Below are 66753 nucleotides of genomic sequence, written 5' to 3'. Positions count from 1 at the left end.
GGGGGGGTTTCTTATTTCATTTGCCACATGTTATTTGCCAATTGCCACATGTTTTGGGGGAATCCTTGCTTGTAATTAAACACGATGCTCATGGGGAAAATGTGGTTAGGAAAACAACATTGTCACTATAGGATATAGAGTGGTCACTATTTAACTATTTTAGACTAATTTTTACATCTACTTTTTATATTTGGTTATTATGTTAGACTTAATTAAGTAAATTAAATACAAGAGTTTTTTTTAATATAAATAACAATATATAACTAACTTTAATTATTATAAACATGTTTTTTCTGATCATATAGAAACCACTTTTGTTATTGATTCTTATTTGTTACCTTTAATAATAAGACGGGATAAACATTGGTGGATTCAATAATGTTTTTGATGTTTTGATATTAAATTTTGTATGTATGTGAAAAATAAGTAAAAATAAAAGTATATATACATTTCAAAATTTACATATAATATTTATTTGAGATCCTATTTACACTTTGGATCCACCAATGCTAAATATGGTCTTGATTTTCGCAAGAAATTAAAAAGAAGGGAGAGAGAGAATCTTAAGGGTTTGATTGGTAAAAATTGGGTGGTAATGGGATGATGGACTCTAGTTAATTTGTGAAAAAAGCAAAATAAATAAATAAATTGCATTTTTACTACTTTAATAAGTGGCTATAAGCATGTAACGACATGTCTGTTTGAGTTGTGTGCTTGCAATCAAGAGTGATTTGCTCAAAGCGTGTGGGGCCACTTCTATTAGAAGCAGGCATGAGGCAACTGTTCGTCAACATGTATGTTTCTAGTCGAGGGTATTTATGAAAGTTTTAGTACCTTCTTTGTTTCAATTTATTTGTCTTACTTTCTTTTTTAATCTGTTATATATTTGAAAATTATGTTAAAATTTGTATAAATTATACCCTCACTAGTCCATATTAAGTGAATTGTTGAGGTTTGACACACCCCTTAAGAAAAATATTTAAGGACATAAATAAAAAACTACTCACTAATACTTTTTTTATTATTTCAAAACTATTCTCCTAGCAAATGTAAAGTAGCTAAAAACTTCATTTAAATAAAGGGTAAACATGGAGAAAAGTTTCATCAATTTTTTCAAACGTTGAGCAGTTCACTTATTTTAGACTATAAAAAGAATTTCAACAATTCACTTAACATGGACTAAAGAAAATAATAATTAACAACTTAAAATATTCGATTATTTATTCAAAAAATTAAAGAAGTAAAAAATATTATAAATTACAATAATTAAAATATTTAAAAATCATATAAAAAAATTGAATGACTCTCTAAATTCCATATATACCAATATTAATTTGAAATAATTAGTATTTATCCACCGTTTGATTGTTAATATGAGCTAATACTAATTATTTATTATAAAATATGTATATCGACAATCTTCTCTTCTATAAAAGTAAAATGATATTTCATGATTATAATCTTACAAAAATAATTTTATTTTGAACCAAATGCCCCCTTAGTACTTGATTAAGGCACGAAACTTCTAAAGAGATGTTTGGGATATTTGGGTGGGGGTTGTACAATGTCATGAGCCATGATATTTTTTGATGAGTGGTTACTAAGTCATGTTAGTTTATTTTTAGAATTAAAGAAAGAAGAATTGTATGGCCAAGAATTAAAGTCATTAACAATGGAACCCCACCTTCGGATTAGTTCATAAAATCCTCAATTCGGAGGCGTATTTTCAGAATTTTTAATGTTCGACAAACAATAAATTTTATTAAGAAATTCAAAATCTAAAAAGTAGACACGAAAAAATGGTATATAAAATTAACATTCACTATAATTTTTAATGAATAAACAACACTTTTTTTTGTCCCAATTTATGTGATATTTTTCGAATTTCGAGATTCAAATAAGTCTATCTTTGACCGTAAATTTTTCATATATATTTTAATTATTTTGAATTGTCAATTTTTGTGACTTATAACACTTTTTATATAGTTTACAAATATATAAATTTAAACTTGAAGATTCCACGCGCAAATTTCCCGTCAAACTTCAACTGTTTGACTCTTGAAAAATGAAAAGTCACATAAGTTAAGACAGATGAACTATAATTTTTTATTGAAAAAGTTCAGATGAACCTCTTAATCCTATTTGGCTTCGTACGTGCCACCTCTACCCTTACATCCACACAATGTGACAATCTTTTATTTTTCTTTTTGTTAGGTTATAAAGAATTGATTAGACACCTTTTTATTCTGAATTCTGATTCTTTTTTTTAATCCATAAACGTGCATGGATGAGCTGTGTGTCTGAAACTACAAGAAAGAAAAAAAAAGCTTTGGCTTGTGAAACAAGTATCTTATTCTGTGGTTGAGACTTGGAATGGGCTCAAATTAGTACATCTGGAAAATTGATTTGGCTCCACTCATGAATTTTTTCAACAGCTAGCCTTTTTATTATCTATCAAAAATCTTGAAGTGGCAAAAAAATAAAATAAAAAAATCTTGAAGTGATTGAAATTTGGTATTGATAAGAAATGAAAATGGCCTAACTTAATTTCATAGTTTAGTACGAGGTAAGAATTGTTAAAGATTATACCAAGAGAAGATTATATTTATTTTAACAATTCGATATAACTAGATTTGGACATCTGAAGCATAATAATGAGCATAATATCGACTAAACTAATAAATATATTGTCTGATATTTTTTATAATAAGAAATGAAAATCTTACACTTGACTCGACTAATTAAACGCTATTTGTTTATTCTACTTTTTGTTTTAGTCCATCTTAAACTAAAATAATGTTTCTTTCGTTTTAATTTTTCACATGACATGTTTAAGATTATAAAATTATAAGTCACTTTTACTTTTATAAATTAAAGTATGACAAATAAATTTAAAACTAATGAGAATAAAAATTAGTAAATCATTTTGATGGGATTCATATATCACAACTCACGACAGCTGTTGGACCAAAACGACAGGTGGATATGAGTCCCAGAGTATGTCGTTAACCAAGTGGCCACGGCTTAAAAGAGTACTATCAGAGGCGGATTCGTAATCGGGTATGTGGACCTGTTAATTTTGGGGAAAAATTATGTGCATATATATATGTATATATAATGAGAAATTGATAGAAACTAAATTATAATTAACATTGTGTCCATAAGAAGCATATGAATGCTGGCAGAGAAACTACACACGAGATCAGGGTTTCAATCTAGCTAGAGTGCTAAATTTCGTTATTTTCATTTTAAATTTAGCTTAGAGATCATATGTGGTACATCCGAAGTCTTTAAATTTTGGGTTCACCTCGATTATTGATTTATTTCACTTGTGATTTTTTAGTTAATGTTTGTTGTTAGACGTGGATCGTCAATTGTGGATGTCATTTTCTTTGACCCTGCTTTTGTTGCAAACAATATAGTATAACTTTCATAGTTAACATCTGGTATATTATACACCATCAATTTTGATGGACGAAGCTAGTCTTTTTGAGATACAAGTTCGGTTGAATTCAGTTATTATGATTTTGATTTTAAAAGATCTACACAATAAGTATAAGATATTAATTTAGAACTCAAAAAAATTAAAATTATACACTTTAAATCTTAATTCCGTCTCTATTAGTCCATTAAGAAAAAAAATACTATTATGTGTTTTGGAAGTTCCTGGGGAAGATCGTTTGCAAAATGTGAACATCAACATCGTTTCTTTTTATTCGACTTTTCAGTGAAGAGTCGTAAATAAGTTTGGCCATAATAATGTATTTGTTTAATTATTTTTTCTTCAACTTTCACTTTGAAATATTAAAATTGCAAATAATTGAGTGGTTTTGCAATTTGAGTGCTGTTAATTTATTTATTTTTTAAAAAAGTATGCAGTTGCTTTCTTAAGCTTTTGTTGGAACTTGAAAGTACCTTGCTTTCAGCCTTTTCTTTCCCTAAAGACTTTGTATTGGAATTCCGACTAGTTCGAATTTATCCCGGTAGGGCTTATTTGAGGCGTCCCTTAATAAGATTTTTTATATATGGAACTCAAACTCGAGACTTTTAGTTAAAGTTAAAAAAATCTTATTCATTTCACTGCAACCTTCATCGGTAAAGAGAATTTAAGCCGATGAATATAAACTATGTGATCTGCTTGTATTGTACACTATTTTCATTGTGGTGTCCAAATTCATAACTGCTCGGATGGTTAAAATATAAATAGAGAGTATACAGACGGAATTCATTGATAAACATCTAAAATGAAAAATCATATAAACTTTAAGTGTCTGTCAATAAATTTCGCGGAGTACAAATTAATAAATTAAGAATAGGCGGAACAAGGAGACGTGAGACCGGAGACGTCCGTCATTTCCTTTTGCAGTTATTAAATCATGATTTTTAACTTCTTTTTTTTTATGTTCGACATAATACTTTCCTATGTTTTTAGACGATTTTCTTAAAAGTATATTGTTCTATTATGAGCAGTGGCGGATTCAGGATTTTTATTCAGGGGATTTGAAAAATAAAAGTATAAACGTGTAAATAAGGGGTTTCGAACTAGTAACATGAAGCTTAATTTCAAAGGACTTGCCGCTGCGTCATCAGCTTCTCCTTGTTATTGAGAGGGTTCAAAATATATATATCTACAAAATTATATAAAATTTATCTTATATATACAGTGTAATTTTTTGCCGAGGGGGTTTGGGTGAACCCCTGAAATCCACGTGGGTCCTATTATGAGGTTAAAATTATATACTATTGTGGACATGCATGTAGCCATTGTTGCCATTTAATTGATTTGACCATATAAACTAGTAGTATATGTAACATAGAGACTCTTAGTTCTGTTGTAATGGTTGCTAGCTAAATATAAATGTCCCAAATAATTGTTACTGTAGAAATTTAAGACAAAAATTAGCAATTGTTTTCAACTATTACCCTTATAATATTTCTTGATTCTCAAAAACAAATCTAACAAATAAAAATAACTTAGTAACCAAATAAATTTTATTTATTGTTCTTCTTAATGTGTCTGAAAAAGCCAAAAAAAAAAACAATTAAAATGAAAATAAGGAGGTATCTCTATAATTTATGGGATGAGTAATCAGACAAAGTTTGTTAAGGGTACTCTGTTTGGAATTACATGCTAATTAGAATTGGTGTAGTCATAATTATACAATATAGTAATTATAATCATGATATTGTACGATGATATATTTGTTTATCATAATGTGATTATAATGTAGTTATAATACATATTGTTGTTTGAAAATATATTAATTTTTATATATTCACATTCGTAAGACATCAAGGAGTGGATATTTGACAAACAAAATTATAAATATAATACCATAATATTATTAAAATATTTCACCCAAAAAAATCCATCAGTTGTAAGAGAAAATTACAATGTGATATAACTAGTCAATAGTACTAAAGCAAATAAATTAAAATCGAAAACATAACCTAAATTAAAAGAAAAAAGATTAACATAATACTCTCATATCAAACTCTAATGTAACTAAATTAAAGAAAATAAATAGAAATTCGAAAGAAAATGAAAAACATATATAATTCTAAAACCTCATTCAACAACAAAATTCTACTTTTATAACATCACTCATTTTATTCCAAGTTTGTTAATGAATTGACTCATTCTTTGAGAAATAAAGAAATAATAAAAAAATTACGAACAATTATATAGGATCACAAGAAATATATTACACAATTCTCAACCTACCCCCCTCCCCCGTTGAGAATTAGGGAGGGTAATTATCTCTTCTCAATTAGATCTAATTTTCTTCTAATCAAGTAATTATTTGACCAAACAAACAAGTCAAACTGTAATTAATTACACTAAATTTGATTATAGTATATTCCCCTTCATTGAGATATAGAAAGTGTAATTATTCAATTTTATGTTAACCAAATAATTATATAACCAAACAAACAAGTCAAACTACACCCAAATTTTATTCCATAGATTATTAGATCCTTCCAAATAGGCCCCAAAAGTGCTTTTAAGGAATAATAATAAGTATTTATAATCCAGTCTAAGATTCACCAGATCTACCAAGATATTGTACTAAAATACATTTTCAAACACATTGAATCTGTCCCAAAAAAATATGTACAACAAATCATTTCAGTTAAGTCATTTCACTTCACTCAAACTCTTTTATCACATTAAACATGTCAGCTTTCAAAAACACATTTTGCTTCAAAGACATTTCCTTGATATTTATTTTTATCTCAATTTTTTTCATTACTCTCAATTACCATTCTTCCATCCTCCACCAATTAACCTCTTTCTCCTCCGCCTTCGCCACCGCCACCACCACCATCTCAAAAATATCTCCGACCACCACCACCACCGTCAACCACCTTGTGTTCTCAATTGCTTCTTCCTCTAAAACCTTTTCGAAACGCAAAGAATTCATCCGTTTATGGCACAAACCTAATTTTACAAAAACTTACGTCTTTCTAGACCATCCTTTGTCAGAAAATTATAAATCTCCGAAAAATACCGATCTACCATCGATTCTTATTTATGAAAACATGTCTCGCTTCCCATATACACATCGTGCGGGTGCACGTTATGCCCTTGGCCTAACGTACATGATTAAACAAGTGGTCGCGCGTAACGATTCTAACGTGCGATGGTACATTTTTGGAGACGATGATACGATTTTTTTTGTGGATAATTTGGTGAAGATGTTGGAAAAATATGATCATAATGAATGGTATTATATAGGGTCTAATTCAGAGAGTTACGTTCAAAATAATTATTTTTCTTTTGATATGGCATTTGGTGGTGGTGGATATGCAATAAGTCGACCTTTGGCTATGGTTTTAGCTAGGGTTTTGGATTCTTGTTTGATGAGATATCCAAGTCTCTATGGAAGTGATGCTAGGATTTTCTCTTGTTTGGCCGAGCTTGGAGTGAGTTTAACACATGAACCTGGTTTTCATCAAGTAAGTAAAACATTTTAGTGTTATTGCTCTCTTTTACTTCTAGTTATGAAAATATTGTTACCCCATCGCGAATTAGTTGTCATGTTTTACTTTCTAAGAGTCAAATTATATGAATTTTGATAAATATTTTAGAATGTGATTTTTCATCAAATTGATATGAGAAATGTTGCAATTTGTATTAATTTTTGTACAAGTTTTCGAAAACCAAAATTTTAAGTATAATATTGAGCTGATCTAATCTAATATAATTTTAAAAATGAGTCAAATTAAATTTTAAAAAGTAAATATGACAACTAATTTGAAAAGAAGACAGTATATTACTACTTTCTAACTTTGATTAAATGATACAAATACAAATTCTAGTTACAAATTCAGGAGAATTAAGGAACTTTGATAAATACTTATATGTGTGTTAAAAATTCACTAATGTAAAAATTAATTCAAAATCTAATTATAAGATATCTTGAATTTGTTTTTGTTGATATTTCATTCTTTATCTGTTTTTCTTGTTCCTTTAGATAATCCATTGTTTGGAAGACTTTTTCTTTGATATAATCAAATATGTTAAAACTTATTTTATCAACGATATTTTTGGAAATAGTGCGAAATATAGGTGTGAATGGTTCATATAACTAATCTCAATTAATTTGGAATTGAGATCCATAATATAGATTAAAGAGAGAAAAAAAGTATATCATTATATTAAAATAGTAAAAGAAAAAAGACGAACAAGTTAATTTAGAGGACAAATAGGTATTCAACCACCAAAAGTTTTGAATAAACATAGTTTAATGGCGGTTCAAGCTAATTAGTGTTTTAATGTAAAAAATAAATCAGAATCTAATTTTTAATTATTTATTTTTTATTTTTGAGTTGCAAAATTCTTTCTTTCTTTTTAATAATTTTTTTTTTCTATGGTCTTAAGCTAAACATATATATAACATTTTTAATCTTGTGGTCTTAAACATCTCATGTGGAAGTTATATTTAAAAATATGACAAAAAAAAAGAAACATTTTTTAATGTTTCGAAACGAATTAAAAAAGAGATAAATAAATTAAAAGATACTCCTAATATAGTATATTGTTTTGTTAAAAAAGGCTTATAATAAAATTGAGCCTTCAATTTTTTAGGCCTAAGACAGATGCCTCATTTTTAAAGAAATTGAGTCACTCCTGACAAAGTTAAGTGATTTTTATGTTATAAACTAAAAAGCACATGATTTTATTAGGTATTTTTGGATAGTCGAGTAATCTTTTGAATAATGAACTCGAGAAATGATATCTGAGACCAATCCCAATCCTATCGCCAAAAAGTCATCAATATAGTGCAGGAGCATTCACATTTTTTATTTATTTTTTCACTTTTATTTTGAAATTTGGCTATCTCCCAGCTACGATTTGGACTTTTCGCCATCAAGAGGAATACTAGTGATTATCTATGAAAGAAGGATTTTAAAAATGAAAAAAAATAATATAATCTTTTGTTTCTGTATTGACTAAATGTAGTATAGTCGATCTTGTTTCGATGTGGGAAAAAAACTTTTAAAAAAAGCATCTCAGCAAAAACTCCAATAATTTCTTTGTTTTTAAAGCCTCCACGTCTATTTTGTTCCCTATTTACTATTCAAATATTTCCAATTCATAAGTATTAGAACCATGATGCGCAGACAATATTAAATTTTATTAATTATATAAAAAATTTGAAACTACTAGATCTTATTACTTTAATAACAAAATTTCACCTCATGACATCTTGCTTTATATATTCATCTATTGAAACATTTCTACTTATTTGTAATAAATAATAATTTCATCTCTTTTATTTTATTGTCAGGATGATTTATGGGGAAATTTATTTGGATTGCTTTCATCACATCCATTATCACCATTACTATCACTTCATCATATAGAAGATGTACAATCAATGTTCCCTAACATGACCAAAATTCAAGCTCTACAACATTTCTTCAAAGCTGCTAATGTTGATCCTGCAAGAATATCACAACAAACTATTTGTTACGATCGAAAAAATTCATTATCTATCGCAGTGGCATGGGGTTACGCGATACAAGTATACGAGGGCAACATTAAAGTCCCTGAGCTTATAACAGTTTTAAGGTCGTTTGATTCGTGGGATAAAGATAAGAAAAAACCATATTTTATGTTTAAGACAAAGGTGGAATCTAGGGGACCTTGCAAGAAAATGGTTGCATTTTTGGATAGTGTTGATTCAAATGGAGATAAAGTTTGGAGTAATTATACAAGGCATAGAGTTGTGGGAAAAACTTGCACAAAAGATGGCAATAAAGTAATCAAGAATTTGGAAGAGATTAGAGTCCACTCTAGGAAGCTGGATACTAATACTAGACAGGTACACATTTATGTTTATATCATTTTTTTATTTTGCTTCTTCCATTTATTTTTAGTAGTCGCAGAATCAGATTTTTCAGTAAAAGAATTTAAAATAGAATGGAACACATCAACAAGCTAAGGGGATTGATCAATATTTACTATATACCTAAAAATTATTGATCTTGTATAAATAGTAAAATCATCCGGCGATAGGTCATTTGTCGTTTATTTTTTTTTTGTCCTGCTGAATCATTTTGATGTTGAAAAACATACAAATAGAAAAAACATTGATGGGTGTGGCCTAGTGATCAGATAAATGACGTAAGTTGAGCATCATAAGGTTTCACGTTTCATTTTCAGCAGAAACAAAAAAAAAGTGAATTTCTTCGCATATGTTCTTGCCTTGATGAATCGAGTTATTTGATATCTATGGAAAATAATTCATGAAGATTACAAATACTTTGCAAATAATATTTGGTTTGATCATTCAATATTTGCAAATTTAAACTTTTTTCTCATGCATATTTGAATTACTTGTGAACTATTGACAAACTTGTTTGATTATTATATATTTTAAAGTAAAGTTTTTATTTTAATATTTTTTGCCTTGAAATGTTTCAGGTTAGGGCGCCACGTCGTCAGTGTTGTGACATATCATCGTCGTCCAAGAAATCTATGGATATTCAAATCAGACCATGTGGGATTGATGAGTTAATTACAATGTCTCCCTAAATTTTATAATTTGTTTATAAACTCTTCTTTTTTTGTGGAGAAAATATAATGTTTCATTGTTACAAGCATTTGTGACAATTGTAACTTTGACTAACCCCAATGTGATGATCAGTTAGGATACATGATTTCAAATTAACGACTCGAGATCAGTGATTTGAAATCATGTTAATTGAAATTAAAATTATATTTAGATATGTGATTTAAATTTTTTAAGTTACATTTTCATAAACATTAAAGTATCATAATTGGTGAAAATTATCAAAACTCTCTCAACTCTTACCAATCTTATGAAATGAGCAAACTATAGTTCATAAATAAAAGTATCGGAATATCCTAAGATGTTGCATTAATAAATCATATATCCTCATGTTCCTTTTATAGATAAATGTTTGTGATTACATATTATAACAAACTTTCAAGTATACATAATTTTATAAAGATTCACTAGTAATTAGCTATTATTTGATATAATATTTGTTCCACATAGTATATACAATCTTTTTACGTCAAACATGATTTTTTTTTATAAAATATAAATTTATGGGTTACATTTTTAAAAAGATTAAATCATAATAAATAATTTAAATCCTAGTGGTTTTTGAAATTGAAATTGAAATTGAAGTTTTGTGTAAATTTCATCAATAAAAATTCCAATCAAAATTTGAAGTTGAGGTTTCAAATTCTATAGTTAAATACCAACTTATTCTGAACTTCTAGAATTGTTCTACTAGTTGTTTCCTCTTGAAGAATGTCTTTTTATTAAAAGAACATTTGATTAAAATAATTATAATCACTTTTTAAATAGATAAAATACACACTAATTATAAATGAAATACGTATAATTTGTGTATTATCTGGGTCACTATAGCACAAGACTTGCTACATTCGGCCTAAATGTTGTTGTTTGCCCCTACTTATTTTTTCGGTCTCGAAATATTATTCTATTTTTTATTTATACGCTTTTTAAAATTATATTACCATGGGATAAGAAGGGTGTTTTACTATTTTACATTAATCTACATTTTCAGAGATAATCTCTCTTTATATTTACTTTATTTATATGTTATTTTAAAAATAAAATGACAAAATAAAATGTAAACTTCTTTATAGTTTCAAACTCCAATTATTTTTTTAGACAAATAATTTTTGTAAGGACGACAAAGATATAACGAAGCTTTACATGGACAAAATCATTAGTAAGATGATAAATTCACTCCATTTTATGTTATTGCATATCGAGTGGCCTTTGTTAGAAGACACATTAACTCAACATGAATTTTTCTAATATGAATTCAAAATTCAATGGGATTTCAATTCAATAAGGACAATAAATCTATGACAAAGCTTTATAAATTCGCTCTTTGTTTGGGTACTACCTATTGAATCGCCTTTGTTAAAAGACACTTTAATTTAACAAGAAATTTTCTAATGTGAATTTAAAATTCAGTAGAATTTCAATTCAATAAGGACGACAAATATATGACAAAGCTTTACGTGTACAAGACTGTTTGCCTATTCAATATGAAACTTTTAATCGTGAACTCAAATTTCAATTGAATTTCAATACGAGTATCGACTACCAAGCTTTCACGTGTCATCATTTGGTCTACTTTTTCAGATTTCCACAATTCAAACCCAGAAACAGAAACAGAGACAGAACCAAAAATCTGAGATCTTCTCACAATACAGTTCGATTTCCATAGTTTCAGTCATCACTATCTTAGTTTTTTTCCATGTTCAGTTCGTCCAACACTGTAGAAATGCCTATGGTTCCAAGATTCATTCATACACAAAATCGCCTCAAAGATCTTCTCTTAATCTTCTCCACACTTGTTATCTTCTACCTCATCTTCCTTCTTCATCACATCCATACCCCCAAAACTTCCTTCAATCCAAATCCCAATTTCTCCAAAACCCCTTCAATTCCCACTAATCTTTCAATCTCACACCTCTTCTTCTCAATTGCCGCTTCTTCTTCTTCTTTCTCTAACCGTCTCTCTTACATTAACCTCTGGTACAAACCCAATTCCACAAACGCCGTTGTTTTCCTTGACGACCCGATTTCCATTTCTACCCTCTCTGTTTCATCTCCCCCAATTCTTGTTTCATCGGATACTTCCAAGTTTCCTTATTCTTTCCCGGCTGGTCGTCGTTCGGCGATTCGGATTGCTCGTATTGTTAAAGATACTTTTGATTTGGTTAAAAATGTGAACTTTAATGATACCCGTTGGTTTGTTTTTGGTGATGATGATACTGTTTTCTTTACGGATAATTTGGTTAGAGTTTTGTCAAAATATGATTGTGAGAAGTGGTATTATGTTGGTTATAATTCAGAGAGTTTTGAGCAAAATGAGAAGTATTCGTTTGATATGGCATTTGGAGGGGGTGGGTTTGCACTAAGTGCTCCATTGGCTAAGGGTTTAGCTAGGGTTTTGGATTCTTGTTTGATTAGGTACCCTCATTTGTATGGCAGTGATTCCAGGATTTTTTCTTGTGTAGCTGAGCTTGGAGTACATTTGACTCGCGAACCTGGATTCCACCAGGTGACTTTTCGTACACTCTACCCTCTCTAGACTCCAGTTGTGGGATTAAACGTGGTATGTTGTAGTTGTTGTGTCTGGGGTTTGGATTTCATTAACAAAACTTGAACTATAAACTAATAGAGCAAGATGGAATTTTGGAGCTGGTTTTCATGAGATGACCTTATTGGATGATCTTAAGATTCATTTGTTAGATGTATGTATTCCTAAGTTTGTAAAAATATGAGGCAAATGATAAAGCGTGTTAGTACTATGTGAAATCTTGTAAAGTTTGCGTTTCACAGGGAAATGTTTGAACTTTTGATATCTTTTGTTTGATTTGATTAGCAGCATATGGAAACTATGGCCAATCTGTTTAGCATGTTATTAAAGAACATAACTGCTATTTTTTTCTTCAATTGTAGTTCTGCAATTGCGATGATAGTTGAAATAAGGCTTGTTTTGATACAAATAGTGTTTAATGTTTTTTATGTTTATACTCCCTCCATCCCAAATTATGTGATGGTGTTTGAGTGTGCAGGGAGTTTAAGAAAGAACAACGAAACTTGTGGTCGCAAATAAGCCATATATATAAGTTTGATTATAAGTTACTATCTCATTAAGGATAAAATGATAATTTTACAGTTAAGTTGTTTCTAAATATAGAAAAGTGTTATTCTTTTTTGGGACAGACTAAAAACGACATACTATAAATTGGATGAGGGAGTAGTTTTTGGCATGCTACCTTATTGTGAGCTTACGCATAACCTCACTTAACCTCAAATATTTTCTTTGCTAATGGAAGTTAAATGAACTAGCCTTCTGAGGGTGCTCATGTGAGTATATAAGCTACCTAGGATGTTCTTGATTTTAGTTTTGTGTATTAAGTCGAAATTGCTTTCATTATTAATAGGTTGATGTTCGAGGAAATCTGTTTGGTATCCTTGCTGCACATCCATTATCACCTTTGTTATCACTTCATCACTTGGATGTCGTGGAGCCGCTTTTTCCTGGCATGACTAGGATTCAAGCAGTGAACCATCTTTTCCAAGCTGTCCATGCTGATCCAGCTAGGATTTTGGAACAAACTGTGTGCTATGACAAGTCCATTTTACTGACAGTTTCAGTTGCATGGGGTTATGCCGTTCAGGTGTTTGAAGGGAATCAACTTCTTCCAGATCTTCTCTCGCTGCAGCGTACATTTACACCATGGAAAAGGGGTAAAAATGTTTCTGCAAACTATATGCTCAACACTAGAAGCAACCCTAGTGATCCATGCAAAAAACCTGATGTCTTCTTCTTGAAAAAGGTGCTTCCTAGTATAGATGGCATATGGACTGAGTATACAAGACACAATGTTGGGAAGTGTGTTAGAAGTAATCCTACAAAAAAGTTGGTAAAGATAAGGGTCTTCTCGCAGAAGTTAGCCTTCGATGTTGAACAGGTTCTCTGCATGCCTATGGACCCTGGACTTTGTTTTCCTTGTCTCACTATTATTACTGTGCCTTTGTTTGTGGTATATTTCTATCTCATACTTCTTCTGCTGAATATCTAATTTTCCTGAATCAGTTGAAGGCACCTCGTCGACCATGCTGTGACATTTCATCACCTATCAATGAGACGATGATAGTTGGTATTAGACAATGTGGGCATGATGAGTTGATCTCAGTGCAGACTTAAAATGATACTTAATGTTGCTTGACAAACGGCCTGTCAATCCATGGTTTGGATGAGTGGGGGGTTATGCAGTCTCTTGACAGAACTCTCTCTTCCGATTTCTGAATTTTATAAGGTACCCTTTCTTGTTAGAAAGACATCACATGTCTTCTTTTTTCCACCTGTTATTGATTGCTTTGGTTCACAGAAGACTCTTTCTCCCAGTGCTATTTCTAAATCATATAAGGTCCTACTCTCATATGCAAGATTATTCGCAAAGTCACAGAAGAATGTTGGCTGACGTTGAAACTTGAAGTTAATAACTCATATCATCTGGTCTCTCTTGCTACCACGGTAGCACGTAGTGTGGTCAACACCAATCGCGTTAGGGCAACAAAGCTTACACTCATTCACATTGGTTCATCCTGCTATGTCTCGGGCCTTTAGCTCTTCTTAAGTAAAAGGTGGCCGGCCCTTGTCAAAACCCAGGAATCCTAGTCCTATCAAAACCAAGAAATATAGGCCTGCCTGCCATCCATATCCATGTTGTCTTTAAAGAAACATGACATCACTAGTGTGTGATAAATGTTAATGCATCTCAAACTTCTACTTCAGGGAGAAGAAAGACTCTCCAATTCTGTTAGAATAAATTTCTCCTAGAGAAATGATAACTACCGGAGGCACAGAAAGGATACATGGAACTTCAATGTGTTTGAGAGAGACGTAAACACATGACACTAGTTCCAACTTGCTATGAAACTTTGGTCGTGCTTGATTTCTCTCTGTCAAATTATTAGTTGCAAAATCCATAAATTTTAGAATTTGGGCAACTAATAAACTAATTAGCTTTTGCTGATGCATTACTATTGAGTCTCTAACAAATTAATAACAAAAGAAAAATCATACTTAAAAGGTAAATTTGTATACAAAGTGTACCAAAACTGTAGAAGGAAAATTGCAAAACTTACAGGTATCAATGTAGGCTTGGCATGGTAATCTTGTTGTAAGTACAAGGAAGCGACTAGAATAGTTGAATGGGGGTAAAATTTATCTTAGTGGTATTTCATGCTTTTCATCCTAAGTATCTTTCAACTCCTTCCTTATAAATTGTCTTCAGTTTAGAAAAGAACTGCATTTTAGCACCCTCGTTACTTAGGCATGTGCAATTACACTAGGCTTCAGAGCATACAACAATTTGTCACTTTAGTCCTCAAAAACCTGTAGCTGACGAAGAAACTGGGAATTGGTACTTGAATGATTTTGTTAGCGTTCTGTTTCTGTAGCATGGCTCAGGTTAAGCCACCCTATTCAATAGCAGCAGGTATATCAATATCCAAGAATCTCTGAGCAAACTGTGATGTAAAACAAACATGTATGCACACAAAAAGAAGAGAGATTCGAAATTGACATGGGTGGAACAATTATTCATGAATTTTGCTGGCTAGTACTGCTTTATTTAGCAGACTCAGCACACAGCCATCTTATCTATTAAAGCTTGCCATTTTTTTTCTTTTATTAGTATTTTTCGAATTGAATGCCTTTTTAAGACTTTTGTCATAAGGTTTGAATTTCCTGTTATTTGAATAGTAGTATAGAGCATCACTAAAATGTCATGATAGGTTCAGCTGTTTGCGCTGAAGTGTGAAATATACAGGCCTTAGTAGTAATCACGATGATTTGAGTCATATTGCTTGATTCACATGGTGAAATTAGCCAGGAATGGTGTGTGCATTGCTAAAGCAAAATTGTGGAGCTCCTTATCCCTAAATTTCATTTCCTTCCGGCTTTCTCTTTAGAGCATTGTTTTGAGGGTTGAGTTACTTGCTACGAGTTATTCTATTGTTGCCTTTTGTGCCTATTCCCGTGGTTTTGAATTAATAGTGAAGTTCATTTTCTTCTCCTTGGCATTGCAGATTTATGCCATTGTTACTCTACCTCCCGTACTATTAAGGAACTCTTGTAGGAGGATGTCATGTGTGTTGCATCTCTTCTGGAAAGAGTAGTAATCACTCTTGAGAAACCTTGGTGGCTCGTCGATTCCATGGATCTCTGGCCATAAGCAAGTTCTGTGCTTATAGTTTCTTTGGGTGTATTCCGCCATACCACGGACTGAAGTTGATATTGTTATGTTTTTATGAACTATGATTAGTTTAATTTTTTGATTTTTTTACTGGAGAAAGATGAGCCTAGACAGACCTCAGGAAAGTTTAGTTAAGGTGGCATATATTAATTCACCAGAAATGTAACTTATCCAGATCAAACTGTGGTTTTGAAAACATTTCTTGCTTACATTTGCCAGATACAGTTGCAAATATTGAGAAAATGCTAAACAACAAGTGTAACATATTCAAAATTAAATTTATCAAAATAAATAAATGCATATATTCAATATTAAATTTAACTCCATAAGCATACATGCGAGAGTTAGATACATGCAAATTCACTTGGATATAAGAACAAATCATATCTAATTTTAATCTTATGCATTAGACATACATGATTTGAATGTATCTGGACACGTCAAATATATGTATTCGAAGTCCAAATATCTAGTAAGATTTGTAATGTTGCAAATTAGCATGAATTTAAGTAATTAACTCCTAAATGAAGGGTTTGCGCATGTGCAATGCATGTGAGCTATCAAACTACGAAACAAAAATATCTTCTTATATTGTCTCTTGTTTAATTCTATTTTAGAATCCACGTCAAAATTCTTTTATCTTACTTTGAAAAAGGAAAAGGGTCAAATGTGTCATCGAACTTGTCATTAAAAAATTGACTTATCTATATCATTTCAAGTCCATTTCCATTTGAGAAAAGGCTCATCCATGTCATTCATTATCTGTAACCGAAAAACAATTCCGATTTTGAAAAATTATTTCAGTTAACAGACTTGAAATAACATATATTCAATAGAGTACGAAAGAAAGTTAAAAATGTCTTCGATTAGGCCAAGTAAGCTGCACATGGAGGAAGACGCCGAGGGCCTCAATTTATTTTGAGATTAAAAGTAGCAATTGTCTTACTACTTTCCCTTTTAATCCGTTTCAAAAAAAAAAAATACCTGTCATATAACATATTTAAAATTACAAAATTAAAAATTCGATATATTTATTTTTAGTTGATGATTATGTTCGGCAACCGAACCCTTGTTTTGTGTTTAGTTTAGTAGTACAAATGTCACCATCGTAAATTAACACATGTCATACACCTCTTCATAATTTTCACATTTTCACACACATTGACTTTTACTAATTTCATTTTCTTCAAATATGACAAAACACATTCTGTTTTTTCACCATTTTTCCTTATTCACGTCAACATTATTGACTCAATTCCACCACATGGAGACCTCTAATTGGACTCAAACATGGCGTTACATATTCAAAAACTCAAAAGTAACCTAACTTTTCCTATTAGTAACTCTTCGTAATTAATAATAAAAACATGTACACATGTAACTGATTTTCTAAAAAGCAAATTAAAAAGATTGTCAAATTTTCTCCACAAAGGGGTTGTAGACTTGTAGTGAATAGAATTTCTCTAAACCCCTTGTTCCCTTTGTCTTCAAAATTCATCCTTAGAAATGCAAATTTTTCATTTTTCTAACAAGACACAATATAATTCCACCAATAAATTCAAGAATTTCATTATAATATCATGTTTTAGTTTCATAATTTATTTTGTTTGTTCCATTTTTCTAGCTCCAAATAAGCATTTTCATACCTCAATTTCATTACAAAATGATGAAAATAATTTATCATCACAAACAAATCTTGATCATGTTGTTTTTGGGATTGCATCAAATGAGTTATCTTGGGCTAAAAGAAAAGAATATGTTAAACTTTGGTGGAAGCCTAAACAAAAGATGAGGGGTTGTGTGTTTCTTGAAAAAATACCACATTTTTCATCAAATGATACAAATGATGATGAATCTTTTTTGCCTCAAATTTGCATTTCTGAGGATACTTCTAATTTTAGATATACACATAAAGGTGGGACCTCATCAGCTATACGTGTGGCACGTGTCGTTTTGGAGACAGTGAGGCTTAATTATACTAATGTTAGATGGTTTGTGTTTGGTGATGATGATACAATTTTCTTCCCAGAAAATTTGGTTATGACACTTTCTAAGTATGATCATGGATTTTGGTATTACATTGGGACAAATTCAGAAAGTTTTATGCAGAACAAGTTTTTTTCTTATGAAATGGCTTTTGGTGGAGCTGGTTTTGCTATAAGTTATCCATTGGCTAAAGTTTTGGCTAAAGTTTTTGATTCTTGTATAGAAAGATACCCTCATTTGTATGGAAGTGATGGGAGAATTCATGCTTGTTTGTCTGAGCTTGGTGTTGGATTAACTCGTGAGCCCGGATTTCATCAGGTACATTGAATATATCGACAAACCCTTAAACTTGTCAGTGAATTTCACTTAGATAGTCGAACTATGATTTGTTCCAATTAGACACTTTTGGATCATATTTTGAAAATGTTGTATACAGTGTTCACACACACTCATTACATAGATAAGTTGATCACATTGCACATTGACATCAATTGGAACATGCATGAGGTTTTATCAGTGGAGCTGATATATTTTAAGTGGTTAACTTATCTTTATAACGAGCATTTGAAAACACGAGCAAAAGATTTTTCCAAAATTTGAGTTGGAAGTGTTTAATGGGAACACTTTATTATATATTCAGGTGCTCAATCTGAGCATGTTGTAATTCGAGTGTCTAGATAGAATTTACTGACAGATTTAAGGGGATGTTGATGTATTCTGCCATTTTCATTTTTGTGAATTTTGCATTTCTGACTATGTTGTTTTGTTTTTATGAAATTGAAATACTAGATGGATTTTCATAAAAATGTGTTTGGAATGTTGGCTGCACATCCCATTAGGCCATTGGTATCTATGCATCATATGGAAGAAATTGATCCTATATTCCCAAATATGACAACAGTGAAGGCTCTGGAGCATTTGTACAATGCTGCAAGCTTCGATCCACATCGAATTTTGCAGCAAACAGTTTGCTATGATAGTTGGTTTTCTTGGACTGTGTCAGTGTCTTGGGGATATGCTGTTCAAGTGTTTGATAAGCATGTGCTTTTACCAAATGTTCAGCGAGTACAAGAGAGCTACGCTCCCTGGAAAAGCAGTCATTTAGGTGGATTATACGACTTTGATACAAAGAAATATGAACCTGATCCATGCCGAAGACAGCTTGTTTTTTTCTTGGACAAAGTTTCTTCAGGCATCAATGGAACTGAGACTATTTACAAGAAGAAAACATTTGAGAAATGCAAATTCGACAGGAGTTCACCTAGAAGACTCAAAAAAATCAGAGTGTTATCAAACAAGTTAGTCCTTAACAAACAACAGGTATCTTAAAATTTTTGCTCTCTAAATTCTGTTCACTGTAAAATTGTTTAGTATCTAATTTTTGGATCTTTTGGTCTAATGTTATATGTAGTTGCTTACTCCAAGAAGGCATTGTTGTGATGTATTACCTTCTACATCGAGCAACGTTATGGAAATAGCGATAAGAGAATGCAAGGAAGATGAACTAATTCACATGCAGCATTAGTACAATATATTCCTGAGACATTCAGCAACCATTTGATGGTCTCCCCACCAATTGCCTGATCTGATCGCGCTCTATTCTCATGAAATTTTGGATCTGAAAAAGCCATTGCTCCGGAGAAAAAAAGAAGATTTGACAGTAGCAAGATGCCAACAGTTTGTTCATGGCAGAGTTGTTTGTTTTCTGAGCATTTAAGTTCAATGATTGAAGAGAATTCGAAGCCAGACATAGTCAGGGAAAGTTTTTCTCTTTGGGAAATCAGTTTTGTATATGTGTTTACTTGGATTAGATGTATATCATAGGAAACTTTGGCACATAAACAAATTAGGAAACATGTAAGAAAACCTTCGTTACTTGTGAGATAACCAGAAAAAAGTCTCAATTTTGACTGAAACTTGATCAAGATTTCCCTTTTTGTTGTCTTGTGTGATGAGAGTACTAGAGAAAAAAAGGTTATAAGTGGAGTCTACAAAGGATATACGCAAGACTTATTTCTACCTTGTGAAAGTAGAGAGGTTGTTTCCAAAGGACCCTCGGTTCAAGTGTAGCAAATCAAAGTAAGAACAAAAAGGAAAAATGACAATGAAAAAAACATGAAAACTAATACGGAAAATAGTGCAGAGCATTTAGTAAAGGAACAATAACAATAATGAAATAATGTGATAATCGAAACATAATAAACAACAATTACAAACAAAAGCAATAAACTACATGAATAAAGCTAATACTACGACAAATATGGTACTCCAGACTATCACCAATCCTAATCTCATTGAAAAACAAGACAATACTTCATTATCTACTAACCTTATTTACAGACAAGGTATAGGTGAAATCAACTATAATCGTTATTTTAAAAGTGTGAGGAGAGGTGTTTTACTTACTACAGGTTGAAGTGTAAGCCTCGTAATACATATCAAGTTTGTTTATAAATTAATAAAACAACATAACAAAAATATCTAGTATGTTTTTACAAGTATAAGCATATAAAATAATCAGCTTAATTCCAAATATGTTTTGATAAATATTTAATGATAATTTAAATATGTAACTCAAATAAAAATGATACTTCAAGTATATATTTGATAATTTATCTCCTAGTTATATCATTATCTTTAAATTTGATTGGCTAGCTGACCATTGTGAATTGACTTGGCCCTGTTCAACATCCAGCTATGAAATTTGAGAGAAAAAATGTGTATGTGGGGAGGGGATTCCATATGAATTTATAACCTTTGAGTATCTCCATTAGCTAGTGTTAATTATAATTACTACATGATATACAAACATTAATTTTTTTTTATCACAATTTACTTATATTTAAACTATTATTTTTTTGTGACTTATAATACTTATATAGTCTTCAAATTATTTTTCAAAAATCTTAAAAATTATATATTCAAAAAAATTTGACTTTTGAAAGCTGAATTGTGTCATATAAATTATGACCTAAGAGAATAGCAAGGATAGAGGTGGAACGTGCATCCAGTTACATGACAGGGTCCAAAATTATTGTCTTCATAATTTTTTAAGTCATAGTGGTGGCTTATAAGTTGTATATGATTAATTAGAATCACCTTCACTAGGATTTAGGAATAAGTCTTCTCTTTAGGCAATGCTCTCCGTGATTCCTTGTTTCTTTGTCAACAAACAAATATCAACTATACAAATAGACCATATAAACTTAATTAATACGTAAAACTATTGGTTCCTTAATTTTAATTATTACTAAAGGTCATATAATTTGAAGAAGAGTCACAATTTCTTTATTATAATATCAGTGTAATTTAACATGTTACTTCCGATCAATGTTTATTTAAATGAAATTACCTTTTATTGCATAGAAGTTAAATTCGTTGAAGAAAGCCGTTTGATGAATGAATTGTTGTATAATGCTCCACCATTTTGCCATGTTCTTGTGTTAATATTTGGACTCTAAAAGGAGTAGCATGCAAGTAAAACTCAAAATAAATTAAAATTGAAACTGACAGGGGACTTTTTTTATGGAACAAGCTGTCAGTGCCTCTTGAAATTAAAATAATGCCTTCTCCTTATTCAACGTGTTTTGTATAGTTGCATTAAATAGCTAAGATCTTGCAAGACCCAAGACATACAGAATTAGCTAATTTGGCAGCAGTAATACAGCCAAATTAGCTAATTCTTTGTTGATTGAAGAAGTTATGGCAATGCTAAAAATGTTGATGAGCTTGGCTGCTATAGCCATGCTGCTTGGTTCAGCCATGGCAACAAATTACACAGTGGGAGGTCCTAATGGTGGATGGGATCAATCTACTGATGCCCAAGCATGGGCTGCATCGAAAACTTTCTTCGTTGGAGATAATCTGAGTAAGCCATCTAAAAGATAGACTATCTTTTTAGAACTTGTTGGCATCCATCCATCTAATGCCTTGTTTTGTGTTTTCTTGACAGTTTTTTCATATTCTCCAAGCCATTCTGTGCTAGAAGTCACAAAGGCTAGTTTTGAGACCTGCCAGATTACAGCTCCTATTGCAATTTATACTGGAGGGATGACAGTAATCACTCTAGCTTCTGTAGGCAAGAGATACTTTATATGTGGAACTGGTGGACATTGTAATGTAGGAGGAATGAAACTCGAAATCAACACTCTTCCTAAGGCTACCCCACCCCCACCCCCACCATCCAAACCGGCTACTCCACCAACACCAACCCCCAAAGCTCCACCACCACCAACTCCCATGACTAAACCCCCAGTTGCTTCCCCTCCCTCTTCATCGCCATCTCCCAAGTCTTCATCAGCACACTCACCCAGAAACATACATAAAATTTCCCCTGCAATGTCACCTTCCAAGTCCTCCCATGCTCACAGCCCAGCCATGCCTCCTACTGGCGTTCCAACATCCCCTTCTGTTGAAGCCCCGGGATTGCCACCTTCTGCTGAGGCCCCTGGTGCTTCTGCACCTGCCACATCTTCCCCATCATCGGCTGATAAAATCAGTGTTGTTGCTGGTTCTACTGTGGGGTTTGGTTTTGTTGTTATGATGATGTTCCTTCTGTAAGCCTTCAAACAATATTTTGAAGATGTTGTCATTTTTTCGTTTTATGTTTCATTTAATTCTATTTTGTACCTGATTTTCCTCAGTACTGGTTGTTTCTTCAACATTCCATCTTATGAATGTGCAAATTATTGACCGAGATATAATGGAAAACATTGAGATTTTCTACCCTAAAGCATGAATACTTTCTGATTCAGTAGAATCAGTAGAGGCAATAAATGTTGAGTCTTACACAACCTATGCTGATGTCTAACAAAAGGTTCAAAGAAACTTAACTGTTGAAATTTCCTTAACATATTGGTTGTCACAGTGCAAATAGTCTGAAAATATGTGCTTCACAGAGTTTAGAAGCCCTAGATGTGAATTTCGGAATCACATAAATCGAACAGAGGTTGACCTCCTTCCTAACAAGTATACAGAGCAAACAAAGTATAATCTAGTACAAGCACCAGGGTATCAAGAAAACACGGAATAGTTAATCCTAGTGCAAGGAAAAGAATTCTGGTGTGAGTGCAGAAAGTAACCAAAATGGCCTCTCAAGCAAAATAAGCAAAGTCTTCAGAGTCAATTGCGCTTTAGCTAAAACAGTGTATAATGTGCATACAACCAAGTTTAATTATTTCAGAAGGAGTCCCATCTAGGGAATCATAATACGTAACTGTTTTTCGGGTGAGTATATACCCGTCATATACATGATTTAGCAAATCATCAAGACTGACTCATACATAAAAGCTAGACATATAAATACAACCAGCAAATTGTCTCAGTTGTTTGTCACCTTTAGCACTCACAGGAGCAACAAAAAGAACAAAGTTCCAGTAGCAAGTCACCTGGCAAATTCAGTTTAAGCAACTGGAGGACGGAGCACATGATCTTGAGATGTGTCAACAACAGCAGGTTGCATGAATTGCCACATTGCAACACTGGGATAACCAATGAAAGGCATCAATTTGTTGCCTGCAGCGACTTGTCCTTGTGCAGTAAATGCAGCTCCCACGGCAGAAGGATGGGAGAGAAATCCTGGTTTAGAAGCTAAGCTTTTAACCTGCTGCTCCAAATTCTCCTTTTCTTCCTTTAGCCTTCGCTTTTCATCACGGAGCTCATTCTTCTCTGCCTGAATATACATAAGTTTTTCTTTTAGAAGTGCCTCAACAGAGAGCTAAAGAAAACTAGCACGAATGGAAGTTTAGAGAGTACAACTGACATTCAGTGGCACTATAATTAAAATTACACCTTAAGTTCTTTTATCTTCTCTTGCAGCTCCTCATTTGACTCCTTCAGCTTCTGGGTTTCAGTTCGCAGCTCAATCAGCATCCTTTGAGCATCACTCAGAATTGCAACTTTCTCAGTTTTTGGTGGCCTTCCAGGATCAAGGACAGAGCTCAATTCGAGGAACCTATACGATGTCAGATTTGGATGTGAGAATTCATAAGAAAGCGAATATATCACAAGAAAGAGATCTAGAGGGAGAGATCATGCCTCTCATTCAGTCTGTCCCTCCGCAATTTCTCTCGGCATGCCTTAGATCTCGGAGAGCTGCACCATTCACTTTTTAACCTGTACGTACAGTTAAGTAGATATACAAGCAAGAAATGAATGATACCAGTTCAAACGACATTTTTCTTTGATTAGAAAATGCTATCTGAAACAACCAGTTTTAACATAAAAACTTTCTTTGTCTTTTTCTTTTTTATTTTTTTGTTTATTGGGGATGCAGGGAAGGGCTATAAGCTATTAGCAACTCACTTTAATGGCCAACCTTTTGAAGGGTATTTTCATTGGAAAAAGTGACACTGGAAAAGGATATAAACAAGGATGGCTAGCAAGAGTACAGCCATGACCAATAGGAATCCTATGAGAAATTTATGTGATACACAACTCTAAAATTAAGAAAATTATGTTCAGGTCAACACTGTGAAAGTGAATTCATTCATTTCTCATTTTGATGGTGTACGTAGGTATAGAAGAACAAGAATCACATGTACAGTCATTCTAAAGTTGCTAAAAACTATCTGTCTACTTTGAGCCCATAGCGAAAGGAAAATTACTCTGGAAACTTAATAAGCTGTATCCATCTTAGAAGCGCCAACAAAATAAATCAATTGAAAAAAGGTGTAATGTTAGAATCCCAAGAGATAGGATGCAGTGTATTGAAGCTAAAATTTTATAACTTACTATTGGAAAGGATGCATATTAATTGAAGATATCTATAAAGTTCTGTCAAATGTTAATGTTTCTTTTTAGCAATTAAATAGATTGGACTGTGAAACCTGAAACAGAGATTTCTACATAGACAGTTCAAATTTGAGATGATAGTCCTTCAAATGGAAATTATCAATTATAATAGTAAAACCCTTATACAACCTTGAAACAAGAAAACACCAATCCACACCAGATTGGTACTCTAAATGGTTTCTCCACAAAATAGGAAACTGAATGTAAAATTTTTCAATAAGTCACAGTATCTGATATTCATGCCTGAGCTCAGTAGAGATGATTAGCAAGAGAACCGGGATGAAAGATACTGCATAGAAACCCTATTTTGTAATAATTATACTGAGATCATTAATAAATTATCCTACTCTCAGCAACAAGAAGCAACAATAGTTTCTTTGTAAAAAAGGAAAAAGAAGAAGTATAAAGAAACTAGCCAGCTGTGTTGTCTAATGTCTGTTATATCAGGATATCATTGTGCTGAAAAAGTTACTAGACTACAACCAAGAACCTCACAAGGAAAATAGGTTTCTTGAGTAATCAAACAAACTTCTCTCAGTGAAAGAAAAACATAAAACTTAAAGGAGTGGTTGGGAGGAAGAGCCTTTAACTCTACCTGTATGAGCTTTTGCTCATATGGCCGGTCTTGAGCCCATATAATGGAGGAGGGTTGTGGTGTGCAGTGTTATCAAAAGCAAAAAGCACAAAATTCTCTAAGATCAGTTGGGGGTTTTAAGCACAAAGCGCAAATAAAACATGGACTTCAATTATTCTAGAACCAAGAGTTAAAGACAAGGTTGTAGAGGGAAAGCGTGGTGAGGATAGGGTTATCTCATTAAGTCTTGCATACGAAAATGAAACAATGATATCATTACTTCCTAGAACCAAGAGTTAAAGACAAGGTTGTAGAGGGAATAAAGTGTAGACTTCAATTATTCTAGAACCAAGAGTTAAAGACAAGGTTGTAGAGGGGAAGCGTGGTGAGGATAGGGTAATCTCATTAAGTCTTGCATACGAAAATGGAACAATGATATCATTACTGCTTATTCTCCCTAAATAGGACTAGATGTGGAAACAAAAACTAAATATTTGGAAGATATGGGCACCTTGGTTCAAGGTATTCCAGGCGACCAACATATTTTTATTTGTGGAGATCTAAATGGTCATGTAGGTAAAGATAACGACATTTTGACCCAATACATGGGGGATATGGTTATGACTTAATATATTAGGAATAATGAAGGAACGCTATTCTAGACTTCGTTTTAGCCTATGACATAGTTGTAGCTACCACATATTTAGAAAGAAAAATTCTTAAATGTATAAATGAGTACATTTTAAGAGTGGACAACCATAGTCAAATAGACTTTCTCCTTACTAGAACATAGGATATATAAACAGATCCAGATCTCTAAAACAAGAAGAATGTAATAAAAAGAGTTCACCAATCCTAACAAACCATGATATAAAAGAAATGGATAATTTATTTACCTCTTTCGTGAGCTTGCCTCCTTACTGACTTCTGAATCCGCAAATGTGTAATCTGTTTCAGCACTGAAAGAGATAGATGACCATCAGAATATGGAGATGGTAAAAGCAAAGCACTGGCTTCAGTAAAGTGTTGATGTCCCCTACTTTGCATCATCCTTTCGAGACATAAACATGTATGCACCCATAAGATTAGACATTTATCTTTCATAGTTATTACTTGCAATTTCCTTAGTGGAAACCTGATGGTATAAATTCTACTAAACATATTTACATAACATAATTATAGTCTTTTTATATCTTAAAGTGATTAAACTAGAGAGGAATCTATAATCTCAACACAAAGTGATAGGTGATTTCCTCATATGCTCGAAAGTAACAACTTTTCAAACCACAGGCTGGCTGAAGTGACAATTTCTTGTTGAAGCTACCTCCTACCCCAAAATAAGATTATTTTGTAACTAGGTATCAAATTTACCACAACCTTTCCCACTTTATCTCGATTGCAAGAAAGAACGGTGCACTAAAAGGGTCTATTATACACAGCCTTATCCTGCATTTCTACAAGAGGCTAGCTGTTTCCACAACTCAAACTAACTTTACCAGTTATCTCAATTGCAACAGATTATAATATGCAAAGCTCACATGCTTGAAGTTATAAAGGAAGTTGTAATACCAATTCAGAGCGAACTCATAAAATTCACTTTATGAGTCCTTAGATCCCAAAAAAAAAAAAAGAAAAAGCGGAAGAGCAGACCCACATGAGATTAGAGGAAGCATAGATTGTTTGAGCAGGCCAGCTGAAATCAATAGTAGCCGGAGACTGAAAATCAGTGACGGTAACAGAAGCAGCAGAAGTAATATCCGTTATCAACTCATAATCAAATAACCAATTAGGATTCCCACTAGAATCAACCTCCATGACCTAATTCCCTCTTTCAATTTCTCCCTTCCCTTTTGCTCTGCACACTACAAAACCACAAGTATAAACAATCATCTACTACAGTAGCAAATAGCGCAATACAATAGTAGCAGTTGAAATAGCAACATCATATATATATAAAAAACAAAGTTTATTTTTGTGGATATGGATGGAGGAGAATTGACGGCAGCATCAATGGAAGAATTAACAAAGTTGGATTTCGTCATTACTGCATTTTCTAACTCAAAAAGTAAACGCTGTTTTGGATGGACAAGGAAGAGCAGCATGATTTGTGCTGCTTTTGACTAAACTAGTAGCTATCATTCATCAATCATCATTTTCATTGGTATTATACTATTTGTTGCTGAGGAGGAAACTGCAACTAGAGTGGAACAACTACTGTAACTTTCTATTTGGAGGTTTCTCAAACTGCAACTACCTGTTTTAATATTGGGCATCTATAGTATGGGCATAATAAAATGAAGGGAAAAGGGTCAAAAATACCCCCAAACTTTGATTTATTGTTTGACTTTACCCTCGCCGTTAAAATGAAGTTAATTTTACCCCTCCCGTTACTAATTTCACCAAAATTACCCCTCATTTAGACAGAATCCCCAAAATTGATCCAAATTGACCCAATTACCCGAATTTTTTTAAAAAAAAACCTATTCCCTATTTTTAACCCAATGACCCGACCCCCTCTAGGATAACCCGGTACCAATTAACCCAATTACCCATTTCCATTTACCCATGCCCTCTCTTTAGATAATCTCATTTTCTCCCAAATTTACCCATTATTGTATTTTCGATTCATATATATCTTGCTAATTATATTTGAAAGCGGACTTGTATAGGGGCTGGACCTCAATTGCTAAATATTGTGCGAAGAAGCTGCCTACCACTACTGAAGTTATGGCAATTGACAATGGGAAAGTTTTGTTTAGAAGAACCTCTACTTCCCAACTCAAAGGTTTGATGATACTTCAAGATTGCTTGCACATTTGAGCTAAAATGCTTTTGGAATGGAAAATAGTTACTCCCTCATGGATTATATTGAAAAGGAAAGTGCTTTTGGGAGAAAATGAGATTATCTAAAGAGAGGGCATGGGTAAATGGAAATGGGTAATTGGGTTAATTGGTACCGGGTTATCCTAGAGGGGGTCGGGTCATTGGGTTAAAAATAGGGAATAGGTTTTTTTTAAAAAAATCTGGGTAATTGGGTCAATTTGGATCAATTTTGGGAATTCCGTCTAAATGAGGGGTAATTTTGGTGAAATTAGTAACGGGAGGGGTAAAATTAACTTCATTTTAACGGCGAGGGTAAAGTCAAACAATAAACCAAAGTTTGGGGGGTATTTTTGACCCTTTTCCCTAAAATGAAATACTTTGGCATCTCTCCGATTTTGATATTTAAACAAATACCTCATCTGTCTTAATTTATGTGACACATTTCGAATCTCAAGATTCAAATAAGTTTATCTTTGACTGTAAATTTTTCATATATCTTTTAAATATTTTGAATTATCAATTATTATAACTTATAGTACTTTTTTATGTATTTTACAAATATATAAATTTCATTTTGAAAAATTTGAAGATTCCATGAGCAAATTCTCAATCAAACTTAAATTGTTTGACTCTCAAAAGGCGAAATGTGTCACATAAATTGGGACAGAGGGAGTAGTTTTTACCTAGAATTCAAATATATAAATTTAATAAAAAAATTTGAAGATCTCATGTCAACTTAAATTTATTGATTCTTGAAATTTGAACAATTCTACATAAATTGAGACAAAGAGGTAATATATAATACGTATTAAAATTTGATCAAAACACTCTAATTTTGAGTGTGCTTACACCTTGTTTGGATGGTTGTTACCTGTTGTATTATATTGTTAGTTTAAATTCAATGTTTGTTTTGATTGTTACTTAAATTCTATTGTATCGTATCGTTTAAATCCATTATTAGGTAACGACGAAAAAATTCATATTAGGTAACGGCCGGTTTGGTGTAATCTCGTCATTATCTTAATATTTTGTTTTCATTTTATCTTTATTTATTATTTAATAATCATATTTCATCTTTTATCCTACCTTTTCATAATAACTCTATCTCGTACCCTACTTTTCTTATAGGTTTATCACTCAAATTATGAATATATGTCATTATGTAACAATACAGAACGATATCATCAATAACATTGTATTCATTAAAACACTTATCAAATTAAGAACAAATTTAAATATTATGTCTACTAAAATTTGTGCATGATTATAGAAAGATGGGTGCTCTGACTTGTAAACGTTGGGCGAAAAGGTTAATAAAATGAACTCACATAAACCATAGCAATTTGAATTAAAAGAAAGAATTACATCGGCTAAATACATACACAGTTTTTAAAAAATTTCAGAAAATTTTATTTAAAAATTTGAGTGAATATTAATTTTAAGTAAGTATTTGAATACATAGCAAAGTACTTCTATTATAAATTTTCAATTCAATTTGAAAAAAAGTAAAATTACACATATCCTCAAATATTTATTATAGAGCTTATTATCGTCAATGTTTGGACAGACCAACTAACCATATTTCGACTTTGCTTCGGGTACCAGTAATTAGAGTTATTCATGATTTGATTTGTCTTTCATCAAAATGAAAAAATAAGTAGGTGTTTGGTCATAAAGTTTACGAGTAAATATTTTTTACTTTTCGAATCGGGAAATTATATATATAAATTTTATAATTATTTGTATATTAATCATAAATAAAATATAAATATTTTGTTAAATTATAATTAACTTCAATCGTTAACTTTACCATTTTCTCAAGCCAACACTTAAAGTTTAGCCCAACTATTACAATCATAAGTCCAAGTCGATTAAAATCTATTACTTTAGTCTTTACCTACCCTACCTCACATAAGATATACACTTACTCTTAATTGAATCACTTTGTTCAGGTAATAATAACTCTATTATTGCTTAATTAAATCCACAATAGCTTTCCAGTGAAATGCTCATGTACTACGTGTCTGTGTCTATTGAGTTATGTATGTCCTCAAAAAATTTATTACTTTCAAATCGAAAAAACCAAAAAAATCGAACCAAACCAACAGTTAGTTTTTCATTTGGTGTGATTTTAGAAATTTAAAACTGATAAATTGATTTGGTTTTAATTTTAACTAGTAATTGATCTAAACCGAACCATAAACACCCCGAAAAGCACAAAGCCAAGAAAAAAGCCTCAATCTTGTTATTAATATTTAATCTAAATATAAAATTTATAAGAAAAATAGGCAAAAAATAAAGTTTCTTATCAACTCAAAAGAAAGATAAAAGGATTGGAGTGTGATAATTCAGTCAAGAGTGAACAAAAATATGCATCCACGGTCCACCTAATCTTTCAGTATACTTTTTTTTAAACGTATATTTTTCAAACATAGATTCTATTAAATATTTGATATCCGTCAGTTTAAAGGATTACAATCACACATTTCCATTAATTGAAGGTTTGATGTGCTTAACCAAACAACACAATGATCAAAATTAAAATAAGGTAACAACACAGGGATCAAAAATGTTATTTCCCCTTTTTAAATTGCTTTCCGCTATAAATGTAAATAGTTTATCATTATATTTGTTATCTTGATAATGTTGCTACGTATTTGTACTAGTTTTTTTAATAATAGGCCAGTTATGTTCTTTTCCCTAGAATGAATCACATATTATGTAGCATCAATTCAATTCATAGTTGTTACAAAAAAACGTCAAGAAACGTATATTTCAAAACTTCTATTTTATGTTTTTTGTAATATCAATGTTGGAATTTGGTACTTCTACGTTGGATATGGGTATACAAGAATCAAATGTATGTTTCTCTTTCAAGGTTGAGATCTTGAGAATAGAGTAAATATCTCAAAAGATTATTCAATTATGAATAATTACCTTATAAAGTCATTCAACTTTGTTTTGTATCAATAAAGTCATTCAACTTAAGTCTTTTCTCTTGTAAAATAACTCAACTAAAGCATTTTTTTCTTATAAAATCACTCAACCAAATTTTTCATTAAGAAAAATATTAACATAATGAAATAAATTAATTCTTATGCCATGTAAATATAAATCCCGCAAATAAAATTAGAATCACTGCCCATTAAGAAATGTTATTTTGATGACTTGACAAACTTCGGGGATGATGAAACTTCAGTTGCCTGAAGAGTTCTTGTTGACAGGGGGAACTGGTGAATAAGTCTGTTATCATCAAAAAAGGGGGAAAATGTTATTTTGGAGCTGATGTTAAGTTTTGATGATTTAACAAACTTAAAGATCTAACAAGGAATCAGATCCTTGTTATTGGGACTGCTGACAGTGAAATGAATGAATAAACTCAGTGTGAGGAATATTTGTGTGTCATCATAAAAAAAGGGGGAAAATGTTATATTCTAGGTGTTTTGATGATCCTCACAAATGCAGGGACCTGGTCCCTAGCATAGTGTTTTCGTCCAGATTCAAATGGGGTACAACTGTAAAGCTGTCACGCCAGGTGCTAGGTGAAAAGTGCAGTGTACTGCACCAATAGGAAGAGTGGACGAGACTGTCTGTTTCAGTTGCTCACAAATGCAGGGACCTAGTCCCAGTCAGAGTTCTCTCCATCAGATGCATAATGGGGTACAACTGTAAAACTGTCCTGTCAGTGGTTGGTGAGGCGTCAGCGTACTGAACCAATCAGAATGGACGAGGGTGTTTGTCCAACGGGTAATAACTCTTTATGGTTGATATTTTCAACATGACAAACACCATATTAAATTCATTCATTCAAAGGAAGAAGTCGGCCAGCAAGCCTTTTCAAGAATTCCCAAAGAACATTGTAAGGGACCTGGTCCCTGCAAGACTGCGATATGAAAATGTGACAACATAGTCGTCAGAAAAGCTGTCACCTCTGATGTGGTAGGTGAACAACTTTTCTGAACGGCAGGTTTTCAACCAATGAGGTCGTCTCAAGGAGTTTGTGTGTATTTTATATAGTCTCCTCACCAAAACACAAACTCAAGATTTGGCAAACAAAAACTTGGATTTTCTCTGAAAATTCACAAGCTTGAAAAGAAGGCCATCTTCAAGGAAGAACACTGCTCAACTTAACAAAGGGACCTGATAGAGTAAAGAAGAGTCTTTGTTGTATTTTGAGCTTTGTGTCTTATGTGCTTATCTTGTAAATCTATTCCTATGTTATAAAGGAATTAGATCATTGTGTTGGTTCGGTTCAGAAAGTCTAAATCAGTCAGGTTGAGTGGTTTAATGGGCAATATTGTTTGTTGCTTAGTTGAATTCTAAATCATCTAAGGGTTAGGTGGTTTAGTAGGCAACATTGTTGTTGCTTAGTTAAAGTCTAAATCGTCCAGATAGTGGTGGTTTAGTGGGCAACATATGTGTTGCTTAGTTGAAGTCTAACTTATTTAAGACGTAGGTAGCTTAGTGGACAGTGTGGTATCTGCTTAGACTCGGTTAAGTAATCATTGCTATACTTAGTGTGAGATTATGAGGTTAATCTCATTGTTGTGGTGTAAACTGTATTTTACTTTTGCTTTGAGAAGATTAGTGAAAACAGTTTGAAAAGTCTTGTGTGACAGGTCGTGGTTTCACTCCCTTGAGCAAGGAGGTTTCCACGTAAAAATCTTGTGCCTGTTTTATATTGTGATATTTACTTTCTGCACTGTTATTCTGCTGAGGGACCTGGTCCCATGGTCACTGGTGGACGCATACATTTCAACAATTGGTATCAGAGCTTAACTTTTCTATTTGGTTAAAACCAAGTAAAGACAAGATCCTGAAGGAATGGCTACACCACTAAATCTACAGAGAAGTCAGTCCCATCTAAGGCCTCCTATTTTTTATGGTCAGTTCTATAGATACTGGAGGATTCGAATGAAAGACTATCTAATGGCTGATGATATTGAGGTATGGAACATTATTTGTGAAGGTCCTCATGTGCTAACTATGGAGGTTGAAGATGGAGAGGTCACAAGAGTCATTCCCAAAACTCGACACCAATATAATGACTCTGACAGATGATTAGTCCATAAAAACCACAAAGCTAGGAAGCTACTGATGTGTGGGATCAGTATGAATGAATACGATCTGATTTCATCGTGTGAATCAGCCAAGGAAATCTGGGATCAGTTGAGAACAACATATGAGGATACTGAGGAAACAAAGTAATCTAAGTTAGATCTTTTTACTACTCAATTTGAAAGCTTCACCATAAAAGAAGGTGAATCTATTCATGAAATGCGTACCAGAATCTCTACCATCAACAATGAGCTCATGTTTCTTGATGAACCCGTCCCGGTGTGCAAACAAGTCTCTAAGATACTGGAAATTCTTCCCAGATCTTGGACAAATAAATTTATATTTGTTGATGAGACAAGGGATCTTGAAGAGGTGACTCTAAATGCACTATTTGAGCATCTTCAAGTTCATGAGATGCATAGAAAAGGTAAAGGTCTCATTCTCAAGGATAAAGACATGATGGCAGATCTGACTGATGATGTTGATCAAGAGAGAGATGCAAAAAGGGGAAAATCACTTGCTCTCAAGGTTTCACAAAGTGAAGTATCTGATATAAATGAGAACATGGGCTATCTGACTCGAAGATTTCAAAAATTCGTGAGAAAACGTGAAGCTCTGATGAAGAAAGGAAATCTTGACAAGGCTACAAACTCAAATGACTCGTGTTTCAAGTGAGGTAAACTAGACCACTTCATTAGAGACTACCCTATGCACAAGGGTGAGCACAAGAAATGTGTCAAGTCCGAAGGAGACAAGAACAAAAGCGGGGACCAAGTCCTTCCCAAAATAAGCAGAAAATAAGCCTTTTTCCAGGTAGTAAAGAAGGATATGGCTGCATGGGAAAAATTTTCAAGTGATTCTGATGATTCTGAACACTCAGATGATACTTTCAGGGCAAAGTCAGATGAGAAAGATGTTGATGAAAAAGTAACTCTATCAGATTTCAAGCAAAACTTGAGCACATTTTCTACTAGTAAATTGAGAAAGCTAGTTGTTGTATTACTTGATTTAATAAGTGAGCTGACAATTGAGAAAGATCTCGTGAACAATAGCTTAGACATCTCTAAAGATGGAAAAATTGCTTTAGTTGCCCAAATATTTGATATTGAAAGTCAAATGGTTGTTCTAAAAGTTGAATCTCTAGAACTGAAGGAAAAGATAAAGGGGGCAACTACTACAATTTTTAAAGGAAAGAACGAGGCTAACAACTTATAGCTGGAACTTGAAAATAAGCTACACACTGCTGAAGTGAAGATATAATTGGCTCTGGAGAGAAATCTTGTGCTAGAGAAGGACCTGGTCCGTGTAAAAGAGGGATTGGAAAAATCCCTCAAATGGACCAATTCCTCTAAGATTCTTACAAATCTGATCGGTCAAGACAACAACAGTAAAAGAGAGCTGGGTTGCGAAAAGATAGATCCCCCATATAATCCTCCTCACAACAAATCTATTTCTGATGCTGATGATCTGTTGTGTGTGCATTATGGTCGAGATGGACATCTTAAAAGAGATTGTCCTGTGTTGAAAAAGTATGGAGGAAGTTCGTCAAACTATTCCAAACAACGGAATAGACTGAAGAAGGGACCTGGTCCTGATTATGGTCCTAAGATGAAGAAAACCAGATTGCCTCACTGGACAAAATATTTTCTTATCACTCCGTTATCTGCTTATTGGGAACTCTCTCTCAAATGGGTTCCCAAGGCTAGCAAGTGATTTGCTATATGCAAGTGAGAGGAGGTAGCATTAGTTAGTGTTGATTTATGAACAGTGGATGCTCAAAGCACATGACTGAGAAAACTACAAACTTCCTCTCTCTCAAGGCACTTCAAGGTGGATATGTCTCTTTTGGCAATGACAAGAAATGGTACATTCTTGGTGTAGGCAGGACTTGAAAATCTGTGGAATACTCCATTAAAGTTGTGTACTATCTCAATGGTTGAAGTACAATCTGTCAAGTGTTTCACAGATTTGTGATGAACAAAATGAAGTCAAGTTCTTATCATATAAATATGTGGTCACAAACTTGCTCTCTCGGGTGATGATCTTGACAAAAAAGAGATGCAAGAATATGTATATTGCTGATCTAAATACAGCTCGTAGTGACAGTCTCACTTGCCTTAGTTCTCAAGGTGAGAATACCGAGGTATGACACAAGAGACGTGCTCATGTGAGTGCTTCTCTCCTGCACAAACTTGTGTCAAGGGACCTGGTCTGCAGTTTACACAAAATGAAATTTGCAGATGACATAGGTTGTGACGATGGTGTTAAAGAGAAGCAGATCAGACCATCCTTCCGGTGGAATATGTAGGCTTTCAATCTTTCAAAGAATATTCGGGCTGAAGTGGTGAAACCAAAATGATGATATTGAGAAGTTTAATCTCAATGATGCTGAAAGAGTATTTGTGGGATACTTCTCCTCCAGCAAGGCATATTCGGAGTATAAAAAATGTGTGCATTGAAAAAGATGTTCATGTGATTTTTGACGAGTCTTGAAGAATTGAGAAGTTGCAAAACAAAGAAGATTTTGAGATGGAAGAGATGTTTCAGATTCAGAGAGATGATTTAAACAATGAGCTTGCTGAAGAACATCATCTTCATGAATCCAGCAATCTAAAGGAAGCTGATGCAAATGATGAACCTGATGAGGGACCCAGTCCCATAAACAGTGTTGAACAAAAATGATGCAATTCAAACTAATAATGTGAATTCTGAAGGTGAGAATGAAGAAGTTGATCAAGCTCAGTTTGAAAGAAGCAAAGTATAACACTTGGTTCCCAAACAAGCTGATAGGTTGTCCAAGTTCCTCTTCAACAATGGCTTCAAAAGAGGTAAAATTGTCAAAAACCATCTTTTTGAAATCATAAGGAAAGGAATTGCTGATCATTCAAGTGTATATCAATGATGTCGTCTTTGGAGCAATCTTTTTGAATTATTGTGTGAAGAGTTTGTTGCATTCATGGGTAGTGAGTTCCAAATGAGCATGATGGGATATTTCTTCTTAGAGCTACAGATTCAACAAATCTCTAAATGTACCTTCGCTTGTCCAGAAAAGTTCATCAATGAGCTGCTCAAATGGCTTAACATACTTGAAGTCAAAACAATGATAAAGAGGGGTAATGTCATCATGAAGTTTTGTAAAATGGAAGATCAAGTGGTTGACATCTTCATTGAAGCCCTAAGTAAGGACCAGTTGTATACTCTCATACGAACTTAGCTACAGAGAAAAAGATAGCACAATGTTCAGGGCAATTGATGTCTGATCAAAGACAAGGACCTGGTACCAGTTCAGAGAAGCTGCTGAAAAAATTTCATATTATGGATGCCTAGACAATTCATACTCTTATAGGCATTAACTTGAAGCTAGATGCTGATGAACCTGGTTCATTGACTACATTTTTGTACAAAGGTATCACATTTGAGGGCTGCTAAGAGAATCCGAAGACACTTGAAGATAACAGGGACCTAGTTCTATTCTGTCCATCAGGAGACTTTTTGATTTGGAGGAACATGTGATGCTGATTATGCTGGGTATCAAGTTGATGGAAAGAGTACCTTATGAGTGGCTTATGTTATCGGCTGATCTCTCACTCATGGGAACTAAAAGGCAAGATTCAGTTGCTCTTTCAACAACTGAGGCAGAGAGTGTAGCAAGTGCAGCTTGATGGGCTCAACTCTTGTGGAACAAGAAGCATCTTGAAGCTCTTAAAGATCTGGCTGAAATAATCAAATTGATGTTGGGAATGCTGAAACTTTCTTGAATGGATCCTGCCAGAAGCAATCAACTCCCTCATAACTATGCAAATGGAGCAGGTATCCTTGCTTTTCAGTTATGTATATTTTAGCAAATTCAGTTTCATACCTTTTGTAGGTATACACACATGGCAAAAGGGCTGAAGGAAAGGAGAGGTCAGGACAAATATATGCAATCACATTCAAACTACAGAGAGGGACCTGGTCCATTCTCGAAGGTTAGCACTCTTAACATTGCAGTTTGAATTATGCATGTGAACCGTTACAATTGCCACATGTCTGTCATTTAGGTATCTAATCGTTGTCCCATCTTTTGAATACCTAAATGACATCCTCTTTCACGTAATACACCCTTTCACTTCCTTTATACTCCATATTTCTTTTCAAATCTCCTTCCAAGATCAGAAAATTTTAAAACCCTCTTTTTTCCTCTCTAAAAAACACTTCAATTGGTTAAACTATTTGTTCTTACTGGAGATTTTTATGATGAAGATGTTTTAAGTGTGAAGAGGGACCAGGTCCACCAAGCAAAAGGAAGATGTGGAAAAGATGTTCAACGGGGGAAATTGATATTCTGAGAACTGAAAGTATTTTGAAAAGGAGGGTGTTTGATTTAAAAAAAATGAAATTTTGTTTTTGGTTCCTCAATTATTGATCTATTTATCACAGAGGCTTTGGGTAAGTTTGATTTTACCAATCTTTCTGTTATGAGAAACCCAGGCTAGTGTTGAAAGCTATGACAATTGATCTTGCTAACAATGATACTGAAATGGTTTGCCTAAAGGCTCAGCTTCTGACATAGCACTATCAGAGGGACCAGGTTGAAAAAAAAAGTTGGCAGCCTTGAAGATTCAACATGAAGTCTGGGTAGTGAAGAATGTGAACTTCTATAGATGCTTCTGAAAGTACCATGCTAAGGGATATGCTCCATTAATTCTATTCTTTCAATCCTTTGCTCCTAAGTCATCCCATCTCTTCCTAAATCTCATGTCAATCCTCATTCCTCCCTTCTCTATCGAAACTCAGTGGGCATTGTTATAGTTCTCATTCGTAATATTATGTGCAATGCTTTGGTGGCTGATAATTTATTTCTTAATGAAAAATGACTTGCTTCTACTGACTTGTCTCATTACTTTATGTATTTTTACTCATGCTCAGTGTTGCTCAAGTGGCCATGAATTTGCTTGGACTGCATTTCTGTCAACTTGGTTTACTGCTTTAACCCTTTTTATGATGTCAAAAGGGGGAAAATAATTGTTAAAGGTATGAGATCAATGATGTTATTTATGTTAAAAGGTATGAGATCAATGATGTTATTTATGTTAAAGGTATGAGATTAATGATGTTAGATACCTTGAAGAAGACAGGGTCATGCCGATAGGAGGAATAAATGCTAGCTACTTGAAGAAGACATGGTCAAGCCGATAAGAGGAATAAATGCTAGCTACTTGAAGAAGACACGGTCATGCCGATAGGAGGAATAAATGCTAGCTACTTAAAGAAGACATGGTCATGGCGATAGGGGGAATCAATGCTAGCTACTTAAAGAGGACCTGGTCATGCCTATAGGGGGAAGAAGTTGTTTGTCATCATCAAAAAAGGGGAGAATGCTATTTTGATGTTTTGATGATTTGACAAACTTTGGGGATGATAAAACTCCAGTTACCTGAAGAGTTCTTGTTGATAGGGGGAACTGGTGAATAAGTATGTTATCATCAAAAAAGGGGAAAATGTTATTTTGGAGCTGATGTTAAGTTTTGATGATTTAACAAACTTAAAGATCTAACAAGGAATCAGATCCTTGTTAATGGGACTGCTGATAGTGAAATGAATGAATAAACTCAGTGTGAGGAATATTTGTGTGTCATCATCAAAAAGGGGAAAATATTATATTCTAGGTGTTTTGATGATCCTCACAAATGCAGGGATCTAGTCCCTGACAGAGTGCTTTCGTCCAGATTCAAATGGGGTACAACTGTAAAGCTATCACGCCATGTGCTAGGTGAAAAGTGCAGTGTACTGTCTATTTTAGTGGCCCACAAATACAGGGACCTGGTCTCAGGCAGAGTTCTATCCATCAGATATATAATGGGGTACAACTATAAAGCTATCTTGTCAGTGGTTGGTAAGGCGTCAGCGTACTGAACCAATCAGAATGGACGAGGGTGTTTGTCCAACGGGTAATAACTCTTTATGGTTGATATTTTCAACATGACAAACACCATATTAAATTCATTCATTCAAAGGTAGAAGTCAGCCAGCAAGCCTTTTCAAGAATTTCCAAAGAACATTGTAAGGGACCTGGTCCCTGCAAGACTGCGATATGAAAAGGTGACAAGACAGCCGTTAGAAAAGCTATCACCGTTAGTGGGTAACATTATATATTGCTTAGTTGAATTCTAAATCATCTAAGGGTTAGGTGGTTTAGTGGGAAACATTGTTGTTGCTTAGTTAAAGTCTAAATCGTCCAGATGGTGGTGGTTTAGTGGGCAACCTGTGTGTTTGTTAGTTGAAGTCTATGTTATCTAAGAGGTAGGTAGCTTAGTGGGCAGTGTGGTATCTGCTTAGGCTCGATTAAGTAATCGTTGTATTACTTAGTGTGAGATTAGAAGGTTAATCTCATTGTTGTGGTGTAAACTGTGTTTTACTTTTGCTTTGAGAAGATTAGTGAAAGCAGTTTGGAAAGTCTTGTGTGACAGGTCGTGGTTTTACTCCCTTGAGCAAGGAGGTTTGCACGTAAAAACTGCACTGTTATTCTGCTGAGGGACCTGATCCCGTGGTCACTGGTGGACGCATACATTCCAACAAGAAAGTTGTATGGATTTAATTATATTAAAACTAAAATCTGTCTGGACAACTAAGTCTGAATTTAATCAAAATCACAGCCCACAAATATATCTGGTTGGACGTCTGAGGAAGTTTTATGGAGTAAAAAATCACTGCCCTTTTTTTTCACCATTTAGTTTCTCCGTTTAGCATTTAATATTTTTTAATTTTGAATAGAAATAAAATATAGTCTATATAATTATTCTTTTTAAAAAAGAAATCAACTTCTTATACTCAAACACATACTGTTAATTAAAATCGATGGGAGGTTGATTCTTTTAACACCAAAAACCAAAAAAATGCAAACCAATTTTCGGAAGTTAATTTGTTTTTGCTTTTCCGCAAAAATAAATAAATTTAAAGAGTATTGCAAAAACCCATGAATAATTAGATTTATAATTTTGAGAATTATGAAATTGTTGGTGGGTTGTGTTTAAGATATGAGTCTTCTTTAATTTTGTTTTATTTGTTGGGTCCATATTTACATGACAGAAAATCATATTTATTTTTTCAATGATAAATATGGTTGAGTGATTTTATAAATGAAAATCTCTAAGTTGAGTAATTTTATTGATACAAAACAAAGTTGAATGACTTTACTAAATAATTTTTCAAAGTTGAGTGACCTTTAGAAATATTTACTCCCGTATAATATAACTAGGACAAAAGATAAATTTGGAATGTTGAAATCTCAATAGGGTAATTAAGGCAAAAAATTAAGTTTTGAATGTTAAAATCGCAATGAGACAATTAGTACAAAAGATAAGTTTTGAAATGTTTGGTTATCGATTAGTTAACTAGCACAAAAGATATAATATAACTAGGACAAAAGATAAATTTCAAATGTTGAAATCTCAATAGGGTAATTAAGGCAAAAAATTAAGTTTTGAATGTTAAAATCTCAATGAGACAATTTGTCACGATCCAGACCGTCGTGATTGACACCCACACTAACCCTTCGGTGGGAGAACTTTTAATACTAATTAGCTAACCAAAGAACTACATCACTTAATCAAAAACTAAGGCATTTAAAGATACGGAAGCAAGTTTAAATGCAAGAGTCAAGTAGAGTTCCCATAAACTCCAAAAGATCTAACAACGACTAACAAAACATTGCGGAAATTATTCCCTAGAACCTGAAAGTCAATGTACCAAAACTCTAACAAGGAACCATAAGTCTAAGGGAAATGGGTACAACCCAATTAAACATAAGAAAATCTAAAGTGCTGGTCTAAGTCCGAATAGAAATGGACCAAACATAACGAGAACTCATGGCAGCCTGGAAGAACTGGCTCACCCTTGAATTCGATTGATCACTGATCTTCTAGACGAGGTCTATCAGTAGTCGCCTAAAGATGCCATGTAGTCAATAAGGAAATAGCAAATGCAGTATCAGTACATAACCACAGTGTACTGATAGGATCACGCGGCTATCCCAATAAGTAAAACACATGCAAGTAACCACAACATTATAAGCAGGCATATACTGAACATATACAATATTAGTCATCATTTCAGAATCAATGTACAATTCCACATTCTCAATAATACACATATATGCCAAGTCAATGGTCCTCTCATGGAACCCATACCCAAACTGTTAGTGTACCAGTACATGGTACCCGATCCAAGTTAGTGTGCCGGACGTGACACCCGATCCCATATATGCGCCGAAACGTAGCACCCGATCCAAGTTAGTGTGCTGGAACGTAACACCTGATCCATTCGACAAGCCACAATCACAATGTACATTCTCATAATCATACGATCAAGAGTTGATTCATGACATACAATTCTTCATTCATACTCATTTACGATTAGTGTGATCAATAATGCAACATTCGCATACATACTTGCATTAAAACGAAGTAATTACTAACATACATTACACCAACATGAAATCACAACCATCACCTACCTCGAACAAAGCTTGAATCATTCTTAGACCTCACTGACTCCGATTTCCCTAGACCTCACTGACTCCGATTTCGTCCAAATTTGGATTAAGCTAGAAATTCTCAAGTTACTACGAAAAAGTGTTCCGGCCCAAAATTTCTCTCCGATGGCTTTTCTATAACGACGGGAACATATCGTTACACAATTAGGACAAAAGATAAGCTTTGAAATGTTGGGTTATCGATGAGTTAACTAGCCCAAAAGATAAGTTTTGAAAGGTTGGAATATTAACGAGGTAATGAGGACAAAAGATAAAAAAATTTAGGGGGTTAATGGAGGAGTTGAATCGAAGATGAGAAAGAACAAAAATTCTACATCAGTTTCATTAAAGATATTGCAAAGGAAATAGACTTTCAAAAACTAAGCAAACATAATGAAAATCACAAAAGATATGAAACATAAGTTACTTTAATTTTATTTCAAGACCTATAGGGTTAATAAAAAAAACTTATGGAACTGAAATGGTTGTTTTTAACCTTGTCTGTGTGTTGATATTAAATCGTTTTCTTGCCGGTTCATATCGATAGTAGCTCATGAATTCATTACGATCAGTTTTATACACGTGTGCAGAATGTTGTTAAAAAGAAAAACAGATATAATAAGAACCATATGAGAATATCCATATTTTGCACAATAAAGCTAACAAAAACAATACCTCATTCAACATTTTTTACTAACAAAAACGAGATCTCATTTAACTTTTTTAGGAATTAAATTATCATATAAACACATTGATAAAGATAGATTTTCTGAAACCATTAATTTATCTTGAATGCTAATTAGTATCTCTAAAATTTAGTTTGACTAATCATGTCGGGTAGACATAATCTATAGTATTGACTATAAATTGTACAGTTAGTCATTAGTATGTAATTATAGTTATGCAAAAAAGTCTGTCTTATTATATAACTTAACAAAGATGGCTTTTACTTAATAAAATACTAGTATTTTTTGCAATATAAATCGTTGGTTCTTGTTCTAAAAAACTTTATTTGTAGATAATAAATTCTAAGTACTTTCATTCAAAATTTTAAATATTAGACAAAATTTTACAATAATTTAACTACAAGTTTAAAATATTGGAAAGAAAAGTTATGACATTCCTAATGTGATCATATCATCACACATTTATAAGCAAAATGCCCCAATAGAAAAAATCGAATAACCAAATTACTCTTTAAAAATTGAGCACTATTTTACCTTTTTACTTGAAAACTCTTCGTATATTATTTATTTTGATCTATTCAATTTAGAATTACGTTTATCGTCTACTACACTACAAATATACATTTAATAGATTATCTTAAGAATGTGAAATTATTATTTTTTTTCTTTCACCTTCCCTCTCTAATTGTAAATTTATCAATATATTAGATAAATATTTATCGGATCAAAATTTCTTATCCAAAATAATAATGTTTATTTATCATAAAAAATGACCATTCATCTTTGTTATTGCAGGTAGGGATGTACATGACCGAGTTGGTTTGGAGTTTTCAAATATCAAACTAAACCATTTGTATCAATTTTTAGATTTATAAATCAAACTAAATTAATAAAACTTGGATTTTTTCAGTTTTTTCAACCTCGGGTTTGTTTGCATTTTTCAAATACCAAACCAAATCATTTGTGTCGAATTTTTAAATCAAACCAAACTAATAAACCTCGAATTTTTTTTGGGGTTTTGGATTTTTTTCGGTAAAATATTCATACAAACATATAATTAACTTGTGCTCCAAATATTTTTTAGTCGAACCAAAATACAACTATCTAATGGGTTTCTTAAGAAAATAACACAAAATATGAGATGAGTGATGCCACTAAAATATTTAATAAAAAATAATAATGATATCACATAAAATAAATGGGACTTACCAGGAACACCGAACTAAGCCAAGATATTCCCTTCTCTGGACTACACTACCTCGACCTTAGAAACATCGAAACAGTCCTTTTCTCATCATGTCATAATAGTTCAAGTTGTTGTTAGTCCAACACGAAGTGTTTAGCCTATCATTTAGGCTATTAAAAATTTAAGAATGTTTTAATTAATAATAGAATAAAGTTTCTTCGCTCAGATCAACTCAAAAGAAAGATAAAAGAATTGGAGTGTGATAATTCAGTCAACAGTGACACGGCCCACCTAATCTAGTATAACCTTTTTTTAAAAGTATATTTTTTAAACTCAATTTTTTTTTTTATATATTTGATATCCAATTTAAAGAATTACAATCACACATTTCCATAAATTAAATGTTTAATATGCTTAACCAAATAACACACGGATCAAAATCAAAATAAGGTAACAACACATGGATCAAAAATGCTATTTCCCCTTTTAAAATTGATTTCCACTATAAATGTAAATAGTTTATCATTATATTTGTTATCTTGATAATGTTGCTATGTATTTGTACTAATTTTTTAAAAAATAAGCCAGTTGTGTTTTTTTCCCTAGAATGAGTCACATATTGCTAGAAGTGTCATCAATTCAATTCATAGTTGTTACAAAAAAGGTCAAGAAACGTATATTTCAAAACTTCTATTTTATGTGTTTTGTAGTACCAATGTTGGAATTTGGTACTTCTACGTTGGATATGGGTATACAAGAATCAAATGTATGTTTCATAACTTGTTATGCTATTTCAAGTTGAGATCTTGATAATAGAGTAAATGTTATTTTAAGCTGATTTGAAGTTTTGATGATTTAACAAATTTTCAGATCTAACGAGGGACCTGGTTGAGGACACTTCCAGATTTAACGAGGGACCTGGTTGAGGACAGACTACGTACATGAAAAAGTCAAAAGACGACTGTCTAAAAGCTGTCACATCTGACATGGTTGGTGCACAACTTTTCAGAATAGCAGACTCTCAGCCAATGGCCTTGTCCGAAAGGTTTGTGTCCATTTGAAAATAGTCGCTTCTCCAAAGACACAACTCAAGATTTGGCAAACAAAGTTTTGAGTTTCTGAAAATTCATAAGCTCAAAAAGAAAAGGTCATCTTCAAGGAAGAACACTGCTCATGCTCAACAAGGGACTTGATGGAGTGCTGAAGCGTCTTGTTGTATTTGAGTTTTGTGTCTTATGTGCTTATATTGTAAATCTACTCCTAAGTTATAAAGGATAGTACATCGGTTGCTTGTCAAAGTCTTTTGTTTGAGTCATATTAACTAGAGTTAGTTAATCGAATCATCTATGTTTTAGTCAAGCCTTTTTTACATCATTGTTTTGACGTTCTCTTGGGTAGAATTGCCTAGACGTGTCAACTAGAGTTAGTTGATGTGTGGTGCGACAGAGTTGCTGCTTGTTTATGCTCTTATCATCGAGATCAGGGTTGATGGCTAGAGTTAGCCTTGGTGAGTTCTTGAAGTCTAGATCAACTAGAGTTAGTTGGTTTAGTGGGAAATAGAGTCATTGTTTTGTTTTCCTTTGTAGTAGAGTTGCTACAGTAAGGGAGAAGGGATTAAGAGTTTAATTCCTAGGTTGCAAGAGTTTGTAATCTGAAACTTTGCTCCGTTTGAGTGAAAGGGAGTTTGGGTTGAAATCATGTGAGTACATGTCGTGATTTTCAACGCCCTTGAGCAAGGAGGTTTCCACGTAAAATCTTTGTGCCTGATTTACTTTGAGCTATTTATTTTCTGCACTATTATTCTGTCTGGGGACCTGGTCCAGTGATCACTGGTGGACGCATACATTCTAACAATAAATATCTCAAAAGATCATTCAACTATGAATAATCTTATAAAGTCATTCAACTTAAATCTTTTCTCTTGTAAAATAACTCACTAAAGGTTTTTTTCTTATAAAATCTGTAACACCCTAGAAATTTTTTGAATTAAGATCCGAACCATCCTTAGTTGTAAGTAGGATTTTACCGAGGAACTTAAAGTTTTCTTAAGTGTTAATGTCATGAGATATAGCACTTTGAGTTCCAAGAAGAACTAAAGAGAGTTCATTCAAGTCATTCCTAAGTTTTTTTAAGTTTTGGGTCAACTTCAAAACGACAATAAACCTTCAGTACATGATGAGTTAGGTGGCCCATAAGATATCAAATGAATGGTCTTTGAATTATCTTTCCAACGCCACCGAGTTTGCTAAAATTTCAAGCTCGTATGAGGGAGATATGCTCGTTTGAAGTCGGGTTGTCCAAATAAGGAAAGTTGCCCAAAAAACAGTAAGGGGTATTTTGGTATTTTCCTTACCCAATCAGATTTATTTCATTTTAGTAAGGTTTTACGGGTCTAATCTGATTAGGTTCCATTTTATAACCCTAATATACACTTATGGTTTTAGTGGAGTGTTCAAGAAGAGAAAAGAAGAGAAAAAAAGGAAATGATCAAGGCGTTCGTCGAGATTCATGAGAGTTGTTGTGGATTTTCACCATGGGTTCGATCCCTAAGAGGTATGTAAGTTCACATAGCATTGGGTTCATTCACCCATGCGCCAATCATGTTTATTTCAGCAAAATTCATTTTAGAAAGTTGAAAGTTTGATGATCTTGAATTGTGTTCTTGAAATTGGCTTTTGTTCTTGAGTTAGGGTGGGATTGTTGGGTTCTTGAGGAAATCGTGTCGATTTTAGAGTCGTTTATGAGTAGATTTTTGTGTACATATGTTGGGTATCTGAATCTAAAGAGAAATTGAGAAAAGGAATCGAATCTAGGTGAATTGGGGTTAGAAAACAAGGAAGAAAAAGTCGGACAGAAACAAAGTACCAGGTTTGTGTCGCGGACCTGTTCCTCAGAGGTGAAATTTTTCTCTCCGCGTCGCAGAAAGAACGCGGACTCCACTGTTTCAAAAATTATTTTGACTAAACATTATAATTCATCTTCGCATCGCGGACTTGCTCCCCATGCTTTATTTTTCAACCGTTTCTCATGATTAACTATCTAAAACACTTTTAATCATCACGATATCTTTCCTATCACAAATCATAACCTTAAATTTATAATTCAAATTCAAGGTAGAGCTAAGAGTTGAGTTTTGAGAGTTATTTCGAACATTTTGAGAAAGTTCCTTTGAGTCTATTGAAGAGTCTTCTGCAATTTCAAATTACTTGTTTCAAGACTCGAGCAAGTGAGTATGAGAATGAGGAGAGTGTATTCATGAGTCTGCATTGTCATCACGATATCCTTCTTAACACGAATCATAACTCTTGAATTCATAATTCAAATTCAAGAGAGAGTTAAGAGTAGAGTTCAAGAAAGCCTTTGAGTTCAATTGTGAATCCTTTGAGATCAACTATTGATTTGAGCTAAGTTTTGAGGAAGTAAGTATGAGAATGAGAAAAGTCGTATACATGAGTTCTATATTGTTATGTAAACCCTCGAGTCGAGTCGTTCATGCCCATAAATTCCGCATGAACTTTATAAATTGAGCATCTTTGAGAGTATTAGTATCTTCAAGTTCTAAGTCTTGAGTAAGGAGTTCCTAACCCTTTTGAGATTATATTCTTAATCATGGGGCTATTATAGGTTACCCATGAAGTCCTTGGGTTGAGTTTTTCATGCCCATAATTCCGCATGAACCGTATGAGTCAAACATTCTTGAGATGAAGTAGTACCATGAACTCCTTGAGTTGAGATTGTTCATGCCCATAATTCCACATGAACCCTCTGAGTTGAGTATTCTTGAAACGAATATTACCATTGAAGTTCTAGAGTTCTGAGCTGTTGAGTCTCGAGTATTGAGTTTTATGTATGGTTGTTGAAAACCTTGAATTGAGTCGTTCACGTCCATAATTCGGCATGAACTTTATTCTGAGAAGTCCTTTACAATTTTTTGTAAACTTGTTTTAAGACTTGAGCACTTGAGTTGAGAAAGAGTAGAGTCGAGTTCATTTTCTTTAAAATGATATATGGGAACTAAGTATTCCCAAGAGTAAATATTTTCACATTTAAAAGAGGAGGAAACTGAGATTTCCAAAAGAGTTTTAAGCAGTTTGAGTAACATCTCTTTTTAGAGAAAGATTTTAAGTAATAATCTCAAACCACAGAAAGAGTTATGTTTTTAAACATATGAGATGAGTATATTTTTGGGAGTAGTATTGAGCACCGATATGGGGACGAGTTCAGATAACTCAAGTCTTCATAAACCATGTAGCCAACGTGGGTAGAAAGGGTCATACTTTTTAGATGATTCCTTAGTGCTTTTTAGCATAGACTAGTGGATCCACTTCGTTTAGAGGTTTTATACTCTGGCAAAGTATATGAAAGTTCTGGCAGAGTGGGCAAGACGATGTATCATCACATAGCTAGTGATGATTGTTGGTTAGAGAATCTCCTACATAGTTATATTATATTTTATTATATACAAATTTAGTTGTTATTATATTCTTCAATACATTGAGTTGCTATCTACTATTTTAAAAGTTTTCCATATATTGCATATTTTATTGTTGCTTTATTCTTGAGTATCTTGAGTTGAATTGTGCTTCATTGAGTCGAGTACCTTATTGTTGAGTTGAGCCACATTTCACTGAGTTGAGAACCTTATTACTGAGTTGAGTATCTTATCCTTGAGTACTTCTGAATTGAGTAAGTTTGAGTAGTTTTGAGTATCCTCAAGTATTCCTTGAGTTGAGTATGTTTGAGAAGATGTAAGTATGTTTCTTTTCTACTAGTTCAAGCTTATATTTTATGCTTTAGATTTCCCCTTACATGTTTGTACATTCCATTTACTGAGTCATTTGGCCTGCATCGTTTCATGATGCAGATACAGGTACTCAGGATCATCAACAAGCGTTTCGTTGATACCACATGCAGTTCGAGTTAGCTATGGTGAGGCTCCTTGCTTTCGGAGGGTTCCACTTGTACTTTAAGTTATATCAGTTGTTAGAGGCTTCATAGATAGACAATAGAGTTTTAGAAGTCTGTTAATTTATTTTGTTAAATGTTTTAAAGACTTCAGTTTCCTATTTTATGGCGAGTTGAATATATTATTTTATTCAGAGTTATTCATTGAGTTTATTCATTTGAGTTAAAGATTTGTAACATAGTTCAATAAATTTTATTCAGTTTTTAAGCTTTGTATGCTTGAGTTAGTCTTCCGTTTGTAGTCAGCCAGGATGAGGGTTCGCTTGACAACCATCAATGGTTCTCGAGTGCCGGCCACGTCCAGGGTGTAGGCTCGGATCGTGACAAAATCACTCAACCAATTTTTTCAATAAAAAATATTAACATAAATTAATTCTTATGCCATGTAAATATAAACCCCGCAAATAAAATTAGAATCACTGCCCACTAAAAAAGTTGTATGAATTTAATTATATTAAAACTAAAATCTGTCTGGACAACAGTGCCGGCTCTTGCTTGATAAATTTAAGGCACATGCCTTAGGCCCCCAATTTTTGGGGGCCTCAAATTTTCATCAAGAAAAAATTACCAATCAAATAGAAGAAATTAAGAAAACATTATTTTGTATGTTTACATTCTCTTCGCTAACACTCGTATTATTTATCTTTTTAAAATTCTTTTGCACTTTCTTTTTAATTTTTTTTGATAAGTTAGAGTAATACACTGTCAAAAATATAAATTAATAGTCGAAAAAATTCAACAAAGTGACTTACAATTTTTCTTTTGTTGTTTCTTCTTAAATATTCAAGTATTACATAAACATATTAAAGTAGGGTTATAACTTATACCAAGTTATCAATTTCTTGTATCAGATTTTATGGTTCTAATTCTTATCTTTATGTAAAGCTTGTCAACTTATTACTTATAATATTATGTTAACAATTTATATAATGATTGCCTCAGCAAAAGAATATTTTTCAATGTTGAATTGATAAAATATTACTTAAAATTAATAATTAAAAACGATATTTGAAAAAAAACATTTTAAGAAAAGATATCAAGTAATAATTTGCACTTAAAAAGTTTTAAAAAATAAGATACTATATTTGATATTTATATAGATTTTAGGCCTCAATTAAAATTTTGTTTTAGGCCTCAAATTACGTTGAGCCGCCCCTGCTGGACAACTAAGTCTGAATTTAATTAAAATCACAGCCTGCAAATGTATCTGGTTGGACGTCTAAGGAAGTTTTATGGAGTAAAAAATCACTGCCTTTTTTTTTTGTACCATTTAATTTCTCTGTTTAGCATTTAATATTTTTTTATTTAAATAGAGATAAGATAGAATTGTTCTTTTTAAAAAAAAAATCAACTTCTTATACTCAAACATATACTTTTAATTAAAATCGATGGGAGGTTGATTCTTTTAACACCAAAAACCAAAAAAACAATGCAAACCAATTTTCGGAAATTAGTTTGTTTTTGCTTTTCCGCAAAAATAAATAAATTTAAAGCGTATTACAAAAACCCAGGAATTTCTAAATTTATAATTTTGAGAAGTGTGAAATTGTTGGTGGGTTGGGTTTAAGATATGAGTCTTCTTTAATTTTGTTTTATTTGTGGGGTCCATGTTTACATGACATAAAATTAATTTCCAAATTTATAATTTTGAGAATTGTGAAATTGTTGGTGGGTTGGGTTTAAAATACGAGTCTTCTTTAATTTTGTTTTATTTGTGGGTCTATGTTTACATGACATAAAATTTAATTTATTTTTTTAATAATAAATTTGGTTGAGTAATTTTATTAAAGAAAATCTGTAAGTTGAGTGATTTTATTAAAAAAAATCTCTAAGTTGAGTGATTTTATTAAAAAAAATCTCTAAATAATTTTTCAAAATTGAGTGACCTTTAAAAAAATTAATCCCGTATAATATAACTAGGACAAAAGATAAATTTCGAATGTTGAAATCTCAATAGGGTAATTTAGGCCAAAAAATAAGTTTTGAATGTTAAAATCTCAATGAGACAATTAGGACAAAAGATAAGTTTTGAAACGTTGGGTTATCGATGAGTTAACTAGCACAAAAGATAAGTTCTGAAAGGTTTGAAATATATTGACGAGATAATGAGGACAAAAGATAATTTTTTGTAGGGGGTTAAAAGAAGGAGTTGAATCGAAGATGAGAAAGAACTCAAATACTACCCAAGTTTCATTAAAGATATTGCAAAGGAAATAGACTTTCAAAAACTAAGCAAACATAATAAAAACCACAAAAGATATAAAATATAAGTTACTTTAATTTTATTTAAGACCTGTAGGGTTTATATATTGTTTTAAATAATTTATGAAACTGAAATGATATTTTTTCTGCTACACAGTTGTTTGTAACCTGCCCGTGTTGATATTAAATTCTTTTTTTTTCGATGCTTTTCTTTTCGGTTCATATCAGCAATGGCTGATGAATTCGTTACCGGTCAATTTTATACACATGTGCAAAATTCTGTTAAAAAGAAAAACATATCTAATAAGAATCATGTTTGAAGATCCATATTCTGCACAAAAAAACTAACAAAAACGATACCTCATTCAACTTTTTTAGGAATTAAATTAACATATAAACACATCGATAAAGAAAGTTTTTCTGAAACCATTAATTTATCTTGAATGCTAATTGGTATCTCTAAAATTTAGTTCGACTAATCATGTTGGGTAGACACAATCTATAGTATTGATAGTAAATTATATAGTTAGTCATTAGTACGTATTTATAGTTATGCGAAAAAGTCCTCTTATTATATAACTTAACAAAGATTGCTTTAACTTAATAAAATATTAGTCATTTTTTTGCAATATAAATCGTTGGCTCTTGTTAAAAGACGTTATTTATAGATAATAAATTCTAAGTACTTTAATTCAAAATTTTAAATATTAGACAAAATTTTACAATCATTTAACTACAAATTTAAAATCTTGGAAAGAAAATTTATGACATTCCTAATGTGATCATATCATCACATAGTTATAAGTGAAAAGCCCCAAAAGAAATAATCAAATAACCAAATTACTCTTTAAAATTGAACACTATTTTACTTGAAAACTCTTTGTATATTATTTATTTTGATCTATTCAATTTTCGAATTACGTTTATCTTCTACACTACAAATATACATTTAATAGATTATCTTAAGAATGTGAAATTAATTTTTTTGTTCTTTCACCTTCCCTCTCTAATTGTAAATTTATCAATTAGATAAATATTTATTGGATCAAAATTTCTTGTCCAAAATTATAATGTGTGTTTATCATTAAAAATGACCACTCATCTTTGTTATTGCAGGTAGGGGTGTACATGATCGGATTGATTCGAGGTATTCAACTATCAAACCAAATTATTTATATCAATTTTTAAATTTATAAACCAAACTAAACTAATAAAACTTGGGTTTTTTCAACCTCGGGTTGGTTCGGGTTTTTCAAATACTAAACCGAACCATTTGTGTCAAATTTTTAAATCAAACCAAACTAATAAACCTCGATTTTTTTGGAGGGTTTTGGATTTTTCCGTTAAAATATTCATACAAATATATACCTCCAAATATTTTTTTAGTCAAACCAAAATACAACTATCTAAGGTGTTTCTTAAGAAAATAACACAAAATATGAGTTGAGTGATGCCACTAAAATATTTCATAAAAAATAATAATGAAATCAAATAAAATAAATATTGCAAATTGATAAGTCATAATTAGAATGATCACAATTTAGAAGTACTAAATCATGCTAAAATAAGTCTAATAAGTATTAATTACATGATTAAACATTAAAAAATAATTAAAATTAGGTTATGTATTTTAAATGTCTAAACCAATGTAAAATTTATTCAACATTATTGTCATTCTTAGTGTTGAATTAATTTATTTTGTTAGCATTAGTATTGAACTTTATTAGAGTTACTAATATCTATAAACTATAATAACCTTTATAGGATCATTCAAAATTCTAACTCTAAAAAAAACTTGAAAAAATATGTTAAAAGATAAAAATTATGAAAACGTATGAGTAATATTTAGAAACTACACCAAAGTAAATACTTTTATGTATAAAATAAATTTTAAAAATTTTATATATAATGTCGGGTTGGTTTGGTCTCTGGTTAACTTTTTTTTAGTTAAAACCAAACCAATTCAAGTATAATCGGATTTCATTTTCAATACCAAACCAAGTCGAATCAAATCATTAGTCAAATTTTTTTTTGGTTTAACTCAATTTGTGGTTTAATTCGATTTTTGGTTTAATTTCATACACCCTTAATTGCAGGCAAAGTGCATCTTTGCACTACTTCTCACTTCCTCTTCTCTTGTTTTCTTCTTCTCCCGCGCATGCTTCTCCTTCTCTTCATGCTTGTTCGGTGCTTTTATCTATTATAATTTCTTCAGAATTTGATTTTAAAATTTAAATATATCAAAAGATTTGATATACTAAGGGGAGCTCATATTTAAAATTTGGAACTGTCTAGAGGAGATTTAAGTTAGTTGGAATTGAAAGACTCGATTAGCCATTAGAGATTCTGCATAGCTCAATTTTAAGTTTGACTTGACGCAAACATGAACCATTTCGAGTGAATAGACATCAAAAGATTTGAAACATCGAGATGAGCTCATATTTAAAATTTGGGACAATTTAATTAGAGGAGATTTGAGTTGATTGGGATTGAAATGCAAGGTATAGATATCGTATAAAAACATATATGAATATATATATATATATATCTGATACATAGTTATACATTATATAAATACATTATACACTATCAAATGACCCTTAGTATTTTTCCGTTTCTACCGCCTAATTTTGCAGTATTTTGTAGACGACATTTTTTTATAAAAAAAATTTGCAAAAGAAAAATGGAAAGCCCCTAAATGTAAAGATAGTTTATTAGTATATCCTTCAAAAGTTGAAGCACCAAATTAGCCTGTATCGAAAAATAAAATTACCTTAAACAATCTATTACTTAGAGTCTGATTGACATTGCTACTAAAAATATCTTAATTTTTTGAAACACTTTTTAAAAATGAATCTTTGAATTTTTTTTTAAAAATGACTTTTTAAAAATGACTTCTTTAGAAAAGTGCTTTCGAAAAAAGCAATTTGTGTTTGACTAATCTTTTTTGAAAAAATGTTTTTAAGAGTCAAATTACAAAAAAGACAATTATTAATGTACTTCTAATATTAAAGTTATTTTATAGAGAAACTATTTTAAATATCTATTATAAAAAATTTAATTAAATTTTTATTTTTTAAATTAAAATTTACATGTTTAAAATTTCAATAAATATTATACCTTTTTGGGAGGCCGAAATCTTTAATTGTTATTTTTTTCTTTTTTCTAATCTTGTAAAAATATTGTTGTTACCTTTTATTTAATTTTACAAAATAATATATAACATATAAAATAATAATATATAAACGTAAAATAAATTATAAGATTTATTATATAAAAACAATAAAATCTTAAATGAAATTTGACCAAATTTATGAAATATGCTATTTAAGAAATATATTGATAAATATGTATATATGAAAAAAGATATTTTAGTCTTGAGAAAAATAATTTTTGTTTATGCTTTTCTTTAAAAAAGCAGAAATTTTTAGCTTTTTCCAACAGCAGAAAAACTGTTTTTGCTTCCATTTAAAAACACTTTTACTGATTTGCCAAACACTTAATTTTTCAACAAAAGTACTTTTTTTCTCTCAAAATAAGTTTTTGTAGCCTCCCAACAACAATGCCAAACATGCTCTTAATAAAAAAGTTTCTTGTTATGAAATAATTAGTTAGTGTGAATGTTTACTATTCTAGAAATAAACCATCCACTAAATTCTAGTTCCAACCTCATATTCATATGCATGAATTGGAGTCCAATCCATTTTTAGTTCATCCAAATTCAATATAATTCGTTCATTTACTTTTTCGCGAAAAAAATATGATAGTATGTGCCTAAATTTTCAAAACAAAAATAGTTGAGGATAGAGATGAAAAGGGATGTTGGAGATGCAAAAGAAATTTTGTGGCAAGGAAAAAAATTGATTCACTAAATAGAAGACACTTTCATTGGATTCTCAACTTTGGCATTCAACTGTTTGTACTTAAATCCAATTAAAGGACCATCAACCAACTCATCACATTTTGATTTAAATCTTTTTGTTTTTTGGTCATCATTTTGAGGAAAATACATCCACATTTTCGTTTTTTTAAAAAAATTAATATTTCTTGGAGTACAATTTTCCATGAAGGCATGAACCATATCATCCTTTTGAGTTTGATTATTACGACCCTTTGCTCCTCTATTTAATTTGATTAATATTGAGATTGACCTCTTCTAATTCTTCTTGATTATCATAATTATTAGTCCAAATAAAAACCATCCACACAAAACCACTTGATCATTTTTTTTAAAAAAAATTATAAGGTGGAGAATCAATAGTAAATGTTTTGATAGTCAAACAATAGAGTTACTAAAATTTTCTCCCAGGAATTTATAGAATAATTTTGTGAAGTAATCGAATGAAGAAAACCAATGCTAACCCCAAATTCAATTCCATAAAAAGAATACTATTTTTGTCATCCCCAATTTTTCTCTTTTCCCCAATTAGAATAAGAAAAATTATAATCTTTGTTAATGTAAGAAAATTGTTCAATGGCTTAGCAGAATAAGCAAGAATCAGATTCATACTAAAAATTACAATGGAGGACAAAACTGTCTGCAAAAAAAATCAAATCTGCTACCAAAAACCAGTAGCAGCGTGATGCCAAATTTTTCTTTACAAAACACTAAAATGTTAATCGAAATTAAGGGTAACAGATGAGAAGATCAGAAAAATTTAAGATTGCACTGGACCTGGCGACACCGTCACGGGGCTGGGAGGGCTCAATGTTGGCGGCGGAGTTAATGAGACAGCTGGCGGCGGAAGCGGCGGCGGAGTAGAGACCACGGTGTCTGGAGGCGGCGGTGGTGTTAAATTAGGAGTTTCAGGGGTCGGATTATCTGGTGGTGGTGGTGGTGGTGGGGTTAAGTTAGGATTTGGAGTATTAGGTTGTGAAGGAGTAGAAATTGGCAATGGTGAAATTGGGTTATTGGTGTTAGTGGAGGTGGTAGGTGGTGGGTAAACGATGGGGCTTTGGTACTGATTTTGGTCACAAGAATCACCAGAACATTTGTTTTCCCCCTTTTGATTGTGATGCCTAAGTAACCCAAATCCCAATATAAGACCAGTAACAACTAGAACAGTGACAATGAAGATGAAGATCTTGGTTGCCTTCCCCACATAACACATTTTCTTCTCTTTTTTTCACTTTTCTGGGTTTGGCTAAAGAAAATGATGAGTAACTGAGTAGTTGTTGTTGTGTATATGAGCTAAGCTAGGCTGTTATTAGTAGTATTGTAACTTTTAGTTCTGCTTTTTCAATCTGTTGGCAGGTGAAACAGAGAGGGTCTGTTCCTTTGGCTTTTTTCACTTTTTGTATGTTGTTTATACTACTCTATACTTCTTTCTTTTCCTTCTTGTCATAATTTTTTTGATAGTTGGGACCAATTTGGACTACATTTTGAGTGAGCTGTGAGCACTTGGGATGCAAATGAAATGTCGATTTATAAGTGCAAGAAGTAATTTCGGAAATACAATAGGATTGTGTACGCCTAACCCTTCAAGTGTAGTGTTGATTTATCATACTTTCGTTCCCTATGTGCACCTAACAATGCATTTTCTTGAAGGATCTAGCACCAGTATTAATGAGTCCAAACGACTTAGATTTGAATTATAATTTTAAAAAATAAAGTGAGTTTAATACTAAAAAGTTTTAAAATTAAACCCATCAAATTAAGAGGTAAAGGTGGCAGTATGGCATGTGATACCAATTAGGGGAGAAATCATTGTTTAATGTTGGTTTTGTTTTGATTGTTACATTTCACTTAATAATTAGTTGTTAGGCCAATGAAGTGAATGTTAGTTGGTATGAGAATAATCGGATACCGATAGAAAAAAGTCGGGCTGATCTTTCTTGGTCAATTTCGGAACTTTTTGTCTTCATCAACTGTTCTTAATTAGGACAAAATTCTCTTCAGTTATCTTTATTATTAGATGTTTTTTGAGAATTGTATAATTAATTTTTTTTATTTCTTGTCTTGAATTTATACAGTAAAAATATTTTGGGGACATTTTTTTAAATTAATGATACTTATTTTAAGATGGTTGAGTATTAGTTTATTCCCAATCTCGTTAAGGAGGAGTTAATATCACAAAATGTCACTCAACTTTGAGAATTTATCTAGTGAAGGCATTAAATTTTATTTGTAGCAATAAAATCATTCAACTTAGGTGTTTGTATCAATAAAATCATTCAACTAAATTTATTATTAATTAAATATATGATATTCTTTTTTACCAAATAAAGTTCAATGAATTCTTAAAGTTGAGTGACCTTTTGAGATATTAATTTTGTTAAGGAGAGAGGGCGAGGATCTCTAAATTGATTTTTTTAGAAAGAGATATGATTAGTTTAATGCACTACCATACCATTATATATAATTTTAATTTTGACTGAAGATAGTTGACATATAGAAGTAGTGAAAATTAAACATTTCACCATAATGGCTTCTCACTTCTCTAATTAGATATAGATACAGACAGTGAGTACATATCTTAATCAGTGTTAAAAGTTAGATGTGAGGCAGAGCATTTTACTTAGCATATGATGAGGTGTAAGTCTCGAGATATGGGGTATTAAGTCTTATGAATCTTTAAAATTTTAATTTATAATATAGTATAATAATATAATAATAAAAAATTACAAAAACACATCAATTGGAAATAATCACAAACATGATTAAAAAAACTCATAGAAAATAAAATTTCTAACATGATTATATAAGTACAAATAATCTAATATATAAACTTTCTAATAGTAAAAAAATCATTATTTCTAAAAATATATTATTATCATACTATACAATTTAACCCCTAAAAGAAAATAATCAATAAAACTTATTTGTATTATAATAAAAACATCACTCCATCATAAATAAGAATAAAATTACTTTCAAATAGTTAAATAAAATATGATAATTTGAGGGGATTTTGCTAGAGCCCACTCTGAAATGACTCCCAATAAAGTCTTTTATAACACTGATCCTAATCCCTTCTTAATAAATTTCTATTTTAAAAACCTTTGATTAAGATGAGGTAGAAGATGTACATGTGCCCCATGTCTTACTCATGCTTTCACAACTACACCTCACTACCCACCCACGCCTAACCAAGGCCCCAATCCAACCCAACCCATACAAGGAAAAGAAGAAGAAAAGTTCAAAAAATTGCATATTGGCTATAGTTACTTTTCACAAATTTCAACCCTCAACCATTATTAAACAAATAAAAATCTCACCCATTGTTGACAGCCTTAAACTCAACCTCTTCCATAGGCTCCACTCATATCTAAGTCTATTAATGCCCATACTCCAATGCAGACTGTCTTTCCCCATGTTTTACTTCTTACGATTGATATTTTTGTTCTTTGTCCACTTTTTCATTTTTAGTTGTTTTTAATTATTTATTTATTTTGACAAATTAAGAAAGGATAAAATATTTTTACCTATTATATCCTCAATTAATTACTTTGAAAAAGGTAGAACTTTTTGAAAATCTTAAGTTTTTAATTCATGAACTTCATAATTAATAGGGATAAAATGGTAAACTCACTATGTCAATAATTGTTTTCTTAATAGGTGTGTCAATTCAAAAGTGGACAAGTAATTAAGGACATAGGGAGTAGTAACTTGGACAGTTGGATCGATACTAGTTTCGCATCTTGTCTCAATTTGTTTATCTTATTTTAATTTAATATAAAATTTAAGTAATATTTTTTTTTTAAATTATATGATTATAAACTAAAGATATTTCAAATGTGCCAAAATGTCAAAATATTATGATCGTAAATATGTCATTTGAAAAGTTAAGAATAAAAGGTTGAAAAAAAGAAGAAGACATTTTTTATGAAATAGACTGAATTAAATTGGAAGAAGTACTAGAAATGTGATCAACAATGAATAATCTTTTCTATTTCTCATTCCGTGCTTGATATATTCTTCAAAATTCTAATTAATTTGAATTCATTACCAGACCCATAAAATAAAAAGCTCTCAAATAAAACTCGAAACTTATAATTAAAATCACTAATACAATTCATTTATCTCATTTTTTTCTTCCATGCATGCGTAGGTGCGAATAAATGTGGAGGTGTTAGTAGGAGGATATTTGGGAAAACGAGCCTACCAGTATTGCCTGCCATGTCACCCTTAAATGAAGCTGGCAATGCCAGTGCCTTTTGGTTTTTTTCTTCATTGACCTCTTAATTTACATCAACATCCTTAATATTTCCATAAACTAACAAAAATGCCCCCATTTCTTCTCTTTTTCCCCCTTCATCTCTATTGACTTTTCATTTTTCACCTTGTATTTTTGTATGATTCACGGGAGTCCTGCTGCAGTTTGCCACATCACAAGTTGAAAGCGTGGCACCAACTCACTTGTTTGTCAATTAGTATCTCTTTTTAAATAGTTATAATCTAAAAGTTACCTTTATAACTTAAAAAAATAATTTAGCCATGCTTTATTATTATAGAAGAGTTTTAAGTTCAAATTTTAAAATTTGATTTACCGTAAATACAAATTATTCTAAATAAATATTATATCAAAAGAATTAAAATATTAAAAGGAGTTCATATCTAATCTGTTTAGAGGACGATTTTGAGTTGATGTTCACTGAAATCCGTTATTAAAAGTTTTGAAGCTCAAATTTTAAATCTTGACCTATCGCAAAGGTGAGCAATTTCGAGTGAATAATATAAAAAGAGACTTAAAACATCAAGAGCGATTCATATCTAAAAATTTGGACTATTTAGAGAAGATTCGAGTTGGTTTGGATTGAAAACAAAATATTCAACACAAGTGCTCAATGAGAAAGATGAACTGCTGCAATATATAAATATTATTGTATAACAATGTATATGAATATATATACATTTCCGATACATAATTATATAGCATATACACTATTTGTACAATATAGATATGTTACATATATACTACGTATACATGTGATTATTTAACTGATTTTTTTTATCGATGGTATATTTATGTAAAGAAGACCTATTAATTATATATGCTACAGTTAGTGTAGAATCAGAATACATAAAAATGATTGTCATTATAGTATTAAGTCCAATATAAAATTACATGTATGGACGACAGGGTGACCCCAATCCTTATTAACTATAGAAAGTTATACATTTTAAGGAGCAAACTATCAGGTGAATTGTGGTTGTTAATTATTATAGCCAGCCTTAAATGCTCCAAGTCAAAATAAAAATCCAATCTGTCCATACCGATTGATCCAAAACGAACATAAAACATCCAATCCAATTCAGACTTTTTGTATTATAATTTCTTCAATCCAAAAAAGCGAATATCCAAACCAAATTTTCCACATTTAATCCAAACGGCCCAAATGTTCGCCCCAGGTTCAACCCTTAAATACACATTTTTCAATAAGATTTTTACGTTGTATATTACTTGGTTCAACTTTTAAATTGGATTCATATATATTTTTTAATTATCATATCTTATTTAAAAAATGAAAAATTGGCACAACATATGACAACTTATACCTTAAATTGGTGATAAATAGCCTATTTTTATTTTTTTGGCAAATAAAGTTTTTTATATTTATTTTGTCACTCAATAGCCATGTTTTGTTTCTTGAATAGTGCAGCTTTTTTTATCATAGTATTTTTTCAACTCTCGCTCTTTTTTCCTCTCTTTTTTCTCCGACTTTCAAGTTTTAAAATTTCTATTTTCTTCCCTAAAATATTTCTATTAGAGATTAATTACATCAGTTGACTCTTCACAATAAGTAATTCAAATCACATCAAATATTTTACTTAGTTTCTGTTTGCCTTAAAGTGCATGCAGATTTGGAATTGAAACTCATCTATGTTGGATCTGCTGAGGATGATACATATGACCAACAACTAGAAAGTGTGTTTGTTGGCCCTATTTATCCATTTTTCTTTCCTTAATTAATTAATATATTTATGACAATTTTATAAAATATTGAATTTCATTGATTGAATTTGATGAATATTATTTTTTTCTCAAACAAGTGTATACAATTTTTTAATGAATACAAACTAATATATAACAATGTAAAATTATCTAAATTTGTAAATGAATTTTGTTGTTTGCATTCTAAAGTTGTAATACAAACAAATGTATATCTATTTATTAGATCAATACAAACCAATGTCTATCAATAAATACCAATTTTGATCTAAACAAATATATACAAATTTGGTAGGTGAATACAGATTAATGTATACCTACATAAAATTAGAAAGATACTAATACAAACAAATGTATATCTATTTATTAGATCAATACAAACCAATGTCTATCAATAAATACCAATTTTTGATCTAAACAAATATATACAAATTTTGGTAGGTGAATACAGATTAATGTATACCTACATAAAAATTGAAAGATACCTAATACAAACAAATGTATACCAATTTATTAATGAATACAAATGTATCCAATGCAAATATATACCTATGTAAAATTAGAAAGATAATAATGCAAAATAATTTGTAGATAGTGGACTACGTAGGAATAGAAAGAAAGAATAGTCATAATCAAATATCTTTGGCTAATTTTAAGGAGAGAGGTAATTCCAAATAACCTTTTGCTAATTTTAAGGAGAAATGGTTGGAAGTCAGAACAGAGATGATAAATATCTTTTATTATTTTTTAAATTTTTTTTTGAAGAAAGATGAGTGTGAATAGGAATTCCTCTCCTATATTTGTGCAAAATATATCTTATCACAATTAATTGCCAATTCTTTTAAGACTTTCATTTGCTAAATGATTACTCTATTTAGCTAAAACTTGTCATCAATTTAATCTAAGAGTTATATGTATGTATCAATTCCTAAACGTATAATTTTGAAAAATTCCCTTTTTTTATACATAAAAAAAACTTGGTATAATTTTGAAAATTTCCCCTTTCATACCTTAAAAAAAAACTTGTGAAGTATATATATATATATTATAGCTTGAGTTTGAGTCAATTGAGTATGTACATTAGTTGCTTGTATACTGGTTTAGCTAATAAAATGTCCTGCTAGCACGTGTTGTTAAAAGATGACAGAGTAGCAATAGTCGAAAATCTACTTTTGATATTTATTTATTTTTGAAATGCAAAATTTGAACAGAAAGAAATTTATTTTATTTTTATATAAAATACTCTGATCACTCTACAATTCATGTGAACATAATTGGTGCAAAAGCTGAAAAAAGGGCTACTAGGAAAACGACACAAAGCAAAAAGAACACGATTTGATGAAAAAGATGTACGTGCCTACTCCTTCCGTCCGTTTTAAATTAATTGTCATATTTTTCCTTTCGTATTTAACTCGAAGCTAAATTAAATTAAATCATTTCGAATACGATTTGATGCCAAAAAAAAAATGTATGTACGTGCATGAAACGGAACTCTATGCTACAGTTGTTTCGTTTTCAATGTTTTTGTGGTAATAGCTAGAACTAGAAGAATCCATTTTTTTTCAAAATCAAATTTTAGGATCCACACATAGAAAAACATTGCAGTCCACAAAAAAGTGTTCCATAAGGATTATTTGATTCTGTGTGATGAATGTCTTTACACTAGATATTTTTAACATTTTTCTTTTGCAATGCTATAAATTAATATTGTTCTGAATTTTTAAGCCAGAAACAGGAGGAATTTTGTTGATATTTTAGATGAATATCAGCATGGCTAGCGTTGGAACTTCAAATTTAGGTGTTTTGCCTGAGGTAATGGGATTTCCACACCAAGAATTATCTGTTGTCATGACTAAGAAATTTAATCTGGCAAGAAAACAACTTCTCCGGCAAAATATTACATTTTCTTGTAATCGAAAGACTGGAATTACTCGAGCCATTGCACCAGAAGCAACAAAGGTAATATTTTTTCCTCTGTTCTTTCAATTTTGAGTATTTTGTGTGCCTGTTTTGTGGAGAGGTGATTTGACAGCACACGACACACCTGTGTGAGGATATGTTTACCTTCTATGTTTTGTTATTATTGCTTTCTTATTATTTTACTCTTCGATCTAGTATTACATGTTGTTTTCTTTGATTTGATTGTTATATTATTTGTTGTTGCTACTTCTCTTTTCTTCATTGTTTTTGTACCTGTTTTGAGTCGAGGATCTATTGGAAATAGTCAGTCTAGCTATCTTGACAAGGTAGGGGTAAGGTATGTATACTCTATCTTTCCAGACCCTACTTGTGGGATTAGACTGGGTACGTTGTTGTTGTGTGTCTGTTTTGTGCAGAGACTGTGAATGAGAAGTGATTTATGTGCGCGTTGAATGATTTTTGGCACTGATCGTCTACCCCTATGATATGTGTCTATGGTAGTTGTTTAAGAAACTGATAGCTTTTGGTAATTTAGGAGTAGCATTATCAATAGTAAAACACTTTCCTTCAATGGTGGCTTTGCAGTTTGAAGATGTTCTGTCATCGTCGAGGGGTTTATTGTTATGTTTTCTTAATCTAATCTTTATTTGGAGTAATTTCTGTTTGATAGTAATTCCTAGATAGTCCATTGTGGGCAAGTAGATATTTTGACTAGGCCAATCTTTCTGAAGATATCCAGTGAGGTAGAGAAACAATTATGCATATAGTTCACAAAACAGAACGGAGATAGAATACCAACCTGCAACATCTACATTGTCTTTAGAGAATTTGATATTTCATAGAAGAATAAATTCTCTGAGTTTCTCTTTTTATGCAGGTTATGGGTCCAACATTGAGTAGTGTCCCTTTAGCTAACTATGTGCCTGTTTATGTAATGCTTCCAGTAAGTCATAAACCTTGTCATTGATCATGAAACTACATTGATGCAGATGCTAGTTTTAACATTTTCCGTTTCTTCTTTTCTGCTGGTGACAAACAGTTAGATGTCATTTCAATTGACAATGTTTTTTGGGACCAAGGTAAGTGTGAGAAGCAGTTCAAGGAGCTGAGAGAAGCTGGTGTTGATGGGATCATGGTGGATGTCTGGTGGGGAATTGTAGAGTCCAATGGCCCCGGGCTATATGATTGGTCTGCGTATAGGAGTTTGTTCCAACTTGTTCAAAAGATTGGCCTCAAAATACAAGCTATTATGTCATTCCATCAATGTGGTGGCAATATAGGAGACGATGTTTTCATTCCTATACCCAAATGGGTACTAGCTATCGGAGAAAACAACCCTGATATTTTCTATACTAATCGGACTGGTACAAGGAACAAGGAATGCCTCTCACTTGCTGTGGATAACCAACCTCTGTTTGAAGGTCGAACTGCTATCCAGGTAATTCTCAGAAGGATCAATCCAACTCTTATGCTCAGATACGGATAGACGTATTGTTTTATGAGCTTAGGCTCTACTTATCCTGATGCATTTAGATTTACAGCGACTACATGAGGAGTTTTAGAGAGAACATGTCTGATTTCTTGGAAGCTGGAAGCATAGTAGACATAGAGGTAGGACTTGGTCCTGCCGGTGAGCTTAGATATCCGTCGTACACTCAGTCTCAAGGATGGAAATTCCCCGGCATTGGAGAATTTCAGGTCAGACTTGGCTCAAGCTGCTACTTAAAGATCAACCACTTTGTGACTCAAGATTCTTAACTTCTTATTCATTTTGCTACTTTCGAGGGTGTTTGTCTAAGCTTATAAGTCTAAGCTTATAAACTGGTCAGACTGGCTTATAAGCATTATTTTTATGCGTTTGGCAAATACTCAAAGTGCTTATAAGTTGGTCTCCCCCAACTTATGTTTTTTCAGCTTATAAACAATTTTAGTTTGACCAAAATATTTACTGTTTTATCCTTATAATCCGCTAATCCAAATGGGCTCTCAATGCTGTAGTGCTATGACAAGTACATGAGAACAGATTTCAAGGAGGCAGCAACAAAGGCAGGCCACTCAGAGTGTGATCTTCCAGATGATGCAGGAACATATAATAATGTACCCGCCGAAACAGGATTCTTTGGACCAAATGGCACATACCTTACCGAGAAAGGGAAGTTTTTCTTGACCTGGTACTCTAGCAAGCTACTGCTTCACGGAGATCAGATCCTTGATGAAGCAAACAAAGCTTTCCTGGGATGCAAAGTGAAGCTATCAGCTAAAGCAAGTCTTCATCCACCTGGAAATTCTTTAGTCTTGGCATTATTGATCCCTTTCGAGTTTTGACAGCACAAGTTAACAGAATTTTCCCTTCTGTCAATTTTGCTCGAGCAGGTAGCTGGAATTCACTGGTGGTACAAAGATGCCAGCCATGCTGCAGAGCTAACAGCAGGATTTTATAATTTGGATGATCGAGATGGTTATAGACCAATAGCAAGGATGTTATCGAGGCACTATGGTACCTTTAATTTCACGTGCCTTGAGATGAGGAATTCAGAACATCCAGCTTATGCTAAGTCTGGCCCTCAAGAGCTAGTTCAACAGGTTAGAAAAGAGAGTTGCATGTTTTATGCCACTTTAACATCCAGAATAGATCTTGGACAAACTGTGACTTAACGTTATACTCCCTCCGTCCCAATTTAAGTGTCCTAGTTTAACTGTGCACTAAGTTTATGAAAGGGGAGACACTAAATCTTGTGGTCTTAAATTAAAGATGCATGTGTGTAGTCCTTAAAATCTTGCGGTCTTAATCTTGCCATGTAGAATGTTGGAATTGGAAAGCTTACTAAATATAGAAAGAGACGCTCGTTTTGGGACAGATCAAAAAGGAAAGTAAGACCACTTAAACTGGGACGGAGGGAGTACCAGTTCTGAGAGACCTAATTTTACAGAGGAAAGACAACATTTTTTCGCGAACAACTAGCTAAGGACTGCTATTAACCAAGACTTTACCTGATTATGTACAGGTTTTGAGTGTTGGCTGGAAAGAGAACATTGATGTAGCAGGTGAGAATGCACTTGCAAGATATGACGGCTATGCCTACAACCAAATCCTTCTCAACGCTAGGCCAAATGGTATCAACAAAAACGGTCCACCAAAACTAAAAATGGCTGGGCTGACTTACCTTCGATTATCTGAAAAACTCCTTCAAAGCAGGAACTTCAGAACCTTTAAAACATTTGTCAAGAAAATGCATGCTGATCTGGTAAGTAGTAGCCTCTTAACTTTTCAGTGTTACTGTTAGAAAAGCGTTGAGTTTTTAATTCCTGCGATTGGTGTCTTTTACAGGATTACTGTCCTGAATACGAAAAACCAGCTCCCCTGGGCAGATCAAAAGGGGAGATTTCAATGGATGAACTTCTTGAAGCAACTCAACGAACAAAACCATTCCCGTGGGATGAACAGACAGATGCAAGAATTGGCGGTATATTGGCTGAATACTGGGATAGGCTGCTTAACAAGTTCTTTCTATCTAACTGATGCTTACTTTGCCATGAATTCACAAGCAAGGGAAGTCATTTTATGCATCTGCATTTATATGTAAATTTGAATGAAAAAATATATAGGAGACTTTTATGTCCATATTACAATACTCATACATGCTGCTATGAAAATTTAAATGTCCGTCTTATATTAGTCAAAATACTAGGTGATTTCTTCCCATTTGTCATAGCCTTAGTGGACAGAGTTACATGATATTCTGTGAAATTACTCGAGCCATATGCAAACTAGCCCCCGAGGTATTTTTTCATACCTCTTTTTAAGCAGTAACATAAATTGATTTATCATAAGCTGAAAGAAGAATTACCTTTAATA

At 32.2% G+C, this 66753-nt stretch overlaps 7 protein-coding genes across 8 annotated transcripts; 5 read left to right on the top strand and 2 right to left on the bottom strand.

The window, feature by feature from the left end:
* The first annotated feature begins 6786 nt into the window (after nt 1-6786).
* Nucleotides 6787-10045, top strand: LOC107063253 (uncharacterized). The gene is made up of 3 exons (XM_015314880.1): nt 6787-6960; nt 8796-9332; nt 9935-10045. The coding sequence occupies exons 1-3, from the start codon at nt 6787-6789 to the stop codon at nt 10043-10045; spliced, it is 822 nt and encodes a 273-aa protein (XP_015170366.1).
* A 1561-nt stretch (nt 10046-11606) lies between these two features.
* On the top strand, nt 11607-16532 carry LOC102586004 (uncharacterized). The gene is made up of 4 exons (XM_006360521.2): nt 11607-12588; nt 13478-14008; nt 14134-14356; nt 16134-16532. The coding sequence occupies exons 1-3, from the start codon at nt 11779-11781 to the stop codon at nt 14242-14244; spliced, it is 1452 nt and encodes a 483-aa protein (XP_006360583.1). The 5' UTR covers nt 11607-11778; the 3' UTR covers nt 14245-14356; nt 16134-16532.
* A 1170-nt stretch (nt 16533-17702) lies between these two features.
* Nucleotides 17703-20183, top strand: LOC102585670 (uncharacterized). Its single transcript, XM_006360520.2, has 3 exons — nt 17703-18604; nt 19076-19606; nt 19698-20183. Exons 1-3 carry the CDS (start codon nt 17807-17809, stop codon nt 19809-19811), a joined length of 1443 nt encoding a protein of 480 aa, XP_006360582.2. The 5' UTR covers nt 17703-17806; the 3' UTR covers nt 19812-20183.
* Nucleotides 20184-21922: 1739 nt separating this feature from the next.
* LOC102592968 (uclacyanin-2-like) lies at nt 21923-23018 on the top strand. Its single transcript, XM_006360534.2, has 2 exons — nt 21923-22154; nt 22239-23018. Exons 1-2 carry the CDS (start codon nt 21989-21991, stop codon nt 22844-22846), a joined length of 774 nt encoding a protein of 257 aa, XP_006360596.1. The 5' UTR covers nt 21923-21988; the 3' UTR covers nt 22847-23018.
* Nucleotides 23019-23389: 371 nt separating this feature from the next.
* Nucleotides 23390-27897, bottom strand: LOC102584888 (transcription factor ILR3-like). Of its 2 annotated transcripts, XM_006360518.2 has the most exons (6): nt 27698-27897; nt 27307-27514; nt 26549-26611; nt 24323-24400; nt 24077-24239; nt 23390-23957 (listed from the first exon to the last, which is right to left on the bottom strand). In XM_006360518.2, the coding sequence occupies exons 2-6, from the start codon at nt 27465-27467 to the stop codon at nt 23688-23690; spliced, it is 735 nt and encodes a 244-aa protein (XP_006360580.1). In that variant the 5' UTR covers nt 27468-27514; nt 27698-27897; the 3' UTR covers nt 23390-23687. The 2 variants fall into 2 exon arrangements, with proteins under 2 accessions (XP_006360580.1, XP_006360579.1); XM_006360517.2 differs by having other exon boundaries at nt 27307-27897.
* Nucleotides 27898-55742: 27845 nt separating this feature from the next.
* LOC107063252 (leucine-rich repeat extensin-like protein 3) lies at nt 55743-56195 on the bottom strand. Its single transcript, XM_015314879.1, has one exon. It carries the CDS (start codon nt 56193-56195, stop codon nt 55743-55745), a length of 453 nt encoding a protein of 150 aa, XP_015170365.1.
* Nucleotides 56196-62478: 6283 nt separating this feature from the next.
* Nucleotides 62479-66660, top strand: LOC102584563 (beta-amylase-like). The gene is made up of 8 exons (XM_006360516.2): nt 62479-62936; nt 63775-63840; nt 63937-64335; nt 64431-64595; nt 64896-65159; nt 65271-65480; nt 65903-66142; nt 66226-66660. The coding sequence occupies exons 1-8, from the start codon at nt 62736-62738 to the stop codon at nt 66415-66417; spliced, it is 1737 nt and encodes a 578-aa protein (XP_006360578.1). The 5' UTR covers nt 62479-62735; the 3' UTR covers nt 66418-66660.
* Nucleotides 66661-66753: the final 93 nt, after the last annotated feature.

Source organism: Solanum tuberosum, unplaced genomic scaffold (assembly GCF_000226075.1).
Source record: "Solanum tuberosum cultivar DM 1-3 516 R44 unplaced genomic scaffold, SolTub_3.0 scf00313, whole genome shotgun sequence".
NCBI lineage: Eukaryota > Viridiplantae > Streptophyta > Magnoliopsida > Solanales > Solanaceae > Solanum > Solanum tuberosum.
Note: the sequence above shows the minus strand (reverse complement) of the source record. Positions and strands in the feature narration are given on the sequence as shown.

Excerpts from the sequence above, each read along its gene's own strand:
- LOC102585670 (XM_006360520.2), top strand. The coding sequence starts at position 17,807 with ATGCAAATTTTTCATTTTTCTAACAAGACACAATATAATTCCACCAAT. Across the intron at positions 18,605-19,075 it reads GTGAGCCCGGATTTCATCAG|ATGGATTTTCATAAAAATGT; the intron begins GTACATTGAATA and ends TTGAAATACTAG. Across the intron at positions 19,607-19,697 it reads TAGTCCTTAACAAACAACAG|TTGCTTACTCCAAGAAGGCA; the intron begins GTATCTTAAAAT and ends TGTTATATGTAG.
- LOC102586004 (XM_006360521.2), top strand. The coding sequence starts at position 11,779 with ATGTTCAGTTCGTCCAACACTGTAGAAATGCCTATGGTTCCAAGATTC. Across the intron at positions 12,589-13,477 it reads GCGAACCTGGATTCCACCAG|GTTGATGTTCGAGGAAATCT; the intron begins GTGACTTTTCGT and ends CATTATTAATAG. Across the intron at positions 14,009-14,133 it reads TAGCCTTCGATGTTGAACAG|TTGAAGGCACCTCGTCGACC; the intron begins GTTCTCTGCATG and ends TTCCTGAATCAG.
- LOC107063252 (XM_015314879.1), bottom strand. The coding sequence starts at position 56,195 with ATGTGTTATGTGGGGAAGGCAACCAAGATCTTCATCTTCATTGTCACT.
- LOC107063253 (XM_015314880.1), top strand. The coding sequence starts at position 6,787 with ATGGCATTTGGTGGTGGTGGATATGCAATAAGTCGACCTTTGGCTATG. Across the intron at positions 6,961-8,795 it reads ATGAACCTGGTTTTCATCAA|GATGATTTATGGGGAAATTT; the intron begins GTAAGTAAAACA and ends TTTTATTGTCAG. Across the intron at positions 9,333-9,934 it reads TGGATACTAATACTAGACAG|GTTAGGGCGCCACGTCGTCA; the intron begins GTACACATTTAT and ends GAAATGTTTCAG.
- LOC102584888 (XM_006360517.2), bottom strand. The coding sequence starts at position 27,467 with ATGGAGGTTGATTCTAGTGGGAATCCTAATTGGTTATTTGATTATGAG. Across the intron at positions 26,612-27,306 it reads TATGCTTCCTCTAATCTCAT|TGCTGAAACAGATTACACAT; the intron begins GTGGGTCTGCTC and ends TATCTCTTTCAG. Across the intron at positions 24,401-26,548 it reads GAGGCAAGCTCACGAAAGAG|GTTAAAAAGTGAATGGTGCA; the intron begins GTAAATAAATTA and ends CTGTACGTACAG.
- LOC102584563 (XM_006360516.2), top strand. The coding sequence starts at position 62,736 with ATGAATATCAGCATGGCTAGCGTTGGAACTTCAAATTTAGGTGTTTTG. Across the intron at positions 64,596-64,895 it reads CCGGCATTGGAGAATTTCAG|TGCTATGACAAGTACATGAG; the intron begins GTCAGACTTGGC and ends TCAATGCTGTAG. Across the intron at positions 65,160-65,270 it reads AAGTGAAGCTATCAGCTAAA|GTAGCTGGAATTCACTGGTG; the intron begins GCAAGTCTTCAT and ends TTGCTCGAGCAG.
- LOC102592968 (XM_006360534.2), top strand. The coding sequence starts at position 21,989 with ATGGCAATGCTAAAAATGTTGATGAGCTTGGCTGCTATAGCCATGCTG. Across the intron at positions 22,155-22,238 it reads CTTCGTTGGAGATAATCTGA|TTTTTTCATATTCTCCAAGC; the intron begins GTAAGCCATCTA and ends TTTTCTTGACAG.